The 72,089-nt window shown below is 43.4% G+C and overlaps 2 protein-coding genes across 3 annotated transcripts; one reads left to right on the top strand and one right to left on the bottom strand.

Moving 5' to 3' along the window:
• The first annotated feature begins 14,495 nt into the window (after positions 1–14,495).
• Positions 14,496–31,211, top strand: SLC46A3 (solute carrier family 46 member 3). 2 transcript variants are annotated; one of them, XM_072134354.1, is made up of 6 exons: positions 14,496–14,627; positions 18,292–18,548; positions 20,438–21,305; positions 24,952–25,035; positions 25,671–25,827; positions 26,977–31,211. In XM_072134354.1, exons 2-6 carry the CDS (start codon positions 18,357–18,359, stop codon positions 27,053–27,055), a joined length of 1,380 nt encoding a protein of 459 aa, XP_071990455.1. In that variant the 5' UTR covers positions 14,496–14,627; positions 18,292–18,356; the 3' UTR covers positions 27,056–31,211. The 2 variants fall into 2 exon arrangements, with proteins under 2 accessions (XP_071990455.1, XP_071990456.1); XM_072134355.1 differs by having other exon boundaries at positions 14,499–14,627; positions 18,295–18,548.
• Positions 31,212–39,042: 7,831 nt separating this feature from the next.
• POMP (proteasome maturation protein) lies at positions 39,043–45,115 on the bottom strand. The gene is made up of 6 exons (XM_072134353.1): positions 44,961–45,115; positions 43,438–43,538; positions 42,547–42,607; positions 40,940–41,041; positions 39,561–39,654; positions 39,043–39,160 (listed from the first exon to the last, which is right to left on the bottom strand). Exons 1-6 carry the CDS (start codon positions 44,961–44,963, stop codon positions 39,093–39,095), a joined length of 429 nt encoding a protein of 142 aa, XP_071990454.1. The 5' UTR covers positions 44,964–45,115; the 3' UTR covers positions 39,043–39,092.
• Between the last annotated feature and the right edge of the window lie 26,974 nt (positions 45,116–72,089).

Genomic DNA, 72,089 nt, shown 5'->3' with positions numbered 1-72,089 from the left:
TCCCATTGACTTCAATGGGGCTCGTTATTCGAGACGAGCACTCGAGCATCGGGAAAAGTTCATCTCGAATAACAAGTACCCGAGCATTTTAGTGCTCGCTCATCTCTATTCATGACAGATGTTAGAAGAAATAAGTCTTATCAAAGCAGCGGACTGGAAAGTATTGGTATCGTCAGGAGGTATTTAGGGAAAAGGACACTTAAAAACTACACGAAAAATCATCGAAGCACAAGGACTCTTTGAACACTGAGATTATTGTTGCTTTGAAGAAAGAGATCAGTCAATTCCTTGCGCCCTTTCAAGGAAACACTGACATTGGAAATGTTATGTGACGACTCCATTAAAGATTTATAAGAGTCAAGTCATAGGTAAGTCTCCGAAAGGGTAGAGAAGTCTCGGTACGCACAAAGTCACCACCTTAAATTTATTTAGCTGAAATTGAATTTGTTCTAAGACAGAAGTCACCGGGAGAAGGACCATAGCACTCCTCTTCCGGTCCAAAGATTCACATGAACTAAATAATTCAGACTCTTATTCACAGTTCACAGGACAAGGAAATAACATCACAAGTGATTCATTCATAAGATGTACAGTGTCTGTATAGAATATTACAGCAATATTCAATATAAAGGTCACAATTAAAGGGATTTTCTGCACTTTGATACTGAAGACCTATTCATAATAATTACGGTAATAATAATTCCTTTATTTATATAGCACACACAGATTCTGCAGCGCTGCACAGAGTTTGTCAAAGCATTCCATAACCCCAATGGGGCTCACAATCTAATCAACCTATCAGTATGTTTTGGAGTGTGGGAGGAAACTGGGAGACCCAGAGGAAACCCACGCAAACACGGAGAGAACTTAAAAACTCTCTACAGATGTTGATCTCGCTGTGATGTGAACCCAGGACCCCACCAAAGCTGTAGTGCTAACCACTGAACCACCGTGCTGCCATATTCATAGTGAGACCATTGGCACTGCCTTTATATGAACTTTTTAAAGAGAAGTGATGTAAGCCCTGTCTATTTTATATTACATAACACAACGCTGTACATGGTATAGTGGAGGTGCTTGGTATTTCAGCCTAATCCCATCCATTTGATTGGGACTGAGAGGTACCATGAAAAGGGAATAATGTTTCATGGAGTCTTCAAACAACTAAACAATGAGGATTCTGAGAGTCACGTTTGATACTGACGGCTTATTCCAAGGATCGGTCATCAGTTTCTTAGTCCCGTGGGATGGATCGTGTTACTTATTACTGCAATATTACTGCAAAGGGGGATAGCCATTTTGTACCCTTGATATCACAGCCCTCCTTCCCATTATAAAGTGAGAAAAATAGATTTTTTTTAGGATTGTTGTGTGGCAAAGCATACCTTACCTTTAAGAAATCACCAATCCAATGGAGAGAGAGAAGAATTTTCTTTTATGAAATACATAACATGTTCCTAGTAGCCACTTGTATTATTGAGTTATTCAAAGTTTGTCGAAAAGTTAGTAGCCCTTAAAGTTGTCCAAGTGACTTTGTTAGGATTTGGTCATATGTCTGTATGCTATTATCCATAGATTCAGTAGAGAGGCAGCCCATGCAATAGGAATCCTGGAGAGAGGGATTCATTCTAGGCTAGTTTGCTCCCAATTTATCAGGTAGTGAGTGCCCACACAGGAAAGTACATGTAAAGTTCGTGAGTTAGGCCATTAAAAACTATTGATAATCTTACCTCATGGGGTTAGTGGAACAAATTGCCCCATTAGGCCCGAATTCAAGGTAAACCAGTTTTTTTAAGGAACCCATAAACTGCATACTTCTACCCTGGGTAGGCTGTATGGAACCACACCAAGGGTTAACTGTTTGTATTTACAGTATAGGTATACTAATTGTAACCTTGCTGAGGCTTCTCAAGCTGTCATTGGCTGGTAGGTCCAAGGTGCCTAGACAGGGCAAACCTAAAAATACGGGCTCTGTCTAGAGCCCTGGGTCCTTTAAATGAGATTAGTGTGTTGGTCTCACTTCTGAGATTGTTTTAGGATATAGAGATTGCTTTGTCTCTGTGTGCTGCTATGGCAGAGATTGCAATTGTGCTGCTGCTGCAACAGAGCCCACCTGGCTCCATAGGAGATCTTCCTAGTGAAGCTGATCACTGGTCCACGTTGAGGTACCTGCAACCTAACATTGCTTATTTTTGCTTTCAGCCTGCTATTGTCAGCTTGCTGTTTGCTGTTGTATTGGAGCCTGCCAATAATAGAAACTATGAGTTTTTTTAAAATATCCCTCCTTCATTGTGTGTGTCCTTGGCCTGACGTTAACATCACAGGCCTCCCACATCAAATCTGCTGGAGATATAGACCACACCTTCCAACCACTGGGTTGAAGAAAGAGGGACAAAAATAGCACGCACATTATGCACAATATTTTTGCATAATAAACCATGCCCCTTGACCCACCCCACCCCTTATCCCCCCTAGTATGCCCACACAAAATAATACCTAGAATAATGTCTCTTACACAGTATATTCTCAATCTGTACCGTGCCCCATTTTCTCACCCCTCCAATGGTGGTCTCTTTCTCTGCTCCAGCTCCCCATTCATTGGTCCCCATTTCTCTGCTTCCATTCCTTATTATGCCCACCTCTGCTCCCCCTATTATTGTGTACCCTCTATGCACCCCTTCCTTACTATGCCCCCCTCTTATCTGCTCCCCCTCTTATTTTGCCCCCCTGTTTCTCCCCTTCCTAATTATGCCCCCTCTCTTTATTATACCCTGTATCTGCTCCCCCTCTGATTATGCCCCCCTCTCCCCCCTTTTCTTTATTACACCCTGTATCTGCTCCCCCTCTTATTGTGCACCCCTCTCTGTCTCCTTCATATTGTTCCCCCTTCTCTTGCCCCCTTCTTATTATGCCCCTTATCTGCTCCCTTTTTATTGCAAACCCATTATAATTGGTGCACAAGGAACTTCTGTCTTAGGTGGAAAAGTGTCTCATTTTCAGTATATTATTCCCCCTTTTTTATGTGCACAACTGATAGTATACTCAACGTCTGTTCTATGTAATCCCAGAAATACCTTCAGCTTCAGTATGCTAGTCTGCTGCTCATTTCACAACAAAAATGTAAATAATGTTCCTTCAAGTGGAGCCTCCATGACGTAAAACCTGTATGAAGTGCATGTGCACATAAAGGAATAGATTAAGGACTGGTATAGAAGTCGACTGCAGCAGATGTAGTAAAATCTGAAGGAAAATGAAAATTGCTCTGGTATCTGCAGGACACAAGATCATTAGCTGAATAATAAGCAGAGATCAGATGATGTTCAGTTTCCCATGAGGAAATACAATGGCACACAAGGAATCACCATATGACGGTGTGTAGGAGATCAGAACCATGGAATTGGCATGATACTTGTATGTCACTTGTTATTATAATACATGGAATCTATTCGCCATGTGTGCTCATTAAAATGAAGATGAATATGTAAATGTCCTTCCTAAACATCCAAGGACTTATGTATCTTGAAGAAATAATGTGATTTTATATTTTTTACACATTTCTGGTAAATGGTCACTAAACTTTAAACAAATCTATGCAGGAATCAATAGTGTGTACAGGCAGTCCCCGGGTTACGTACAAGATAGGGACTGGAGGGTTGTCCTTAAGTTGAATTTGTATGTAAGTCGGGTTGCTGTTAACTAAGGATGCATTAGCTGGTGCGATCTCACGCTTCCTTAGTTACCTGGTATCTCCGGCTTCTAGTGCACTGGCTGGTAACTAAGGAAGCGTGAGAGCGCACCAGCTAATGCATCCTTAGTTACCTGAACCCCCGATACTGCCGGCAATTACTTACTTTATACATCGGCAACGGATTGTGCTCCCCGTCACCTCCATGGCCCGCTCCAGCCTCTCGCTCCGCTCAACGATCCCTGTCACCTCCACGGCCCGCCCAAGAGGAGGCGCAGCGCTATTGAAACCCGGAAGTGGACTGCGCATGCACGGGGTGCCGAGTGCCCCGTTCGTATCTACGGGTTGTCCGTAACTCGAAACGCCGTAAGTCGGGGACTGCCTGTATAAGAAACTGTGTAATACATCCTGATAGAGGAAATTGCTACTTTCTCCACTTATCAGGCTCTTTTCCTACGACCTTTGCCAAGATAGACTCACTGAAAAACTGAATCCCTCTTGGTCTCCCAAGGTAGAATGCAAGCTCACAAATGTACTGTATTAAAGGGATGAATATATTAATTTATTGTCCCCGAAAAAGGGGGAAAAGAAGATGGCACAACCAGTTTGACAACACAAACAGTACATAAAATAGAATACCATAAAAATACGTAAAAAAAAAAAAAAAAAATCTATATCTAAGACATAGATGTGGATAGACCATTAGTAGTTATAGGGGTTGTCCGAGATCTTAAAAAAATGTATATATGGCTGTGGAAGTGGGGGCTATAAAACAATAAACACTTTACTTACCTCCCAGTGCTCTTGTTCTCTGACAGCACGGCCTGTCACTGGTAGATCTCTGTTTGTATACTGAGACCGGCGCTCATGCCGTGAAACCAAGGCTGTTTCGGGCACGGGCACTGCCAAGAGCATCTGTCTTTGTCAACAAACAGGGCAGGGGTTGTTTTATAACTCCCAAACCCAACCCCAAGATCTTGAACAACTCTACAGACCCTTTAAATGGTCTGTATAGCTTCTATAAGATTTGATACAGGTTCCCCAGACAGTAGTAGCCTACATAGACATGACTGGCTGGTGTCTATTCTCTCTCCACACCCTTCTCATAACCTGTGCCCTAATTCCTGCTACAATTGGTTTGATGGCAAACAATGCAGTTCCTCCAGTGTGCGTAGTCCAAATAGCAGGGCGTACACACCAGATCTCTGCTTGCTGTCCTGCTATAGAAAGCTTCTATGTTTATTTCCAGCTCACACGGCTCTGATTACTCTCTGTGATATAACGAGACGCGCACCTGTGTGACCATGGTCAGATTTCTATCCACTGGCAGTAACCATAGAAGCTTTCTATAGAATGACAGCAAGCAGAGATCTAGATATAGAAAACCATGAGGAACAGTAAGTATATTGGAAAATTGTATAACTTTTTATAATAAAACCAATAACATTAATTTGCTATAATAGGAACACCCCTTTAAACACTCTGGGTGTGGCCAGGCATGCACTATTGTGCCAGAAACAGCATTAGTGTCAGTGTGTAGCAGGCGGCGTCAGGAGTCGGGACAGGAGCCCTGACCTCTGTAAACAGAGACCTGGAACCACGGGAGTGCGCGAGCTCCAGAGCTGAATATAAAGTGTTTAGAGTTTATTGTTTTATAGCCCCCCGCCAGCCACTTACACATTTTTTTAAGATGTGTGTATTATTCCTGTACTGTGACATCACTGTGTGTATTATTCCTGTACTGTGACATCACTGTGTGTATTATCTCGGTACTGTGACATCACTGTGTGCATTATCCCTGTACTGTGACATCACTGTCTGTATTATCCCTGTACTGTGACATCGCTGTGTGTATTATCCCTGTACTGTGACATCACTGTGTGTATTATCTCTGTACTGTGACATCACTGTGTGTATTATCCCTGTACTATGACATCACTGTGTGTATTATGCCTGCACTATGACATCACTGTGTGTATTATACTTGTAGTGTGACATCAATGTGTGTATTAACCCTGTACTGTGACATCACTGTGTGTATTATCCCTGTACTGTGACATCACTGTGTGTATTATCCCTGTACTATGACATTACTGTGTGCATTATCCCTGTACTGTGACATCACTGTGTGTATTATCCCTGTACTGTGACATCACTATGTGTATTATCTCTGTAGTGTGACATCAATGTGTGTATTATCCCTGTACTGTGACATCACTGTGTGTATTATACCTGTAGTATGACACCACTGTGTGTATTATCCCTGTACTGTGACATCACTGTGTGTATTATCTCTGTTCTGTGACATCACTGTGTGTATTATCCCTATACTGTGACATCCCTGTGTGTTATCTCTGTTTTGTGACATCACAATGTGTTATCCCTGTACCATGATATCACTATTTATACTATCTATGTACTGTGACATCACTGTGTGTATTATCTCGGTACTGTGACATCAGTGTGTGTATTATCCCTGTACTGTGACATCACTGTGTGTATTATCATTGTACTGTGACATCACTGTGTGTATTATCTCTGTACTGTGGCTTCACTGTGTGTATTATATCTGTACTGTGACATCACTGTGTGTATTATCTCGGTACTGTGACATCAGTGTGTGTATTATCCCTGTACTGTGACATCACTGTGTGTATTATCATTGTACTGTGACATCACTGTGTGTATTATCTCTGTACTGTGACATCACTGTGTGTATTATCCTTGTACTGTGCCATCACTGTGTGTACTATCCTTGTACTGTGACATCACTGTGTGTATAATCCCTGTAATGTGACATCACTGTGTGTATAATCCCTGTAATGTGACATCACTGTGTGTATAATCCCTGTAATGTGACATCACTGTGTGTATAATCCCTGTAATGTGACATCACTGTGTGTATTATCCATGTAATGTGACATCACTGTGTGTATTATCCTTGTACTGTGACATCACTGTGTGTATAATCCTTGTACTGTGACATCACTGTGTGTATAATCCTTGTACTGTGACATCACTGTGTGTATAATCCCTGTAATGTGACATCACTGTGTGTACTATCCTTGTACTGTGCCATCACTGTGTGTATTATCCCTGTAATGTGACATCACTGTGTGTATTATCCCTGTAATGTGACATCACTGTGTGTATTATCCCTGTACTGTGACATCACTGTGTGTATTATCCCTGTACTGTGACATCACTGTGTGTATTATCCCTGTAATGTGACATCGCTGTGTGTATTATCTCTGTACTGTGACATCGCTGTGTGTATTATCCCTGTACTGTGACATCACTGTGTGTACTATCCTTGTACTGTGCCATCACTGTGTGTATTATCCTTGTACTGTGACATCACAAGGGAGACTACATATCCCACTGGAGATTGCCTCTATATACGTTTGCATTTAAAGGAAACCTACCACTTGTAGTGGCAGGTTTCTGATGGCAATACCGGGCACCAGCTCAGGGTGAGCTGGTGCCGGAGCTTATTTTAGTTAGTGTTTTAAACCGCGGTATCGCGGTTTAAAACACTTTTTAAACTTTATAGCCGGCGCAGGGAGGTACCCGCTCGGCGCTTACCGTGCACGCGGCTACATAGGAAGTGAATGAGAGCCGCGTGCACGGTAAGCGCCGAACGCGTACCTGCCTGCGCCGGCTATAACGTTTAAAAAGTGTTTTAAACCGCGATACCGCGGTTTAAAACACTAACTAAAATAAGCTCCGGCACCAGCTCACCCTGCGCTGGTGCCCGGTATTGCCATCGGAAACCTGCCACTACAAGTGGTAGGTTTCCTTTAACTGGAACTCTAAAGACTTCTATGACTAGTGTGTATGAACTTTAAAGTTGTTGTTCTTGTTTATAGAAATTGTTTAAGTGTTTCAATTGTTTAATTGTTTAAGTGGTTTGGTTAATTTAATAATCAAATCCATCCACACAGCAACAAATAAAGTAATGGGTTAACACAAAAACAATAGGTCCTGTATAATCCCCTGTACAACATGCAGTCACCATATAGACATATGGACATGTTTCTGACCTGATGCCAACTATCATCCGGTTATTGACTGGATAATTTTGCATCCAAAATTCCAATGAATTTCTTCATAAGTAAATATTATATTATTATAGGTAATATCCTGGTAATGTGCCAATAGCATTTACCTGTTCCTGCTGCCAGCAGATCATACAGAGAGTCCTCACCAGGAAGAAGAAAGAAGACCTGAATAGTGTCTGGTGTATACTGGTCATTTTCTATGGGTTCCCACTCATAGACACAAGCAACGGACATGGCCAAGTGTGAATATGTTCTGAACCTGGATAGGTGCTAGACATTCTGGTGGCCGCTTATCTTCCTAGGAGTCCAACTAGATATGAGCCACATATCCAATGTAAGCGGAACCAGCTCTGTTATGTAATGTTTCTGGAAAACCCCTTTAAGATTCTTTGTAAATATATAAAGTAATACACACCACAATGGATGACATTCAAAGACATATACATACAAGTGTAATAGTATCTATCCCTTGAAGGGGTTCTCTGGGCACAAAATACTGGTAACCCATCGCTAGACTAAGGCCCCTTCTACACTGGCGTTTTTCACGCGCGAGTTCTGCGCGTGCATTTGACGCGCAGAACTTGCATTGCACTCTGTCCCATTGTATTCAATGGGTCTTTCTTCATTTGCGTTGTTTTGCACGCGCGTCAAAATCGCAGCATGCTCTATTTTTGCGCTTCACGCGCATTTTTCACGCCCCATTCAAGTCTATGGGGACGTATCAAAAACGCATTGCACTCGCAAACATTGCAAGTGCAATGCGAGTGCAATGCGTTTTAAACGTAAGGGTTGCTAGGTGACCAGTATAACAGTATTTCCCCTGCTCGCGAACGATCAATTAATTAAAAAAACACAATGAAGAACAGTGAAGAATAGAATAAAAACAGTGAACACAGTGACCACAGGATCATTTAAGATAAAAACACAGTGCAGAACACAGTGCAGAATAGATTACAGATGATCGGCACATCTGCTTACTTGTCGGGAGATAATATACGCGCGCGGAACAGTGAAGAATAGATCGCAGATGTTTGCAACTTATCAGAAGACATTATTTTTCAATTAAATAAAACATTTTATTCCCGAACCATGGTCCCTTTGAAACGTGAAACGCAACGCTAGTGTGGAAGAGGCCTAACTCCTGAATGGAGAAAACACCACACCCAGAGACCTTGTCTTGCAGTTTTCTCAGCTGCTGATAAACCGAGAACAAAACAGGAAGCAGACAACCCCATTCTCAGTGTAGTGGTCAGACCTGGTTACTGCAGATCAGTTCCAATTCATTTAAATAGGAGCTAAGCTGCAGTGACTATTTTCAGCCACTACGCTAAGAATGGCGCCACCTGCTTTCTGTTCCATTCTTAGTGTAACAGCTGATCGATGGGGGTTCCCATTTGTTGCACCCCCACCAATCTGAATATGATCACATATACTTAGGATTGGTTATGGTTCATTTTAACCTGGTAAACCCCTTGAACTTACTTAATTTTGGTAAAAAAAAAAACTCTGATTTCTGAGGGTACAATTCCATTTTATATCATATGTGAAGCATAGCTGGAACGCAGGGATGTAATTTCTCTCTTCAGATTTTCTTTTTCCCAGATTTTATTGCCCTAATTATAAAAAAGCTTTGTGACAAAGGTATTTTATGACATGTTGATAGGATATATCATAAAACGCGGATCAGCGGGGGCTTCAACCGCGGCCGTCGCAGGAGAGCAGACCACATGTGTAGTCACAGAGCGCAGCAAATGAGATCATACTTTACAGCAGTTCTACACTTCATGTGTTCTGTGATTTTAGAGAAAGTTCTATAAAATATCATAGGAAACCCTATATATATATATACACTCACTGGCCACTTTATTAGATACACCTGTCTACCTGCTCGTTAACACTTAATTTCTAATCAGCCAATCACACGGTGGCAACTCAGTGCATTTAGGCATGTAGACATGGTCAAGACAATCTCCTGCAGTTCAAACCGAGCATCAGTATGGGGAAGAAAGGTGATTTGAGGCCTTTGAACGTGGCATGGTTGTTGGTGCCAGAAGGGCTGGTCTGAGTATTTCAGAAACTGCTGATCTACTGGGATTTTCACGCACAACCATCTCTAGGGTTTACAGAGAATGGTCCGAAAAAGAAAAAACATCCAGTGAGCGGCAGTTCTGTGGGCGGAAATGCCTTGTTGATGCCAGAGGTCAGAGGAGAATGGGCAGACTGGTTTGAGCTGATAGAAAGGCAACAGTGACTCAAATCGCCACCCGTTACAACCAAGGTAGGCAGAAGAGCATCTCTGAACACACAGTACGTCGAACTTTGAGGCAGATGGGCTACAGCAGCAGAAGACCACACCGGGTGCCACTCCTTTCAGCTAAGAACAGGAAACTGAGGCTACAATTTGCACAAGCTCATCGAAATTGGACAGTAGAAGATTGGAAAAACGTTGCCTGGTCTGATGAGTCTCGATTTCTGCTGCGACATTCGGATGGTAGGGTCAGAATTTGGTGTCAACAACATGAAAGCATGGATCCATCCTGCCTTGTATCAACGGTTCAGGCTGGTGGTGGTGGTGTCATGGTGTGGGGAATATTTTCTTGGCACTCTTTGGGCCCCTTGGTTCCAATAGAGCATCGTTGCAACGCCACAGCCTACCTGAGTATTGTTGCTGACCATGTCCATCCCTTTATGACCACAATGTACCCAACATCTGATGGCTCCTTTCAGCAGGATAATGCGCCATGTCATAAAGCTGGAATCATCTCAGACTGGTTTCTTGAACATGACAATGAGGTCACTGTACTCAAATGGCCTCCACAGTCACCAGATCTCAATCCAATAGAGCATCTTTGGGATGTGGTGGAACGGGAGATTCGCATCATGGATGTGCAGCCGACAAATCTGCGGCAACTGTGTGATGTCATCATGTCAATATGGACCAAAATCTCTGAGGAGCTTCCAGCACCTTGTTGAATCTATGCCACGAAGAATTGAGGCAGTTCTGAAGGCAAAAGGGGGTCCAACCCGTTACTAGCATGGTGTACCTAATAAAGTGGCCGGTGAGTGTATACATATTTGTCCAGGATATTTCAAGAAAAATAAACTATCCATGAAGACTCCAAAGGGTTTCTTAAGAAATTCCATTCTCTGTGAAATAAAGAAGTGCCTCTACATACTGTAAGTAATAGAAAAGATCACAAAAAATAGGGATTGCACAATGGAATAGCAGTAAGTGGCACTCCACATAAAACTTAAGAGGCGTAAGAGGCGTGTCCTGCAGGACACGGGAGACTCCTATACAATTAACTGTATCACCTACCTAAGAAGGGTTTACATAAGTAAATATTATCCAGCACCATGACTACTATGAGGAGTTAGTGTCTCCTTATATGACTGAGTGACCTCTTCTATACCTTTGTGAATACTTTCATTCTTCATGTGAAGCCCTATATACACAGTATAGGATGTGATATTTAAAGGGATTGTCCAAAACCATTGTTGTGTATCCTATGGGCGAAAATATAAAAGGTAGTCTACCACCACCTGTGCTGCTTTTAAGGCACTGGCACTGCCGCACAAGCAGCTTAACATTGTAACTAAATTTGACACATTGGGGAACACGTATCTTTATTTCTGCTAGATTAATTGTCTCATTTGTCTCAATTGTCTCGATTTTGCAACTTTTCACTGCGACTTTTGTTGTCGTTTTTCAAGTAAGCCTTTGTCTGCACCTTGTGCGCCTTATGTATCTTTTTTTCCAGATGCTTTGAGCGGCTTTTCACTTATGTTATTTTGAAAATCTGCAAATCTGCTCCTGGTCCAGGACAGGTGCAAAGGAAGAATTTATGTAACATGGACCCTATTTTAACATGCAAATTGGAGTTATTTCACATGCTTTAAGTTTTGTTTATAAACCTTTTGGACATTGAAAGTTTGGGCTTTTTTTTATTTTAATTCACAAATTTTTGCTGACATTAAAGTTAATGTGGGTGATAACATCTAATTGTCGTCATCTCCCTGGGGTGTGACTAGAGTGCTTAAAAATGCAGGACACAGCCTCAAATCCAAACTTTACAGTAGCGTCCCCTCCTGTATATAACCCCCTCATATTGCTTGTGTCCCCTCCTGTATATAACCCCCTCATATGGCTTTTGTCTTTGTGTATTTGAGGCATTGGCGACAAAAAGTCACAAAAAAGCCAAAAGTTGCACCTGCCAGTACAGGGAAAAACAAAACAGGTATCATAAGAAAAAAGGCATGATCATATACAAGGCGCAAAAAGGACCCTAAGTAGGGCTCATTACTTATTGCATGCGGGGTAGTCTCTGTTGTGGTGCTTGAGATAGACCATCTCATTCCTGTCATAATCCAGCTTTCCTGTGTAAAATCTCTGGACGATGTTCTGTTCTCTTTATGTTTATTGAAAAATTTTTATAAAAATGTTATACATAAAAAAAAATCTCTGGCTGATGTTTATTTGCCATCTACTGGCCAAAATTCAGTTCACATCACCTGGTGGTAAGCAGGCCGTCCAAGTGGCTGGCAGCCCAGAACAGTTAATGAAATGGGTTCTGCCCTGTTTCTGGGTTCTTCTTGTAGTAGTGGAGTAATTAGTGAAGAGACAAAGCTATTGCTGATCTGTGACATAGAAGAGCTTAGAAGAATACATTGAAAAACTCAACCTCCATACTGTCACTGAGAAAGAGTTCCTGCCCCAATATTAAAGAAGATGATTTACACCCCATATCCAGCTTTGCTACCAGCCTTGTCTGCTCTACTCTACTTTTACTGCTGTTCACTGTTGGACCCAGACTGTAGGTTGGACCTTTTAGCTTCAACATGTATCCTTGGGCTACCGCATTACCATCACAGGCCTCTACTTTAACATCATCATCAGCCAAGGGTGCCCCAGGAGGAACCTTACATGTGCAGCTACCTTTCTTGCCCTGTTGGGCGTAGAGAGTGCCCTATACCAAGAAAGAGCTGCCATGCAACCAAAAAGGCCTTTATCATCCAGCCACTCACCTCCTGGACCATTGTTATTGCCCCATACTCCATGCATGCATGGCTCACAAATATAATGACGCATGCGCATTGAGTCCAGTTGTTGCATCAGCTAGAAGTTGATACTAAGCACAGATAACACCTGGCTTAATGCACATGCGCTGCAGAGCCAGGGAGCAGCGCATGCGCCTGATTTCAGCTAGCAGTGATATGATAGGGTGAGGATGAAGAAAAAGGCAGCACTAAATACTTATGGGAGCCGCAAATACTGACAGCAGAGGGGACACCAGGACCAGCGGCGAATTAAGACCATGGACACTGGGCTGTATGAATATTACAGCCCCTACAAGTCTGGAATCACTTCCTACATATGGGACAAGAATCAGCTTCTTGGGGAATGGAGGATGCGTCCCTTCTGCCTGCTTTCAATCTGTGCTTTCAGAACCCTTGGAGGACCTTGGTCCTGAAATGGCTCTTGTGTACATGTCGATTTAGAGCAGGAAGGGATGTACGTGGATTTTATGGGTCCCCTAGATGGCTTAACCACCTATATCAGTGATGGCGAACCTTTTAGAGATCGAGTGTCCAAAATGAGACCCAAAAAACACTACTTTTTCCCAAAGTGCCAACACAGCACAGTAACAAACTTATTACTACCAGAATCTTTGAGCTCCAATCCAACCCTGTCCACACCTTCTCACTCTTCAGGCAGGACCAAGCAGCACAGGATGGGTCACTTTACAATAGCAGGGCACTACTTGGACTGCCTCAGACTGCAGGAAGGTGCCATGCCTGGCAAACTCTGTGCCTGCGAGACAGCCCGTGTGCCCAAAGAGAGGCCTCCGAGTGCCATCTCTGGCACCAGTGCCATAGGTTCGCCACCGCTGACCTATATTATAATCCACTACTCAGCAGGACTGCTTAATTTTTAGGTGTATACTATACAGCAAGTAGAGGGGGAGCAGAGACTGGGGAGCACAATTTGAGATTTTAGGGAGTTAAGAAAAGAAGGTCATTATGAGTACGGTAAGTGGTAAATAAAAGAGTTAAGTGGGGGCATTATATGTGTGTGAGGGGCAAACAGAAATTTTGAGTAGGGACTACAGTAGAGGGGACATCAGTGGGGGCTACAGGATGGGGCTAAAATGAAGGACAAGTGTTATTTGTGAGGTGCTACAGGACAGAAGGGGGTTATTTGTAGCTGAGCCATATTAGGGGGTATTATATATGGGGTCCACAGTGGGGGGCAGTATATAATTTGGGGGAAGGTTACAGGACAGGAGGGTGGAGGGCTCACACTGTAGCGTTATACTATGTGGGGGGCATTATACAGTGTGGTAATACCAGGGTGTGACTTTGCTTAGGGGTTAATCCATATTTACTTCAGGTTGTTCTAAAGGGGGTGATGTAAATTATTCTAATTTATCTCATTTCTCAAAAGTTGCCTCATATGATTTATTTCTATTTTTATACATAATATTTCGCCTTATAATGAAATCCCCCTGATTATTTATAGGATTCCTCTTCCTCTCCCGGCTACAGGAGAAGTGACAGAGATGTGAGACTATTATCATCTGCCTCTTCCTGTTACTGCTCCTATATAATGTATAGCAATGCTACTACACACTGTTCCACCTCACTACATTGATGGACAGCGGGTTACTCCAATCATTACGCAGTGCTGCTGAGCTGAGTGGGCGTAGATTATCCTTGACCAATCATCTCACACTTGGGGCGGAGCTCTTAAAGAAAACAACAGCCGGGTAGTGACAGCCGTACACAGTGCGGTGCGGCGGCCGCCGGGTCTTGGTCATGGTCACGGGGAGCGGTTTCCTAATCACATGCCGCATGGTGTGCACTTGTCTCTTGGACTACAGGTGACTGGGAATTGTGTGGTTATGTCTGTGACATGCGCAGTAGGGGTATTGTGCTGAAGTCCTCTGTGCTGCTTAGAGATCGAATTTTGTAGTCAGATCAAAAGAGGAAAGTAGTTATAGACACTTGCTAGATAATGATGTTGGGGTTGACAGTTGTAGGATTTGGGGTGACTGGTGGAATGGGACTGACATTTAGGCTCTGTTCACACTTGCTTTGCAGCCCCCTGCTATCATCACTCTTATACTGGATAGATGCAGGTGTGAAAAGGCCCTTAAGGTGGGAAAAAACATTCTATTTCGCATTGCAATTTGCTTTTACCCTTTGCAGATTATAAAGTCTGTGCAGAACATGTCTAAGAATCTGGATGTAAGAGTGATTTTGCAGAATATTTATAAGCAATAACTTTATACTATGTATAAAAGAAGCATTCGGATACAGTCCTAGGATCACCCTGCACAGGAGTATCCAGTCCATCTTATACTAAAATTGTGGCATGTTACTATGTACCATGGTATGTTACCATGTTACCACGCAGTGCAGAGTGTTTAAGCGCAGATCTGCAGTGGGTTTCTCTGCTCTCATTCGTTCCTTTGGATATTCTGCTGCGATATCAAAAGTCAATCTGAATTTAATGCAATTTCTTTGCCTTCCATGTGCAGGACCTTAAGGACCCCTATAAAATCTATGTAGGCATTCAGATTTTGTAGAGGATTCCCCCTCTCCCAAACCTGCTGCAGATCTTTTCTACGCTTAAACACTCTGCACTGTGTACATAGTAACTATTTTTTACATGGGAGAGGCTTGTAAGAAACATTCTTTGCGTGTAGTTCCCTATATCTATGTGTGTGGTCTGTGGGTTTCCTGTATCATGTATTCTACATGTTCTTCCATTATAAGCAGATGTTATCAGTCATATGTGTGTATATATATATCTCACCCTATGAGGAATAAGGGGGAGATTGCCGTTTAGCCCCGCCCCTGGTGCACCCAAATGCTGATGGGTACTGGGCAGTATTTGGCTTCCACCAGAACACCTGTCCTACTTGGACTGGAGTTTTGGAGATGAGTATTATAAGCCTATTGTTACCATTCGTTACGAAATTATCCCAGACAACCCCTTTAAGGCTGGGGTCTACTTGCGCACACACAGCTTAATATTATTACAGGTTTGCAATGCTGAGGCAGGACTGCGGTGTGACCTGTAGTGATTGTACCCTATTTGGGGTGTGTTTTCGCATGGGTGGATATCACATCATTGTACATTATATTCTTGATAGAAATATGTCCTATATTACTTTAAAAAAGTTGTACCAAACTTGATTGTTATCCCAGACTGGATCGGTGAAGGTCCGACTGCTGGGACCCCCAGGGGAATGGAACTCCCCAGCGATCTGGAGGATGAGGGTCCTGTTCTCACTAATGGGTGGAGTGGCCGATCTGATGTGTCCTGCTGCTCCATCCAATAGTACAGGAGTGTCGTACTGTCCGAGCACAGCGCTCCCCTATCTCCAGCACTCTCTTTCACTGGCTATATGAGTCATGGAGATACCTGAGCGCTGTGCTTGGAAACTTCCGGCAGTCCCATAGTATTGAATGGAGTTAAAGGCGACTCCACCCATTAGTGAGAACAGAACCCCTTTTCCCCGGATCACTTGGGGGGGAGAGGGGGACCCTCACTGATCAAGTTATGGTAAAACTTGGTACAATCCCTTTAATCTAAGAGATCTGCCGCAAAGAAAACACTTCCGCAAAAGTGGCTAATAAACTGCCCACATGTAACTTCCCTATTTACACCATTATACACGCCACACGCGCTCGTCTCTACTATACGAGGAGGGGGATGTCACTCATCTGATAACACTGGAAAGGAGTCAGTTTGGTTATAGGGGGCGATGGGACCCTGTAGTGGGGTTGTTGATGTTGTAGACATCTCCTGGATGACTAATCCACGAGCAGAGCTGAGATTCTTGTCTATCAGGATGATTCAGAGAGTAATAAAAGGCGGTGGCGAGACGGGTTTCTCTTGATAGGTAATAATTCACACTGCCATGATAACCCGCCTCTCTATAGGGCAGTGATGGCGAACCTATGGCACTGGTGCCAGAGGTGGCACTCAGAGCCCTTTCTGTGGGCACTCAGGCCATCACCAGAGATGACTCCAGGTATCTTCCTGCAGTCCCAGACAGCCCAGGACTTGCTGTGCACAGAGCTATATTAAAGTGACAGCTCTACCTGGGGCTATTTTCTGATTTATTGGTGCCCTCAGGGGCTGGTATCAATGAAAACTGTGACAGAGAAGGGAGTATAAATCATAAATTAAATTTCTGTGTTGGCACTTTGCGATAAATAAGCGGGTCTTTGTTGTAGTTTGGGCACTCAGTCTCTAAAAGGTTCGCCATCACTGCTATAGGGTCAGATTAGTTCATATCGGCCCATATTCACCGAGCAGAGGGGTTGCGCAGGATTACAGCGCCACTCTAGTCCACTGGTTCTGTGCGGTATTGCAGCTCAGGCAAAAGCAATGGACCAGCATTGTACCCCCGTTAGGGGTTACTTCATCACCAAGTACAGAGTTCTGATTATTTTTATACATAAAGGAATTTGGCAGAAGGAACACGCTTTGCGTTGTATGAAATTTCAGCAATTGTTGGACGCAGGTGTGAGATGTCATTAATGTGGAATTTGATCCGTGTGAATAGGCGGCAGAGGGGAGAGGTTAGGGTGTTTTCGCACATTCCGTTTTTCGGATGCAGTTTTTGAGGTCAAAAGCAGGTGTGGATCATAATAGGTGAGCACTATATTATTATTATTATATTATATGCTATATGATTATTTTTTTGTGGATAGAATACGGCCACATTAATTTCTATGGGTCTGTGGGTTTTTTTTTTTTTCTGAACACACAATCATTGGTTTTCTGGTGTACAAGACATGAAAAAGTCGCTCATTCGGGTGCACGCTGATTTCAATTCCGGTCCCTGACTACTGCACCAAAATTATTAAGAGGTCAGAGACTCTTAGTATCTGTTGCGTTGCGCAGAAGCTGTGCCGATGATTAAACTAGACAATCCCTTTAAATAGGTTTTTCAGGGACAGCAAGTTATCTTTTATTCACAAGAAAGGGGATGACTTTCTGATTGTGGGGATCCGATTGCTGGGACCCCCAACTCATTACAGGAACAGGGGTCTGTTGTACTCCCAAATGAATTATGTGGCTGGCCAAGCATGTGAGCTTCTGCTCCATTCACTTTTAATGATCGGAAGTAGCCAAGTTGTGCACTTGGCTATCCTCGGCAGTGCCAATAGGTCGTACCCACACTCAATCTACCACTAAAAAGTCGCAGTAGCCGTGTGTGAGGAGATACCAGGTGCTGTAGTCCTCATTGTCCCATGTGAACAGGGAAAAGTCTACATTAGCCTTTTATGAAGAAGTAAAACTGCCTGGACAAGTGTCTATGACGCTTGTACAAGCGTTAATGTGACCTCTGGTGTAATTCTATGTATTTAACAGTACAACAGACCCCATTCTCAAAATCGGTGGCGGGGTTCGCCAATCGGCAAGTTATCTCCTATCCACGGGGATATTTCTATAACTTAGTGACTCTTTCCATTACCTTTTTGTTTCCTCCTGCACACAGTAACACGATACTTGTCTCCTTCCAGCAGTGACACAATAGACATGTGACTATTTTCCTCTGTGGATTGGAAACCCTGCGCCAGAAGTAAAGATGGGAGTCGTGTACCTGGTGGAGCCGGTGATGGCCATCTACTGCTTCGCCAGTTTTGCCAGTTTCCCTTTAATGCAGCAGTACGTGTATCAGAGGTTCTGGGAGGACGAGTTCAATTCCACCGTCTTCTTCAACACCAGTATATCGCACTGCGAGACAAATCAGAGCAACCCCAACTATATACATCAGAAGGTAAGAATGGCGTAACGCAGAGGGCCAGTGACTAATCCTGCACAGAGAGTCGCCAGGTTTTGTGTAAGGGACCGATTATTTATTACCTTGCACTAAAATCTTGTGTCGAACTTTTCAGGGAAAGTTGCACATACATTTAAACCACACCCACTTTCCACTATGCCACTCCCACTTGTCAAGCAAGTTGGAAAATTGTGTTCTCAAATCAAGTTTGCTAGAATGTGACGCGTTTTGGGGCATCTTATAGGAGGGTCAGGTCCAAATCATTTGTCTGCCCCAAGATTTCTCGAATAAAACAAGAAATGGTTTTCAAGTCAAATTGCACATATTGGGGCAGATTTACTTACCCGGTCCCGTCGCGATCCCGCGGTGCGTTGTCCGACGTGGATTCGGGTCCATCGCGATTCACTAAGATCGTGCGTCCGAGTTCCTCCCTGTGTCGCTGCTGCGCCGAGGTCCGCCGGAGTTCACCTGCTTCTTCTCGGTGCATGTAAGTGCTGATCTTGCGACACAAAACCTTTTTTAAATTCTGCGGTTTGTCCAAACCCGTCGGGTTGTTCCGACGGCCCGCCCGCTGATTTCAGTAGCGTGCAAGCTGGCGCCGATGCGCCAAAATCCAATCGCGTGTGCCAAAATCCCAGGGCAATATTTCAAAACGTAAATATTTGGGAAACCTGGCGAAAGTGCCGCGTTTGGACCTTTAGTAAATGAGCCCCATTGATTAGTAAGTCTATCATATTGTCTGTCAAATATCGCCCCCCCCTAACCAAATAGAGCTCAGGATCACACTTGGGCCCCCTAATTTAATGTTTGTAGTCTAAGAACAAGTCGTTCCTTCTGTTATGTCACAAATGTCACCTGCTACTGTTAAAGGGAAAGTCCCCAGGCTCTTCGTTGTCTGACTTGTGTGTACTGAATAATTGTGTTTGCAAAACATCATCTGACACTTGGTGTTGGTTACCTATCCTGGTAGTAGTGATGGTTACTGGAGGTTATCAGACACATGGTAGTAGCAGCAGTGCTGTGGAGGACTGATAACAGAGGGTGCTGGGGAAGTGATATCAGTACTCAGTATTCAACGTATGGTGGAGTATATGGGACACACAGAAATTTCCTCTTTTAGCTTTTAATCCTTGTGGATTTTACACATTACTGATTTTACTCATTTTCTGAGCCTTAAAGGGATTTTACCACATTAAACTACTAGCCCCCTCCGTTACACTATTAAATGTCCTTTCTAGAATTCCCTTTTTTTTTTTTTTTTTTATATAGGTGAACAGAGGATTTTTAAGATAAAAATCTACTCTAAAGTCATATGCAAATGAGCTGAAATGAGTCACATTTTGCCTGAGATGCGTGCGTATAAGAAGCTGCAGAGGGGAGATTCACTCCAGACACCCCTATTTTCAGTTCTGTAGTACATACAAACATGGTGTCCTATTAAAGATGAGAATCTCATCTGAACTGGAGATGTGGCCAGGCACTGAATCTTATATCTTACATCTTATATGCAGCTCATATTCTCTCCTATGTCTTTAACTGCCTGTGTACACGATCACAAGCCTGATGTGATCTAAAATATGAGATTCTTATCTTTAATATGGCATCAAAAGAATGTAATGTACTATAGAACAGAAGAAATGGAAGTCTGGAGTGATCATCTCTCTCTCCTGTTGCTAAACTTAACTCATCTCAGGAAAAAAAGTGACTCTTCTCAGGTCATTTGCACATGACTTTTGGAGGAGATTTTTAAACAGGAGCGTTATAAAAGAGGGAATTTTGGAAAGGACATTTCATACCCTACAAGAGGGGGCTTGTAGTTTAATGGGGTAAAATCTAGTAACAGGTTCTCTGCCCAAATTATTTTTTTTTTGTTCACTCTCTTACAGGAAGTCCAGAAACGAGCGTCCACCTTCTACACGACACTGGATCTAAGTTCCCTGATTCCAAGTCTGGTCATGACCTTAATCCTGGTGTCCTATGGGGATCAGCACGGGCGCAAAGTGTCCTTACTGCTGCCCTCTGTAGGCGCCATGTTGACCGTCACCACGTACTGTTTAGCATCTTTCTACGAGCTTCCCCTAGAAATCTTGTACCTGTCGTCCGTCTTCAGTGGATTCCTTGGCGGCTTTGCCACATTTATCGGAGGATGCTTCTCTTATATAGTGGACATCGCTAAGGACGTGGAGAAGAAGAACGTCCGCATTGCTTTCATTGACATGGTCCTTGGGGTGTCCAGTGGGGCGGGCGGCATTTTGTCTGGGTATATCATCCGAGGGCTGGGGTTTAGGTGGTCCTTTGCACTTCCCGCTTTGCTTCACATCCTCAATATTCTGTATATTATATTCATACTAGAAGAGACTGTGAAGAGGTCTGCGTTCCAGCAGAACGTGCTGAGTAAGGAAGGCTTCAAGGAACTTTTCTCTGGGGTTTTTGTACTTTTTCAGCACGCGTCATGTAAGAAGCGGCTGGCCATTGGCTTGCTACTCTTCGCTTTCATGTCCTATTTGTTCTCAAATATCGGAGCCGCGAGTCTCTTCACCCTGTATGAGCTGGACTCTCCTCTCTGTTGGGATCCTGTGCTTGTAGGATGGGGTTCGGCCTTGTCCACTTTTTGCTTTGTTGGAAGTTTTCTTGGCGTTGTAATGTTCACGCGATGTCTGAAAGATGCCTACATCGTCTTCATTGGAATCGTGTCCTGGATCGGAGGCGTTACTATGGCTGCCTTTGCCACCACAACTATCACCATGATGTTGGGTAAGATCAACTTTTTATTAGTCTTAATACTCATTGGGACAAACTTATTTACCCGGTCCTGTCGCGATCCCCGATTCGGACAGTCTGACGAAGATGAAGCTCGTGCGCCTGAGTTCCTGCATCCGTCGCTTCCCGGCTGAGGTCCGCCGGAGTTCACCTTCTTCTTCCCGGTGCTTGTAATGCGCGTCTTGCAACACAATTCGAAATGTTAAATCCCGCGCATAGTCCAAATCTGTCGGGTTGTCCGATGGCCGACGTCCCCGATTTGTGTCGCGTGCAAGCCGGCGCCGATGCAGCAAAATCCGATCGCGTGCGCCAAAATCCCCTGTTAAATGCAACGCGAAACGGAAATCGTCAGGAAACCCGACGAAAATGCGCTCCGAGGACCCTTAGTAAATGAGCCCCATTAACTTAATACTGCGATATACCACATATTTGGCGACTTGTAAAGGGAACATGAAATCCAATCTGCAGGAGTAGGAGGAACAAAGCTAATCTATTATTTAGAATTTCTGTGTTATTTGTTGATCTGAATCTTCAAACTCCGAAGATATGAGTCTTCTGGGTGATTGATTGATCAATACCTGCTACAGGCATGACACAACTCAATGTAGCTGCGCGCACTCAACTGTGAAGTCGGAGTTCTGCGCATACGGAGCAGCTCCGGCTTTGCAGACGAATGTGTGCAGCCACAGCTATGTGACCTCGTCTGCAAAGACCGAGCCTCTGCGCATGCGCAGAACTCTAGCCTTGGAGACAGTGCAAGCAGCTACATGGAGCTGCCTGTAGGAGGTATTAAAAGAGGCTACTGGGGCGTGGAGTAGCCGCAGCTCCCGCTCCACGTCTCAGTAGCCTCCAAAGAAAATTTGCATATTTATTAAAAAAAAACAAAAACAAAACTTTTTATACTGGTGGACTAAAGGTTTTAATAAAAAAAACCCTTGGTCTGGCCATAGATTTAGGAACCTTCCTCCGGATCTAACTTATTAGGTAGATCCATGACGGTAGGTTTCCTATTATTCATAGCAGATATGCATGAGAGGTGAGAGATCTTCTTTATGTTTATATCTATAACATATGTAATAATTGGCTGTACAAATAAGATAATATAGTGATTATTCCCAGGTAAGATAAGGCTTACAGTTATACTACGCTCAGTGTATTATTACAAAGCTACAGCAAAACCCTGATCCCACTATTATAGACTTTGTCTAGTTTCACACTATCTTCCTCAGGTTGTTTATTGTCTCCCGTATTACTGCTGAGCGTCCTGGTCTGACCAGGAGTCTAATGACTTCACCTGACGGCATTGAATCATTACCCTGTTTTATAGTCCCTATGTGGTCCCTGTATATCACTGCAGGTAACCCACAGGCAATACGCTTCGTGTGTCCCAGTCCATAGAGGGGTTCCCGAATGGGATATTTATGAGATTTATAAGCCAAATTGGATATCCCCTCTAAACAATGCTGGATTATAATCTAGGCGGTTTGGGTGGTTGCCTGGGGCCCAAGCCTTCTAGGGGGCCCATGGCCACCCAAACCACCCACCATTTTTTTTTCTTGTATGGGGCTATAATATTCATACAGCCCAGGGCCCATGGTGGTCTTGATCCGCCCCTGCCTATAAAGGTGACCTATTGCTTCATGTGGAACAAGTCATCATATATTATCCATTCTTTCCTGAAAGGAACACTTAACTAGTTGTTCTTACCGTTCACATGCAACTTCTGCATAGAAGGGGAGAGGCTCCTGCTGCAGCCAGTTGTCTTACAGACAGACATCAGAAGGTGAGAGGAGGGAAAGGGACGTCCCTGGTCACTTGGGACATAGAAAATGTATTTCTTTATGTTTAATTAAATTCCAATGTCAAACCAAATAAAAAAGAAGGAAATTAATTCAGGAAATCTACCATCAAAATCCATCATGATAAACCAGGGACACTTAATCATAGATCCAGGCACCGGGACTGTGGTCATCTTTTTATATGTGTTATCCATGGCCTCCTTCCTTCTAAAATCAATGTTTAAAATTATGCTAATGAGTCTGGAAGTTTCTGGGGGTGTTTCCAGAGTAGACTTGCTTTAAGGTATATTTAAATATATTTTTCTTCTACTTTTTCTAGTTCTTTGCCCTTCTCTATTCCTAAGTTCCAATCACTTCTAAGTTTCTCTGTAATTATTGACATGTTTTTTTTTTTCAGCTAATTTCAAGTTAAATATTACAGTTAAAAAAAAAAAAACTAAAGCAAAGTGCAAAAAGTGGACTCTAACCCAAAAAACCCTTCTGTGCCAGTTACTATAGATTTGCAGCTTAATGTACATTCAAGCTTTTTACCCAAACAATGAATTAAAAAGTTTTCTGTTTTTATCTGTACATAGAGATCCAATACTGTAATAAGGTTCCATAAAACTAGTTGCAATTCTAGAAATAACAAAGTGACATGTGACTGAAACACATTGTTGACTGAAGTGACTTAAAGCCACAAAGCAAATATTACTGTTGATTTGCCTCCTGGGTGTATGATACTGTACCTGTGTGTGTTTTTTTCCATATAAAGGGAACTTGTCTGGTTTTTTGGGAGCACTTGGCCATCCTATGCTGTTATATAGATGGGTTTTAGGGGAGTTTACTTTGGGACTCTAAGCGGCCACTATTATAAGCTGATCGCTGGAGTTGTCAGGTGTTGTACAACCATGTTCTGTCATATTGATAGGCCATTAATATGTATGGCCAGGAATATTCCTTTATAATAAATCTACTATCAAAACTAGACATGATAAACTTACCCATAGATCCAGACACTGTGATTGTAATAATCTTCTTATATTTGTATCCATAGCCTCCGTCCTAAAAATCAACATTTAAAAATATGCTAATGAGTCGGTAGTCTTCCTGGGAGTGTTACCAGAGCACCTTTTGTGCTCTTGCTTCTTCTTATATTTGTTAACAATGGCCTCCTTCCTTCCAATATAAACGGTTAAGGTTATGTTAATGACCCTGAAAGCCTCTGAGGGCGTTACCAGAGCCCCTGTGTGCTGTACCTGCACAGGCTGTTACACTGTTCATGAACAGTTCCCCCTCTGACTGTGTGTTGAAACTCTGAGATGACATCAGGCAGAGGGAGGTGGAAGTGCTGAAGGAGCAGAGTGGGAGGGTGAGACAGTGTAACAGTCTGTGAAGCTAGAGCACAAAGGGGCTCCGGTAATACTCCCAGGAATACTTCTGACTCATTAACATAATTTTAAATATTGATTTTAGGAAGGAGGCCATGGATAACAAATATAAGAAGATTAGCACAGTCACGGTGCCTGGATCTATGAGTAAATGTCCCTGGTTTATTATGTTTGATTATGAAAGTAGATTTCCTTTAATCTATCTCTTTGACCCTTTTCACACAGAGGTCCTGGGGATGTATATATGTGTACGTCCCTGTATGTTCAGCTGGGTATCATGCCTCTGCAGCCAAAAAAAATCACTACGCCAAGGTGTGCAAGTAGCCTTAATAACAAGCGAGGCTTTCATAGAGACTTCTCATAGTGAAATGATGAATTTCTGTGTTTCTGCTGTCACCACTAGAGGGAGCTTCCTGCATACAGATAATAAACTTTTAATATTAACACACTGTATGGTTTAATGTTTTCTAGTGAGACTTCCTCTGATGTTTTCCGCGATGCCTCTTCCTGTCCTGAGGTCGATGATGTCCAAAGTTGTTTTGGAAAATGAGCAAGGTAAAAAATAAAAAAAAAACTGTAAAAAATTCTGTAGATCTGGTTCATGATTTTTAATATGCGCTCTTTTACTATTTTACAAATAATGGTGTCAGTAAGATTCCCATCAAAGTCGTTAGGAATGATGCAACGTTACATGGGGCTGTGTAAAAGAAGCTATCTTTGTATAACTGAATGGGATAGGTGTGGACCCCCATGTAATGTGTAAAGGGTCCCAGCAGTCAAATTTGGCAGCCACGGTGGCTTAGTGGTTAGCATTACAGCCTTGCAGCGCTGGAATCCTGGGTTCAAGTCCCAGGGTCAACATCTGCAAAGAGTTTGTATGTTCTCTCTGTGTTTGCGGGGGTTTCCTCCTGGTCCTCCGGTTTCCTCCAACACTCCAAAACATACTGATAGGTTGATTAGATTGTGAGCCCCATTTGGGACAGGGACGAATTTGACAAGCTCTGTGCAGCGCTGCGTAATCTGCGTGTGCTATATAAATAATTATTATTATTATTTATTGTTATTATCTGCTTCCCGTTTACCTGCGGTCTATTCCAAGTGTTTCATAGCCCATATTCATAGTTTATATTACACTCCTCTCCTTTCTGATTCTGTAAATCTCCAGACATCCCCTCATTACTGTCTTCCAGGAGCCCTGTTCGCTTGCATCGCCTGCCTGGAGAGCCTGACCGGAAGCCTGGCGTTTGCCGTCTATAACAGCATCTATGGAGCCTCGGTGCTGTGGTTTTCCGGATTTAGCTTCCTGTTATCCGCCGCCCTCAGCCTAATCCCCATTGGCGTGGTGTGGTAAGAGCGCCCCTTGTATCGCATGCCCTAATCTTTGTCTGTAAATCTCATTTTTGTGTAAAATTATTTCTCTGCAGTAATTGAATCTGTACTTAATTATATTATATAACGTAGTTAATGTAATGAACTTTGCTTAGAGCATGGCACGAGTTATACATTAACTTCCTTATTATATTAGTGTAGGGAAGCGCGTCACCCTATACAATGTCTGTATTATACCGGGAATACAACTGCAATGCACAAGGGGGGGGGGGTGAAAACTTAGAACAAACTGAGATCCCCATTATCATATTATCATATCAGATTGTACCCCCTGATATTTTTTTTTTTTTTTTTTATCCCTTTACATGACTGTCATGTTGGAAATGCAGTTTGCAAGTTATAGTGGCTGTAAACAGAATGTTATAGAGCAGTTTGGAGCTAAGAAGATTTTTAAATAGTGTCCAATCTGCAGGCCAATGTTATAGAGCAGGAGGCGCTGAGCAGATTGTGCATAGTATCCTGCCTTCAGGCAGCATGTTTCAAAGCAGGAAGAGCTGAGTATATTGTACATAATGTTTTATCTGTAGGCAGTATGTTATAGAGCAGTAGGAGCTGGGAAAATACTACATAATGTCCTATCTTCACACAACATGTTACACAATAGGAGGAGCTGAGCAGATTGTACGTAGTGTCCTATCTGCAGGCACCATGTTATAGAGCAGAAGCAGCTGAGCAGATTGTACAGAGTGTCCTAACCCTAAGTAGAATGTTATAGAGCAAGAGGAGCTGAGTAGATTGTACATAGTGTCCTGTCTGCAGGCAGTATGTTCTAGAGCAGGAAAAGCTGGGCAAATGCTACATAATGTCCTATAGTAAAATGAACTGGAACATAGGACGGGATTAGGGTAAACATGGCAGACAATCACCCTAAACTTCATGGCAACTCTAAAAATAGTGTAGATATTGTAGCAAATTGACATCTTGCAGTAGATCTGTGTTGCGCAGGAGCATGCTGGCTATAAGCAGGTTACCAAGATGTGAATAATAATAAGTCTAACAGCAGGAAATAAATGATGATTACTCGCTTCCCTCCGTGTCCGCACCCCTGCACTGGTGAATTCCACTGGTCTTGGTTGACGTGTCCTGTTCTTTCTTCTCCTATTTCAGGCTCCTGCTCTGCATCGGCTACCAAGAAAGGGACCACGTTCTTCTGGTGAATGAAGAATCCAGCCCTGAAGAACAGTAATGTCTGACCCTCAGGCACTTTAGGAGATTCAGTGTTGGGGAATGCGGTATAAATGATTGCATTGCCATTCATTACTCTTTCTCCACAAATTTATCGTGTAATGGCATCTACTGATCCTCAGAGACTTTATATGGGAAACTATGGTAACTGTAATGTTCATACAGTTTTTAGCTCCTCATGTCCCTTTATAGATTTTACCATTGACTCTTATGTTGTATATGCTGCTACAATGTGTACAGTATTATACCCAGTCGGTCATATTTAGAGTAAATTCTCATAATTTTATTTTACTTTTTTTTTATTTTTTTTAATTTGGGTCCCTCCGCTTGACAGGTTTCAGGATGCTCTTGAGGTCGTTTACACCAAAGAAAATGTTACTGGGCCTTACAAAACAAGTTTCCGATGCAACTCCTCCTACTCTGACATCACTTCCTGCTCTGCAGCTATTGGCTAGAATCCCATCTCACAGACTTCCTGCTTTGGCAACCCTGCACAAAGTCTACACATAGTACTAAGTAATATTATGGGCTCTCTGCTATATGCTAAGTAATTTCTCTTATGTTTTGCTTCACTTGCTGAAGAAAGTTCTCAGTATTGCCAGTGATGTGCACCGGACAAATAAAGGGGGGGAGGGCAAAGTCGATGAGTTGCTGCTTCAGCCAATAATTGCAAAGCAGGAAGTGATGTCAAAAAGGGGGCAGCGCTTCTCCTGTGGAGCCCAGTAATATGATGTGCCCTAGTGTACAGAGCAATATAAATTCTGTACCCCAGTAAGTAAAGTAAACCCTGTAAAGGAAGTCATCTGACAACAAATATTTAGGAAATTTGGTACAGAAGATTCTTCTTGGCACGATTAAGTGCCACTGTCTAGTTTTTATCTCTATGCAAAGCAAAAGATCACTTTTATTATAATGGTGATTTACACAAGGGCTACACAGGAGCAAAGTCTCCACCCATGGCTGGAAGTGCACAGCAAATTCACAGACAGAGACTGCAGGAAACTGAAGATTACACGTTACATAATGACCAGAAACCTCATGTACACCCAGGAGCACAGATCTCTACAAGCCTATTAGAAGGTGAGATACGCTTTAACCAATTCACACCCAGGATCGGACACAATTTATATGATTTTTACACCTGTTCTTCTAAAAGGAAATCTACCCCTGGTTTATAGCTGTATTCAACCTTCCCAGCAGAGTGAAAATGGCTGTAAGTTTACTAGGAGCTTCTCTTCCTGTAGTTTAAGATTAAAAAGTTTTTAAAACTTTTTAACCAATCTTTAAATTTATGAAGTGGAAGGGTGGTAGTGGAAGTGGTTTCACCAGATCTCCTGTGGTCTCTGAGGCTCCCCCTCCCCTGCTCCTTCTGCACTTTCCCCCTCCTCTGTCTTCTGTAATGTTGTGCATACTTTGTGATGCATCAAGTTTGGGGAGGGAAGAGGGGAAGTAGAGCCAGAACCTCGGAGACTGGAGGGTTTCTGGTGAGCCGCCCCAGGCGGATGGACTTCCATCATGATAAGCTGGGAACATTTCGGGTGGACTCAAACTGGCATTTTTTCAAATCGGTGATTATTTACTGAACCTGTATTGGCCTATGGACACATATAAATTGGTTTTCTCTTCCTGGTTTCAGTGATTTGTCACTGATGCCTTACTGGCCCATTCTTTTCAATTGGCTTTTTCACATTTCAGCTTTTTTCACTGATTAGTGGCCAATTTAGAACCTGCTCTTTTTGTTTTCTTTGTCAAAACAGTGGAAAAAAACTGTGGAAAAAAAATGCCCACTGAAAAGAATGGGCCAGTAAGGCATCGGTGACAAATCACTGAAACCAGGAAGAGAAAACCAATCTGTATATTAGACAAAATGGGTTCAGTAAAAATATCACTGATGTGAAAAAAAACTCCAATGTAAACCGCCCTCACTGATAGATCCAATAATAATCTTCTTATATTTGTTATCTAAGACCTCCTACCTTCTAAATTCAACTTTTTAAATTATGCTAATGAGTCAGAAGGGCTCTGGAGGGTGTTATCAGAGCCCCTCACTACTGTAGCTTCACAGGCTGTTACACTGGGCAAGAGCACTTTCTCTCCCCCTAAACTCACTGTGTAATTACATCAGAGAGGGAGGTGAGAAGTATTGATGGAGCCGATGGGGGGACATAACAGCTCGTGAAGTTATGGATAAGAAATATAAGAAGATTAGCACAGTCACGGTGCCTGGTCTATGAGTAAGTGTCCCTGGTTTATCATGCTAGATTTTGATGGAAGATTTTCTTTTACGGGAGGTGGGGAGGGAATGTGTCTTTAAGGTGTTTTCCCCCGTATGAGGAGACCGTAGTAATACACAGGTAGAGGCCTGGATCACATTTTGCATTGGAGCCTCACAGCTACCAGATATTTTATATGTGAACCAGCACTTGCAAAGGGATTTATTCTGCCTTAAATTATTTTTAAATATTACATATCCTAATGTATATTTGTTTTTCAAATCTTTGAGATCTCTGCATCCTGTAAGTGAATGGAACTCATAGACAAGGCAATCCCAAGCCTGATACATTGTAGCAAACCAGAGCAGGAGAGAGATTGGTGATGGATTTAGATCACTGTGAGAAGTTCAATACTAAGTATATTAGAAATCGGCAAAGTTTATAATTTTTGTTGTGCTTGTTTCCATAGAAACTAATTGGAAAGAGTTTTGTACAATTATTTTCAATGCACTTAAATGATAATTATTATGTTCTAGTTTGTATATAGTTATTATTATTATATATAGTTCTGATCATCTCCTAAATCTGTGACCTCAACTACTTATTATACCGTACTTATTATAACCTCTGGATGACATGACAGGATCAGTGTCCTAATTCTTCCAGGGGCCAAATTAAAATATTTTTTGCCTAGAGTTATAGGTAAGTAGGTACTTAACCACAGCAAGGGTAGCAGAGTTAGGATTTGGGAGTCTAAGCCGCTGATACGTAAGGAGCTGTAGGAGGTCTGTGAGAATAGCATTGATGATCCTTATCATCATCATCATACTATCCTAATAGTAGCCTATGAATATCCAATCACATAGGTCCAAGTGTCAGTGCACCCTTGCCAGCCGTTTTATGGGTCACATGACCTTTCCTAATTATATGCCACCCAGACAATCCCTTTAAAGGGACACCAGATTTTACTCCATTTAACAACCAGCCCCCTCACGTAGATTAACCTACCTGAGAATAATCAAAGGACATAATGTCCTTTATAGAATTTCCTCTTTTATGTGGGAAAAAATGTAATTTACCTATAACATTTTTTTGCCTGAGATGAGTCAAGTTTAGAGGCCGCAGGGAAAATTATCGATTCAGACATAACTTTAGTTCTGTCGTACCCAGAAACTTGGTGTCTTATTAAAGATAATAATCTCATTATCAGATCACATCAGGTTTCGGTTCTGTGATCTACAGAATCGGAGATACAGGCAGTTAAAAATCCAGTTTCCACTTTTAAAATTTTTTTTTTTTCAATCTCCAGCGCACATTCCCAACTATGTATTTGACTACCTGTATCTTCAGTTCTGTAACTTACAGAACCACAATTATTTTCAGGCGCTATAGAACTGAAGATAGGGTTGTCTGAAGCGACCCTCCCCCTGCAGCCTCTAAGCTTGACTGATGTAAGGCAAATATGACTCTCTTCTGCTCATTGTCACATGACTTATGATGGAGGTTATTATTTTCTAGGTTATCAGGTGAGATTTTACATAAGAAGGAATTCTACAAAGGACACTTCATACCCTACACAAGGAGGGGTTAAGTAATTTAATGGGGTAAAAGCTGATGACGGGTTCCCTGTAAAGCTGTTATCTCAGGACAGAAATTCTAGGCGGATCAGTAGGATATAAGTTAACTGTACAAGACGTCTTCTAATCCCAAATCTCTCCCCCCCCCCCCCCTCCCTGATAGTAGCTCGTGCCAAATATTTGTAAGCTGTTTTATATGTAGATATATTTTCATAAAATACAAATGTATTTTATCTCTGAATATTGGAGGATAGACGTATATTTATAAAAACCAAGGAAATCGAATAATGTGTGAAATATGAGTTCTAACAACCAGCAGTACATTGTAATTTATATATGTAAATATAAGATATTCTTATTAAACCTTGATGTGTCTTGTGTTATTTTGCTGTGATTATAACCTGACCGCCATTATAATAGAAATGTGTCATATTTCATGTGTAAGCCAAAGTTGGGAAATGCATTGGTCACAGCCTCCACAGTATATAGCCTGCCAGCCCCTGCCCCAGTGTATGGCCCGCCCAGCCGCCCCCCCCCTGGAGTGTATGTATGGATCGCCCAGCCGCCCCCCTGGAGTGTATGTATGGCCCGCCCAGCCGCCCCCCCTGGAGTGTATAGTATATAAAAAACAAAAATAAACTGAGTACTCACCATTCCGTCGCCCCGGGCAGCGCCTCTTATTTCTTTAGATCCAGTTCCATGCACACGGAGCTGTCACAGACCTGGTGCCAGCGCACATGAAGATAGAAGAGGAGCTGCATGGGGGCCGGAATGGTGAGTACTCAGTTTATTTATTTATTTTTTTTATATACCCGAGTATAAGCCAAGTGGGGAATTTCAGCACAAAAATTGTGCTGAAAAACTCTACTTATGCTCTGGTATATACGGGACCTGGTGGCAGTTAAAAAAAAAATTTCCCCCATCTCCGTCTCTCCGGCAGTGCCTCAGCACTCATCGGAAGCAAAATATGACTCTTTTCTGCTCATTGTCACATAACTGGAGGAGATTTCACATAAAATGATGGAATTCTAGAAATGACATATCATACCTTACCTGAGGAGGCTGCTAGTTTAATGGGGTAAAATTTGGTGACCGTTTCACTTTAAAAGGGGTGACTTAATGTTCTGAGCTTGGGACAGCAGAGATGCGGTCAGGTTGGAGCTTGCACATGCAAAGTGTTCATAAATTGATGGCTTTCAGGAGAGAAATTGGGAATGGAACTAATGCCCAGTACAGATGGGGCTGTCCAATTCTTATTAAAGACCTTTATACACAAATTACAGGATCCAGTATTAAAGGGGTTTTCCCACAAAGACAAGTTGGGCACTATTCACGGGATAGGGCCTAACTTGCTGATCAGTGGGGGTCTTAGTGTTGATGCCCCCCTGCAGATTGTGAAAACTACGGACCCCTCGCTGCTCCTCAGACTAATGGAGCAGACGGCTGCGCATGACCGTTCTTCTCCATTAATCTTTATGGAGCTGACAGAAATTGCCGAGCGCAGCTCTCACCGATCTCCGTCGGCTCCATAGAGATTAATGGAGCAGAAGGTTCATGCCCGGCAGTCTGCTTTATTACTCTCATGGAGCGACAAGGGGCAGTTGGACTGATAAAATGATAAAGATTTTTTATTTCTAAAGCACCATCATATTCTGTAGTGCTTTACAGATCATAGGGTACATATAGGAATAAAATAAGGCATTACAGGGTAATCGGTCATGTGAAACGATAGGAATGACGCCCCTGTGCGTAAGAGCTTACTCTCTATGGAACTAGTGGTGAGTTGTTCATGAATGAAGCAGCTCTTTCAGGTGTAGGACAGAAGTGGAGTCCTGGCAGGGAGCCTATGGCTCAGTTAGTCCAGCCTTGGACATCTAAAAGGCTAGTGGCCGGAGACGAGCGCTGCCCACTCTCCGCCAGTGGCCGGAGACGAGCGCTGCCCACTCTCCGCCAGTGGCCGGAGACGAGCGCTGCCCACTCTCCGCCAGTGGCCGGGGACGAGCGCTGCCCACTCTCCGCCAGTGGCCGGGGACGAGCGCTGCCCACTCTCCGCCAGTGGCCGGGGACGAGCGCTGCCCACTCTCCGCCAGTGGCCGGGGACGAGCGCTGCCCACTCTCCGCCAGTGGCCGGGGACGAGCGCTGCCCACTCTCCGCCAGTGGCCGGAGACGAGCGCTGCCCACTCTCCGCCAGTGGCCGGAGACGAGCGCCTCCTCTCATGCATCATTGTGATAAGTCCCTGCTTCCACACTAAATTGCAGTGCCAAACTGTAAATAATAATAATTTATTTATATAGCGCACATGGATTACTATGAATCACTACCTGTCCCCATGGGGCTCACAATCTAATCAACCTACCAGTATGTTTTGGAGTGTGGGAGGAAACTCACGTAAACACGGAGAGAACATACAAACTCTTTGCACAAGCTGACCTGGGACTTGAACCCAGGTCCCCAGTGCTGCAAGGCTGTAAAGCTAACCACCGAGCCACCGGGCTGCCCCAACTGTAAAGATTCTTTCTGCAAGTAAGAAGGGACTTTTCATGTGTTACCAGCCTAAGCATTGGTTACATCTATAATGTGGAGAGGGGTGAATGTATTGAGGACCCCGCATAGGACATATAGCCAGCATTTTTTTATTTTATTGTGAGCTCAGCCTAAGGATCCAGCTCACTAAAAAGAGTGGAAATTTCCATCACTACCGTGAACTAGATCATTTGTATGTCAAGTCGTCCAATAAGAATTAATGGAGCACAAGACAAACTCCTCCTCCTGCGCTGGATGGATGGGATGAGGCATGGGACTACTACTCTTGATGTGTTCCAGTTTTAGCAGCATCTTCTGTAAGAAGCATAGAATATGAATGTGAGGCTCCCCCTAGCTGCTGTTCTGCTGTATTACAGGAGTTACCATAATGTACATAACTAATAGATAAACACATCAAACTCTACAAGAAACATACTACAGCCCCCAACATCCTCCTTTGTATTGGTACAACACCATATAACCATAACAAAACTGTTTTAGTCCACCTATCTTACTCACAGGTAAGATCTCTGTTTGCTGCCAGACTTAAATCATCCCGTTTACGTTAAAAGTGTAAAACTCGACAAAGTCCCCCGAGGCCTCGTACAACGATAGTCTAAAAGAAATCGGCCCTTAGATTGATTTGATTGGTTATTTACATCTTTTGCAAGTTTCATACATGAGGCAGTGAATTGCATAAATGAGTATACAAGAAAGGGGCAACTTAATGACCGCCCCATTATTGAAAATGGAGCTGGAAATTTACTGATTCACTATTTATCAAGATCAAGCATGATAAACCAGGGACACGTACTCATAGATCCAGACACTCATAGATCCGTCACATAAGTGACACAGTGATATAAGTGTATAAGGATATTACCCTAAAAGGGTTTAATGTGTTTGGTTGTTTATTCAATCAAAATTTTTAATGCGTTTTGCACAAATTACCCTTTTTTGCTAACTTACCTCTAGGTAAGTATTAACCTATACCATCAATACTATTGGCTAATCTAAAGATAATCTTGCGCTAGGTATTCTGTCACTTTTTATTTTTCTCTCAATTATCATCAGTGGTAATCTTCTTATATTTGTTATCCATAGACTCCTTAAGTCTAAAATCAATTTTTAAAATTATGCGAATGAGCCAAAAGGGCTCTGGGGGGTGATTCCAGAGACTCTTCGTGCTGTATTTTCACAGGCTGTTACAATGAGCAGAACAGGTTTCCTGTTGCTGCTAGATTACACAGTCAAAGGGAGATGAGAGAGAGAGTAAGGGGTTGGGTGCGACATGTTCTGCAAATTTAACAGCCTGGGAAGCTGCAACGTGAAGGGGCTCTAGTAACGCACCCAGAGCCCTTCAGGGTCATAATTATAATTTTAAAAGTTGATTTTAGAAGAAAGGAGGCCTTGGATAACAAATACAAGAAGATTACCACAGTCATATATATATATATATATATATATATATATATATATATATATATATATATACATACATACAGGCAGTCCCCGGGTTCGGAGGTTTGTTCTTAAGTTGAATTTGTATGTAAGTCGAAACTGTATATTTTATAATTGAAGTTCTAGACAAATTTTTTTTCTTTTGCCCTAGTGACAATTGGAGTTTCAAAATATTTGCTGTAAATGGACCAAGAATTATCAATAAAACTTCATTACAGACACCTTACAGCTCATCATTGCAGTCTGGGACTATGGTAAAGCTTCCAGAGAGCTTCACCAGAGGTCACAGTGGGCAGAGGGGTCCGTCTGTAACTATGGGTTGTCTGTAAGTCGGGTGTCCTTAAGTAGGGGACCGCCTGTATATATGTTTATATATAAATATATACACACACACATGTATGCACTGTGAATTTGGTCCAGACAGTCAACCAGATTATACAAGGTATAAAGGTTAAGTGTGTGCAAATGTGCCAACCCCCCACCACCCCTGGGACCCTGATGAGTGGGGCACTTCTGCCCGTCTAGCTTTGATCCGATCCACAGACTGCTGGCCATATACAGCAAGGACCTGCAACCTACCATATTGTAGTTGTCCATTCTACACAAAGGCCTAGGTCCCAACCATTGATAATAACAGACATTACACTAAGTCTGCACTGATATACGTTTCCAGGAATTCGGATTCTCCCTGTAGTGGCCTCGAGCTGGATCCCTACCGGTGCAATGCTTCCTGGGAAAAAGCTTGCAGGGTAACTTTCCACCAAAGCGGAGACAAAAGAAAATGATGCATCTATGTAATCACCCACTTACTGAATCCATTAAAGGGGACCTGTCCCATCAGAATTTTCAGCACTAATCCTGCAGCACCCTCAGGCTGCTCCCATGTTGGTTACTTTTGGTCTGCAGCATTGATGCCTGAGCTGGAATGGTGACCTGCTCTTTCCAACCAGTGGCCTTAATTGGGACATCTCTTCCCCTCACATCGTCCCATGGTCTGAGGCGTCTAACATTTGCCTGAAGCAGGAACCCCTTCTATATAATGAATGGAGAAGGTGACGCACACGTCCTGCAGTGCCAGAAGTTGCTGAGCACAGCGCTCTGTGATCTCCAACAATATCAGACAGCAAAGTGAAGTGGAGAAGCAATTTCCTACACTGCCTATTAGTACTGAATGGAATGGCAGGACACATGCTGCACCCACTGCTCATCCCATTAATAGGAATGGGATCACCATATTAGGTGTGGATGGACGATGCAAAACTGGATTGAAAACCTTTGCTAAACATATCGATCTTCTGGTAGCTGGACCTATGTACATTTTTGGTGGTAAATTCTAGAATTATAGCTTCCAAGATAAAAATTTTCAGTCAGAATATACGTCCACAATCTGCTGACTGTGCGGTTTTCACTTCCAGCTTTTTCCTGATTAATCGCAGCGCCTGCACGTGGTGTCTCTGGTTCCCGGCCAGCGAACACAGCGGACGCTCTGGTGACTAAGCAGTTTCTGGTGCTGATAATCCAGACGTTGCAAAAAGCAAACTGCAGGGTCACAACTAGACCTGCAGTGTAAGTAGAGATCTCTCATGGGGGTGGAGGGGTGACTTGCAGTAAATAAAGGCAATGACCTGACCTCATACGATCCCCAATTATATTAGCCAAATCTGTACAGAAAAACAGAACGCCAGTAAGCATTGTGTGGAAACAGCACCACCATTATCTGCAGGCTGTGTCCAGTATAGCGGATCCCCTCTAAAAATCCCCATCACCCCCCTCAAGTACAATATAAAATGTCCTTTCTAAAACTCCCTCTTATGTGAAATCTCACCCATTTACCTATACATAAATCACCTCCAGGTCATGTGAAAATGAGCAAAGAAGAGTCATATTTTGCTTGAGATGAGTCACTTAGGAGTCTGCAGGGTAGAGTGTCACTTCAGATGCCCCTATTTTGGGGTGTATAGTCTGGTCACATCAGGCTTCTGGTTCTGTGAGCTATAGAATTGTTGATACAGATAGATTTATAAATATATATGCAGCGTAAAACTCCCAATTATGGCTGTATTTACGGTTCTGCAGATCAGAGAATAAGCCCGATAGATGTTTCTAGGTATCAAAGAGAGGGGCGTCTAAAGTGGCTCCCCCCCTGCAGCCTCTAAACTTGACACATCTCAGGCAAAATATCTTCTCTGCCCATTTTCACATTATTTTTAATATAGGTAATATAGGAAACAGATGAGATTTCAGATAAGAGGGAATTCTAGAAAGAAAAAGTCATACCTTACCTGAGAGCGCTAGTAGTTTAGTGGGGTTCCCTTTAACAGGTATTGACCCAAGAGACATGCACAAGTCATGCCTTTGTGGATGTAGTTTTTAGCTGTAGGAATATGAAAAGTGAATTTATATTTCATGACCCACTTGCTGTACTCTTTGCACTCTCCATAGCCTCTTATCACACCTGTACTATTCTACCAAACGCCTGCTATATATTTTACACTTCGAGCAGAGGTCCTGAAGTCCAGCTACAATTAAGGCTTTTTTTTTTTACAGTTGTTCTACTACTAACACACATACAAGTAACAAAGGTCTCCAGGAACATTAGCAGCCACTGCCTGCAGCCTTATAGGGACAAAACTTTGATCCACATATAAGCCGTGGCTTCTAATTTTACCACAAAAAAAAATTGAGAAAACCTTTTGAATTGACTATAAGCCCCCTGCCCCCTAGTATACAGCCATCTAGCCCCTTTCCTCTAGTACAGTGATGAAGAACCTTTTAGAGATCGAGTGCCCAAAATGAGACCCAAGAACCACTAGCTTTTCCCAAAGTGCCAACACAGCAATTTAGGCAGTAACAAACTTATTGCTACTAGGATCTTTGAGCTCCAATCCGACACATTTTCACTCTTAGGACAGGACCAAGCAGCACAGGATGGGTCACTTAAAGAGAACCCGTCATGCAAAATAACCCCCCTAAACTAAATATATTTTCATAAACTGCCATTAGAGAGCATTGCCTCTATCCCTTCATTGTCCCTCTACATGCCTGTAAACCTAAGCAATGAGGTCCTAAAGCTGTATGCAAATGACCTGTGAGATGTCCAATGAAGCATTAGCATATTCAAGCTGTCCACTCTATTCATGAGTGGGAGACACAGCCACACCCCCAGTGCATGACTGACAGCCTGTATAATGGAGTGAGGCTGTATAATGATGTGCTTCCTGGTGCTGGTGGCCACGCCCCCTGCAGCCTGTGTGTGTATAGGAGAGATACAGCAGCTCCAGGCTGCAGCCATGTTACAGCAGAACATGTCAGATTCAGGTGTAGCTGATGTCTGTGTCTCTGTGTATTAGGAGGAGGCAGCATGTCAGCAGATGCAGGACACACACTAGCCATGCTTTACTATACATTACACACAGACATGAGCAGGGGGAGGGGAGGGGAGGGGTAACGGGTGACATCACTGCCTCTGACCATGTGACCAGCCTCATTTACATGATAAAGAATAGATTATTTTACAATGAATAATGTATGAAATAACTAGATAAAGGCTGGGATGGGATCCTTGTGAGCTGCTCCAACAGGTAGAGGTGACAGGACAAGTGACACAGACCTGATGACAGGTGTCCTTTAACAATGGCAGTGCACTACTTGGACTGTCTGGAGACTGCAGGAAGATGCCATGCATGGCAAACTCTGTGCCTGGGAGACAGCCCATGTGCCAGTGCCATAGGTTCGCCACCACTGCTCTAGTATATAGCCAGTCTTCCCCCAGAACATAAAAAAAAGAAAGTCAATACTCACCTTTCCAACACCCCCCAGCAGGTCTTCTCTACTCCTGTCCAGCAGTGGCTGGTCTGCACAATGCTATGTCGTACAGGCTCTGACGTCAGCCGCGGCTGCCATCATATGGTCTGTGGACTGACAGACGGCACACACTCCAATGTCAGCGGTGGCTGACGTCAGAGCCTGTATGCTGCACGGACCGGCCGCTGCCATTTTTTTCTAATGAAAAACTCGGCTTCTATAAACAATATCATGGATATTACATTTTACCATCCCTGTAGAAATCTGTATTTTCACATAATGAGAGGCCAACCATTTTTGTTAAATATTTCTTCTTTACTTTGTGGTTATGTAAGCAAATCAAATAATAGCTAAAAGTGACAACTTGTTATACAGCTGAAAATAAAACATTACAAAACACGCTCCAAAGACTTTACAAAAGAATCTGAACATTTTATTCAAGTAGCTGACATCATGTATTATAACAAGCCCAACTTGTGCTCCATCATCATGTGTGGGTCTCCCATCATCTCACACTCCGAAGGATCTGCAAGATACAAATCACAGCAGGTCAGCGACGCAAACATGGACCAAGGAAATGCATTGCAGTCATGTGCACTGTGGGCTCCGGAGCTACTGGGGGTCACCCTATTCTACCACGGTTGGGTGTTAAGGTGCTGAGTATACAAGGCTCCAGGTGTTATCCCTGTATACTGCTAGTATAATACTATATCCCGGTGCACACTAACACCTAGGACCGTGATGCTCTAATATGACAACAATCTCCACACATTAATCTATCCACATAAAAGTTGCTTTATATTCTCTTCTGTTTGTGTAGCTGTGTGAATACATTAGATGTAGGGGTGCGAGTCACTGGCCTCCATGATTGGCATATTTTTGTTTCAAACAACAGCCCTGACCCTGGAATAAGAATTTTTTTTTACCGTTGAGAATATCCTCAAAGCTGATGGACTCGTCGGTTCCCCTCAAGGTGTCCAGAGCGATGTTAGAGCTCGACAGGAATGGAAGACGCTGGATCTATTGGAGACAAAAGAAAGTATAAATCAGTACATGCGAGGATGAAAAGAGCGTAGGGATAGATGCAGGTCAGGGAAGAAAGATGTGGGGGATGGGCAAGGTCAGACTCATGGCCATAGGCAGTAATAGTCTGGAGCAGACTCATGGAGGTCTATATAGTGTTTAGTAGGCATGCTCGGTGCAGACAGGAGGAGATAAGCTGTGACATCATCTATTGTCAGTAGTGATGTAATGATGGGTCAGTGTTATCTATATAGAGGTCATTGTACAGGGAGGGGAGGAGATAAGCTGTGACATCGTCTATTCTCAGTAGTGATGTAATGATGGGTCAGTGTTATCTATATAGAGGTCATTGTACAGGGAGGGAGAGGAGATAAGCTGTGATATCATCTATTATCAGTAGTGATGTAATGATGGGTCAGTGTTATCTATATAGAGGTCATTGTACAGGGAGGGGGAGGAGATAAGCTGTGATATCATCTATTATCAGTAGTGATGTAATGATGGGTCAGTGTTATCTATATAGAGGTCATTGTAAAGGAAGGGGGGAATAAGCGGTGACATCATGTACTGTCAGTAGTGATGTAATGATGGCATCTATAGATCAGTATATATTATAATCCTGTCTGATGTAAATGAGGTGACCACTGCAAAGAATATCAGTATGGAATTAGAAAGTGTTGGCCTAAATTTAAACTAAGTAGCCAGAGTGGGAATAGCAGGATTTAATACTTACTAAACTTTTCAAAGTCCCCCCTTATCGCTCGTTGTTCAACATTTTATATACTTGACCAATGACACTCTCAGGAGAGGGTGACCTGTCCACGCAAACAGGCTGAATTATTGCTGCTTTAGTACCTCCAGCCTCCCGGTCACATGATGCACTGACCACTGTTGGCCATAGGTGCTTTGTAATTATGCTCCAATGAGGCTGAGACCACATGACCTGGAGTCAGCATTTTACAAAGCACTTTAATTAAGGAACTTAAAGAAGGTTCACAGTTGATGCAGCCTGTGCTGGCCAACAGCGGTAAACTAAACATAATTTTTTTCCATAAAATAGGAAGGTCTTCAAATTTCCTAAAATCATCTGAAGAAATATCCATAGGATGGGTCCCCCACGCTCTGTTCCCTGTCTAGCAAACAGCAGTGTGGCCATTGCAGAGAGAACAGACTTGTGCTTCCAGTTCTGTGTGTTGATTGATGAATCTCATTGAATATTTCTTATAATGGTGCATGTTCTATGTAGAATTTCTCTGTAGCCATATAAAAAAAAAAAAATTACCTGTTTTGCGGCTTTGAACTCCATTTGCAGCTTGAGAGGAGCGTGGAGGCCTTGGATGTTTCTTAAAGTAGAGAAACCTACTTTCTCCTGGTTGATCTGAAACTATACAAATCCAATAACACTTACAAAGAGAAGGCCAACAATAGGCACTTTATAGAGGAAACTCTCAGCTCTCCGGACTAATAATGAAAAGAACTGCTCTCCCCATTTAACCCCTTAGTTACCAAGCTCATTTGTGCCGAGATTACTAAGCCCTACTGTCATATGTCACTTAACCCAATTAGTTTTCAGACTTTTTGTGACATGATGTACTTCAGGTCAATCGGAAATTTTGGTTGCTATATTTTGCATTTATTTATGAAAAAAGGTGAACTTTGCAAAGATTTATTATATTTACATCAAGGTACAATCAAAGGGATTCCAAATATATATAGGTTTTATGTTTTGACAGATTTAAAGGATGAAGGATTGTAAACCAAGCACACTGACATACTGGTGTGTGCCCCATCTGACAAGATCTGCTCTTCTTTTAGCTTTTTATGCCCTTGTTTTTAAGAATGAAAGGTGTTAAAAAGTATGCAAATGAGCCTGAGGGGCTGCAGGCTCCATTACAAACGATGGAGCCCCTCAGGTTCATTTGCATTATTAAAAATAAATAAATAAATTTTGTAAAAAAAAAAAATCAGGCCATACGAAGAGGGGGCATACACCAGTATGTCAGTGTGCTTTGTTTCCAATCATTCATCCTGGTGGTAGATGTCATTAAAAAAAAAAAAAAAAAATTTAAAACCCTTTAAACAAAAATACAAAAAACACTTAATTTCTCCATACTCTAGACGCTAAGGTGTCACTTTTTGCAGGATGTGGTAGCATTTTTGGGGACTGATCACTTTTTATTAAAACTTAACTGTTGCAAATGTGTTGTGATTTTTTTTAAACATTTTTCCAACTTTTTTTTAAATATATTGCTTTATATGCACTGGTGGCTTTTGGGGAAAGCTAATAATTAAATTTTTTTTACTGTAGTAGTACATGAACACGCGAATCATTTCTTTATAGTGATGTCAGCCTATACACTAGGCAGACTGCCACGTCCAACCACGCGCTGAATTGAGCAGGCAATGCTGAGGACAGACCTGGTGACCTTCATTAGGTCCCCAACTAAACAGCCAAGAAGACGAAGGGAGCCCCTCCCCCCACCAGGTATGTAGCTCCTGCGGTCACAGCATTGACCGCGGGACCGAGTGGGTTAACATTTCAGACAGAATGTGATTCTGGACTGTTAGCGCAAGGGCTCGGTTGTCATATAACCCATACAGGTCCTTTAGTGACCAACATAAAAACTTTTATGTGTGGCCACTACGGTGTTAATCATTTTATCATTGCATACCCCACCTCAATAGTTCTATGTGGTACTGTTACATTGTCAAAGGGGTGTGCTCAGCATTGATTGATGTGTACATGGCACGCTCACATTGATATTACATACACCTAGGATGGAGGGGGACTAATTCACAGACAAATTAAAGTATTGCCCTTATGCATCATGAGTGAGGTACAATGATCACCATAGCCTCCTGTTTTCCTGGAATCCAGCTGTTACTTACATTTTTCTCTGATAGTTCTAATGGATGACTGGGTAAGAGATCGCTCTGCACACTGCTAAATCTGCAAGAGAAAAAAAGATATGAAAATCTGAAATATCAGCCCAAAACGGACTTTCTACCACACTTTCCGTCAGAATGTCTCTGACTTATACACTGCCAGTATCCCATTCCATTCCATTTAAACTGCAATGATGTTATCCCTGATCACATTCCCACGAGCCACTGGGGTTGAATTCATGTGATAGACCTTTAAAATATTGGAGGAAAGAGAATACTGAATAATAATGGAGTCTATTCAGATCCTTCCTTCCCAGGTATCAGTCAAAGGGGTTCAGCAAGTAAGGGCTCAAGGTTTTATGGATGTGCGTTAGATTTATTGTATGGGCCGATGCAAAAAATTAGGGAATTCTTGCACGTACTGCATACCCAGACAGTCTTTTAGAATTAACGTTGGCAGGTTGTGAGCCATATAACGTGATTGGGGAGATTTATCAGAAGTGCCAGAGAAAAACTTGCCCATGGAAACCAATCAGAGGTCAGCTTTAATTTTATAAACAGCTGAGGGAAATTGAAAGCTGAGCTCTGATTGGTTGCCATCAGCAACAACAACAGTTCTGATAAATCTCCCCCATAGGAGGAGATAATTATCTGTGCATGTAGCCTTAGATTGTAATCCCCCAAGCACAGGATAGGGGAAATATTGTGTGGATAGGTTTAATATGAAAACTTAGTACAACCCCTTTAGGAGATATTAGATCTTTGAGGAAGTTCATGCTTGCGGCTTCTCTTTACACCCTCTGCTGCCCCCCATGTGTTCTTGCTGACATATGATCAATATCCCAAAACCTAGTATGTAGATTATACTCATATCTGAAAGTCTTGCTCACATACCCAGCTCGGAGAGTATCCTGCACTCCATATCCACCATACTGTGTGGAGAGCTCAGCTATGGGGATGCTGTCCTTGAATTGGGAAGAAAGCGCCTTATTATTCTGGAAGAGAAAAAAAAAAAGGAAACTGATTTAATGGCTTTATATATGGTGACACAAAATTCTGTGTCGAGAGATCAGATGCACTGGGAACATAAATGGTGTCCCTTATGATCTTGTCCACACCACAGATACATAAAGAAATCTTCGGCCTCCTGAATCATACGGCGGACGGCTGCAGACAATTCTACGCCAGGTCCTGCTTGGTGTAGAACTGCACTATAGCCTGCAAACTTTCAGGCTATAGATGGTGCGCAGGGTGGGTACATGTCATGCAACCACACTCGGCCACCAGGTGTGCCCCCTCTATTTAGCTTGGCAAGGAAAAGGCAGTAATAAGGAAATTAATCACAATGACCTGTGATTCACACAGATTTCACATAGTCAGATTCTACGTTTGGCACAAAGCTTAAGCCTTTCTCAAAAATTATTATATTAACATTCTATACAAGGGTATTCCGAGTCCTGTCTTCTGCACTGTGGTTGGCTGTGAAACAGGAGACTTCATGGTCCAACCACAGTTGTCCGAAACCATCCATAAAGGGGTTTTCCCTGGAAACAAGTTAAGCCGTATCCTGTAGACAAGGCCTAACTTGCTGCACAGATCACTAAAATGGGGGTCTGAGATATATCCGCCGGACACCTCGTTGCTCCCCGAGATGAGTAGAGCTCAGGCCGTGCACGCTTGATCTGCTGCATTCATCTCTATGGAGCTGATGAAGACTGCCAAGTGTCTCCTGAAGATAGGGCCTAACTTGTATCCTGGGAAAACCCCTTTAATTAATTTAGTTGTTGGGGGTCCACAACAGGACAGGAGACCACTAGTCCACCACCGGTATTGCCTTTTCCTGTGCCCTTAATTATAGATCCCATAACAGATTTTCATCCTGTGCCACATGTCAGCATCACAGGGATACTAAGGAGGTGGGGGTCTCTTTAGCCTCTGTTCTCCTCACCCTGTGGATGAGGGTTCAGTATTCCACATGTGAACACCCTTTTAACCCATCACAAGCAGATCACAGATACCTACAGTTGTGAAATAAAAGCAAAACTTACAGTGCTATCCCTTAAAAGAGCAACTCTATGAACAACAAGTAACTGCTGGTATACAGTTTTGAGAGACAAAGAAAAAAAAAAGCACACGGTTTCCTAAACCTGGACAACCCCTTTAAGTAAACTTCCCATTGGCACAATACACATCACCGGCTTCTGTATCACTACGGATCAGAATGAGGGACAAAAAAACTACACTGTCACTTCAGCCAGGCCCTGGAGCGGCTATGAAGGCTGCAAGACCGGGAGGGAGGCCGGTGACACAGCAACGCAAACCGAAAGTGAAAGAGGCCGGAGCGAGGTGTCCTCCTCACCGGTCCCGCACATCACTGTACACAGAGACAAGGAGCCGCGGCCCCGCACAGCGCTCACCATGATGACTGCTCCGCTCCAGTTATCTACCGCCTATTACCATTCACTGCCCGGAACGCACGATCACTCTCTGCTTCCACAGCGCATGCGCTAGAGCTGCGAAAACGTAATGACGTTGACACAGCTTTGACACGCACGTTAGCGCGCAGCTTGAGGGGCGGAGTCACAAATGTTTATAGCGGAAGAGCCTTTTACCTATTTCTAAGGAGGTGTCTGATTGGTTAAGCGGGAATGACGGCACATTTTGTGTAGTAGCGATATATTTAGAAATTGTAGGTAAAGTGTTGTCAGGTATTGCACGCTGTTATCAGCCGTAGACTGCCGAAGCTTCTCCTGCAGATAGGGCATTACGAACAATCTGCTCAGCTCCCCCTGCTCTATAAGGTGCTCCCTGCAGATATGACACTATGTACCATCTGCTAAACTCCTCCTGCTCTATAACATGCTGCCTGCAGATAGGACACTATGTACAATGTGCTGCTCTCCTCTTGTTGTACAAGATGCTGCCTGCATATTGAACACTATCTACCATCTACTAAGCTCCTCCTGCTCTATAACATGCTGCCTGCAGATAGGACACTATTTACAATCTGCTCAGCTCATCCTGCTCTATAACATGCTGCATGCAGGTAGGACACTGTACACAATCTTCTCATCATCTCCTGCTCTATAACATGCTGCCAGCAGATAGGACACTATGTACAATTTACTCAGCTCCTCCTGCTCTATAACATGCTGCCTGCAGATAGGACACTTTGTACAATCTGCTCAGCTCCTCCTGCTCTATAACATTCTGCCTGCAGATAGGACACTGTGCACAATCTTCTCATCATATCCTGCTCTATAACATGCTGCCAGCAGATAGGACACTATGTACAATCTACTGAGCTCCTCCTGCTCTATAACATGCTGCCTGCAGATAGGACACTTTGTACAATCTGCTCAGCTCCTCCTGCTCTATAACATTCTGCCTGCAGATAGGACACTGTGCACAATCTTCTCATCATCTCCTGCTCTATAACATGCCTGCAGATAGGACACTGTGTACAATCTGCTGAGCTCCTCCTGTTCTAAAACATGCTGCCCGCAGATATAACACTATTTATGATCTGCTCAGCTCCTCCTGCTCTATTCTGTCTGCAGATAAGACAGTCCGTAGAACGGGCTTGGCTCCTCCTGCTCTATAAGATCCTGCTGACAGATAGGACCCGATGTACAATCTACTCAGCTCCTCCTGCTCTATAACATGCTGCCTGCAAATAGGACACTGTGTAGAATCTGCTCATCCTGCTCTATAACATGCTGTCTGTAGATAGGATACTATGTACAATCTGCTCAGCTTCTCCTGCTCTATAACATGCTGGCTACAAAATATATAATCTTTTTTTTTTTATATATATATACAAATCTGTTCCTCTGAAAATATATTGTGATAAAATCACTGTAAATTTATTCCGTAATAGGCGATTATTGTTTTCACCAGCAGAGGGCGATGTCACTCTTTCTAATTAGTTAGTCACATGGTTAATGCCCTGAATATGGTAAATGCATTGAGATTTTCATCCAAATCTTCACTCAACAGCAATGGTAACATCTGTTGTAGACATGCTCTCTAAATAGATGCAATTAGTGACAACAAATGACACGTTTACCTGTAAAAATCTTTAATAAAATCTTAATATTCTTGAAAATCTTGAATTTCTTTGTGAAAAGCAGCAGTTCTGTTCTTTGAATAAAATCTGCAATAATCCCTGTTTTTGCTACCAAAACAACCTCCTTCATTGTTATGCTGTGTGTGAATATAACCCACATTCCCCTTACTTGTACATCCAGTTTTTCCCCCTTATCTGATCTGGAACAATGTTTACCCCTCATGGACGCTTTTGCAGCTTGAAGATATTTGCCAACCATCTGTTTAGACTGCAGAACTTTCCAAGTGACCCATTTTTGACTCCAGAAATATCAAGTTCACTCTGCCAGTTCTTTCAGTTGTCTGGCGCTCGGACCCCTGTAACCCAGGCATCAATATCGAAAACTGCTGGTGTCCTCTTATAATGCCCAGGTGGATGTGCCATGTGTTACGCCCGGCCTGATCATGGATTTTGACCTATGGAAATTTGGCTGGGTTCACCTTCACGTTATTTGACATACGTTGTAAGGACACATCAGGGGGATTCTGACAAGTTCTTACAACGTATGGCACAGAAGTATACCACTGTATGTACAATGGGATACATCGCCCGGGGACCCCCCACACTCCTGAATTCGGGGGTAGCTGATGTACAACAGCAGCTGATGTACAGGATGTTTCCCCAATGATGTCACTGTCCTAATATGGACACTGACATCACCAGGTCCCCCTCCTCCTGAGTAACATATCTGCGCGGCGAGGCTGGGGGGACGGATGCAATACGCTGCATCCGCTCCCCATAACCTTCTATTTTCTCCGCTGAGAGCATACATCGCTCAGCAGGAGGCACTATCAGCGTATCTGTCTGTCATAAAAACGTGATGTGAACAAAGCTTTACTTGGTTGGATTTTTTGACTTTATACGTTGGTTCAAATTCCATACTCATCGATTTCCCAGAAATGGTTGAGTATGGAACTTTCGCCCCTGAGGCCAGGAGATGTGAGGATGTCATAGCGCCTGCCGACCTCAGGCTGGAATTACACACAGCGTTTACATTCCGTTTTGAAACAGCTGAGGAGAATTTCCTAATTACATAACTGTTAACATTTAGTTTTACAAAATGTAAAAAAATGTGTGAAAGGGAAACTGTCAGCAGTAATTGGCCTAATAAACCTTCTAAAATCAACTGTTAAACTGATTAATTAGCCAGAAGGGCTCCCGAGGGCGTTACCAGAGCCCCTCAGTGCTGTAGCTTCACAGGCTGTAACACTGTTTCACCTTTCCCCTTGCTCCCTAAGCACTTCCCCCTCCTTCTGGCTGATCTCACAGCAGCAGAGAAAGTTTAAGCACACAGTAGTAGGGGAAAGTGCTCCGGCACATTGTAACAGCCTGTGAAGCTGCAGTACAAAGAAGCTTCAGTAACATTCTTGCAGAGCCCTTTCTGGCTTATAAGCATAATTGTATTTTAGAAGGAAGGAGCACATGAATAACAAATATAAGAAGATTACCACAGTCACATTGTATGGATCTATATTTAACCCCTTAAGGACGCAGCCATTTTACAGCTTAAGGCTCAGTCCCATTTTTTGGATTCTGACCTGCGTCTCTTTATATGGTTATAACTTTTGTACACTGTTACTTATCAAAGTGATTCTGAGATTGTTTTTTCCCCACATGTTGTACTTCATTTTAGTGGTAAATTTTGGCTGATGAGTTTTGCGTTTATTTACAAAAAAAAACAAGAAAAAATGATGAATTTTTTGAAAAATGTCACTGTTTTGAAATTCGAAATCATTACATTTTCAGGCAGATAGATTTACCACCTAAATAAGTTGTTGAATAACATTTCCCATATGTCTACTTTTCATAATTTCTGAAATGTCTGGATAATTTATTTTGACGTCACGCGGCTAACAAATTGAATAGTGATTTTCCGTATTTTCAGAATTGACTATTTTGCGGATAAATACTGTTTTGAATGAAATTTTACATATTTAGCATCAAAAACCCCCTATATCAGTGATGGCTAACCTAGTTTGGGCACTCAGTCTCTAAAAGGTTCGCCATCACTGCCCTATATAATCAACCCATTTTCAAATCTGCACCCCTCAAACTAACAGAAACAGCTTTTAGGAAGATTGTTAACCCCTTGAGATCTTCATAGTAATTGAATCAAAATTGAAATGAAATTTCGAATTGTGCCGGTTATATGTTCATTTAGCCCTAAAATTTACACATTTCCAAAAGATAAAAATAGAAAACCCACCATACAATTTGTTCTGCAATTTCTCCCAAGTACAGAGACCCCCCACATGTGGCCGTTACTTGTTTTATGGGGGCACAGCGAGGTGCAGAATGGAAGGAGGAACCTGCAGCTGCCAGGATTTTACGTTGGCCCCTTTTGTAGGCTATAACATTTTCGCTTTTTCGTTATTGGGGCCATGTGACGGCATTTGTTTTGCGGAATGAGATGCTTTTTCCAGTGTTGCCATTTTGGGGTTGGTATCACCTATTGTTGAAAATTTAGGAACTCGTTTTTGAGGTCATGAGTAGAAAAGCATCAATTCTGTACTGGATTTTTGACTTTTTTTTTTTTCGTGTTCACCGTTTAGCCTAACAATCATGTTATCTTTATTCTATGGGTCGATACGATTACGGGGATACCAGACTTGAAAATATTTTCTTACATTTTACTAAATTTGTCAAATAAAACCATAATGTGGGGAAAAATCTATCATTTTTGCATTGCCATTTTCCAAGTGGCCTAACATTGTTCCTTTTTTGGCTATGGAGCTGGTTGATGGCTTGTTTTCTGCGGCACATGTTTTACTTTGCACCAGTATCATTCTGGAGTACATATGTTTTTTTGATCACTTTTTATTGCATTTTTTGTAAGATTGAATAGGTAAAAACGATAATTTTTTGGTGGGTTTTCAACAGTTTTTTTTACCGGCGTTCATCGTACTTGTTCAATAATGATTTACTTTTATTCTAAGGGTTGTTACGGAGGCGGTCATACTATATATGTGGGGTTTTTGTTATGATTTAGACTTTTTTTGGGGTTATATTTCTCTTTATATGTTATGGGGCTTATGGGCATTTTTATTGATTTATTACCGTATATACTGTACTCGTGTATAAGCCGAGTTTTTCAGCACAAAAAAAGTGCTGAAAAACGTCCCCTCGGCTTATACACGAGTCAATACAAGTCAGTCAGTCAGTAAAAATTACTTTTAAAAAAATAAACTTATATACTCACCCTCCGGTGGCCCCGATGCGCAGCGCTGCTCCCCCGATGTCCGTGCAGCTTGTCTTCAGGCATCCGCGCCCGTCTTCTTTCTTCTGCAGGGCATCGCCATTGTTTTTCTCCTGGGCGGCGCCTAGCATGACATCAGCAGCGGCGCGTCATACTAGGCGCCGGCCAGGAAGTGCAATGGCGATGCCCTGCAGAAGTAAGAAGACGGGCGCAGAAGCCTGAAGATGAGCCGCGCGGACATCGGGGGAGCAGCGCTGCACATCGGGGCCACCGGAGGGTGAGTATATAAGTTTTTTTTTTTTTTTTTTAAATGCTGGGGTGGCTGTATACTACACGGGGCAGGCTGTATACTACTGGGGGCAGGCTGGGCTAGGCTGTATACTACACGGGGCAGGCTGGGGTGCTGTATACTACTGGGAGCAGGCTGTATACTACTGGGGGCAGTGCTGTATACTACTGGGGGCAGTGCTGTATACTACTGGGGGCAAGCTGTATACTACTGGGGGCAAGCTGTATACTACTGGGGGCAGGCTGTATACTACTGGGGGCAAGCTGTATACTACTGGGGGCAAGCTGTATACTACTTGGGGCTGCTGTATACTACATGGGGCTGGCTGTATACTACATGGGGCTGGCTGTATACTACATGGGGGCAGGCTGGCTGTATACTACTGGGGGCAAGCTGTATACTACTGGGGGCTGGCAGGCAGGCTGTATACTACTGGGGGCTGGCAGGCAGGCTGTATACTACTGGGGGCAGGCTGTGTACTACTGGGGGCAGGCTGTGTACTACTGGGGGCAAGCTGTATACTACTGGGGGCAGGCTGAGGTGACTGCATACTACTGGTGTCAGGCTGTGTACTACTGGGGGTAAGCTGTATACTACTGGGGGCAGGCTGAGGTGGCTGTATACTACTGGAGGCAGGTTGTGTACTACTGGGGGCAGGCTGTATACTACTGGGGGCAGGCTGTATACTAATGGGGCAAGCTGGGCTGGCTGTATACTACTGGGGGCAAGCTGGGCTGTCTGTATACTACTGGGGGCAAGCTGGGCTGTCTGTATACTACTGGGGGCAAGCTGGGCTGGCTGTATACTACTGGGGGCAGGCTGGGCTGGCTGTATACTACTGGGGGCAGGCTGTTTACTACAGGGGGCAGGCTGTATACTATAGGGGCTGGCTGGCTATATATTGGGGGGGGGGGGTCTGTGACCAATGCATTTCCCACCCTTGGCTTATACTCGAGTCAATAGGTTTTCCCAGTTTTTGGTGGTAAAATTAGGGGCCTCAGCTTATACTCGGGTCGGCTTATACTTGAGTATATATGGTACTTTATTTTTTTTATTGAATAACATTTTTTTGTACTTTTTCACTTTTTCTAGCATGAGACATGAACAAGCAGTCATGTGATCTCTGACTGTCCATGAACAATCACTAGACAGAGATCAGATGATTCTCCTCCATCTGCGGCCATTTTATGGTCAGGAATGTCCGGCTGATGAGGTAAAAGACAGGAGGCTCCAGAAAGCTGAGCAGAACTATTAATAGATGTATACCTAATAAATTATCTATATACACACATTACAAAAAAACATGAGGTAAAGTGGCCAACCCCTTTAATGCTGCGGGTGAAATCTACAGTGAAATTCAGTGCATGAAGTGATATGTGATGGTGAAAACCTGCACATACCAAAATGTAAAGACCACAGAAATTTGAGGGGATCACAGAGAGGCAAGTTTCTATTTTTTTTTTTATTTTATGCCCATCCATCCTATGGTTACTAAAACCCCCTTATAGCCTCAAAATGAAAGTATAAAAATAAAGCTTACAAGAAAAATGCAGTGTTGTGTAGGAACCATAGTGTTCCAAAACAAGGTTCTCTGGGGGGCCGCTGAACGTGTGTCTGTGTTGCCAATCAAGCTATAAAAAGCTCAGGAAACCCCTAAATGTGACCCACCCTTTCCTGGACCTGGGGAAAGTGTTGCCGCAGTGGTGTCATTAAACTGCAACCTGTTTACAGGCATATTATTAACTGCTTGATGACTGTAGGGGCCACAGGCCGCACACACAAGAGTGGTCGCTGGAAGAAATGCAGATCCATAGTAGTTACAAGAGATTTACCTAAAGTTCTATTTATATTAGTGATGGGAAGTCCGACTCTTCTGAGCCAAATCATTAGGCTCAGCTCACTACAAAGAGCCGGCTCTTCTGGCTCCTGAATGGCTCCGTAGTAAATGTATTGTAGGGAGCCTAATTTGGGATTATTCCTCTCCAAACCATTTTTTAACATTAAAAAGGGGCATGGATTCCTTTTTAGGGGCAGAGTTGTTCACAAAGAGTCCCTTCTTTTACCTTAGGAGTTGGCCTGTTTGTGAATGGCACATCACTGATTTATAGAGCATACAGTATACATGGTGGTCAGGATAGTCCAGCCATGCTCTGCTCATGTCCTCAATTCAGAATTTTGTATGCTGATTTGCTTAAAGGTTCTCAATAAACCAGTGATTTAGGACAGATTTTTAGTTTTTGACGCAAAAACTAGATGTCTATAATATTTGTTATACCAGGGGTCAGGAACCTTTTTGGCTGAGAGAGCCATGAACGCCACATATTTAAAAATGCTATTCCGTAAGAGCCGTACAATATGCACATGTCTCCCAGTAGATAGGTAGCCCCAACACATACCCACAGTAGATAGGTAACCACAGCAGATACCCCCAGTATATAGGTAGCAACAGCACATGCCCCCAAGTAGATATGTAACCACAGTACATGCCCCCAAGTAGATAGGTAGCCACAGCACATGCCCTCAAGTATATAGGTAGCCACAGCACATGCCCTCAAGTATATAGGTAGCCACAGCACATGCTCTCAAGTAGATAGGTAGCCACAGCACATGCCCTCAAGTAGATAGGTAGCCACAGCACATGAAATTTTGCTACACTGCTTCCTCCAGTCTGAGGATCTACAGCACATACTGTTACAGTAACTGCCCCCGAAATACTGGTGAGCTGGACCCTTTTTTGTAAAATATTTGTGACACATTACAAGGCCAGCAGAGAAGATTAGCCTGCTGCTGCTGACTCCCCTGAGAGGGCTTACCCCCAATCAGGCTCCACCTCTGCCTCACCACAATGCTAGCTCAGAGTGCTGCCCAAGCAGCCAACTCCTTCTCCAGCCCTAAGCCACTGGATCTGGGCTGTGAGCAACACAAGACTGCATCCAACCAGCAGCTAACTTGAACCTAGCAGAAAGGACCTACTACTTCATCCTGTTACAGTTGCTTTGTTGGAGTCTTGGAATAGAGAGACTAGAGAGTGGCTGCTGCCACTAACATCAAGGGCCTCACCATCCTTCCTGGGGATCCTATCACTATATATACACCAGGAGTGCCCCAGGTGGGACCCTCCATCTTTTTGGCTAACCGTGACATGACTAGCACTAGGCTGCACTTAAATAAGGCAGCTTAGATACAGTAGCTCAACTCCATGTAAGGTGGATGTCTATATAATGGCAGCTTAGATACAGCAGCTAAGCTCCATGTAAGGTGAATGCATATATAATGGCAGCTCAGGTACAGCATCTTTATAATACAGATTATGCACTCCAGTTATATCAAGTGATGTCTTCACTGAATGCTATGAGAGCGGAGTAACGAGAATACTGTAACCCCTGTATATTTCTCTATAACCTCAGTTACAGAACTGTATCATGACTTACTGCTACTTCTACCATTAAAAGGTTAATGAATAGAGATGAGCGAACATACTCGTCTGAGCTTGATGCTTGTTCGAGCATTAGCGTACTCGAAACTGCTCGTTGCTCGGACGAATACTTCGCCCGCTCGAGAAAATGGCATCTCCCGCCGTTTTGCTTTTTGGCGGCCAGAAACAGAGCCAATCACAAGCCAGGAGACTCTGCACTCCACCCAGCATGACGTGGTACCCTTACACGTCGATAGCAGTGGTTGGCTGGCCAGATCAGGTGACCCTGGGATAGACTAGCCGCTGCCCGCGCTGCTCGGATCATTCTGTGTCTGGATGCCGCTAGGGAGAGAGCTGCTGCTGGTCAGGGAAAGCGTTAGGCTGTTCTATTAGCTTACTGTTAGGCAGGAGTGATTCTACAAGAACCCAACAGCCCTTCTTAGGGCTACAATAACGTTATACTTTTTTTTTTTAATTTGCAGCTAGTACCATATTGTGAGGAATTTGCAGGGGGACTTGCTACCGTTGTGTTTAGCTCTTAGTGACACACATATCCACCTCAAACACCAAAGTGGGACAATTTATTAGGGGTTTGATTTCAATTAGGCACAGTCTGCCAGTTTCTTTTTATTTTACGTTTATTTTTTCATAACTCAGCGTCATCTCATCAGTGTGCTTTCATACTTGGCTACAAAATAGCCATAGGAGAATCCAAACGGCTTACTTAGGCCTACAATAGCGTTATATATATTTTATTTCTGGTTGAGCTGCTGGTGGCTGTCCTTGCTGCAGTGCATCTACTACCATATTGTGAGGAATTTGCAGGGAGACTTGCGACCGTTGTGTTTAGCGCTTAGTGACGCACATATCCATCGCAAAGACCGAAGTGGGACAATTTATTAGGGGTTGGATTGAAATTAGGCACAGTCTGCCATTTACTTTTTATTTTACGTTTATTTTTTCATAACTCAGCATCATCTCATCTGGCATAGCAGTGTGCTTTCATAGTTGGCTAGAAAATAGCCATAGCAATAGGATAGCATCGTTTGGTTTTAAAAACTAAAAAACACAAAAAAACACAAAAAAACACAAAAAAAAGTAAAAAAAAAATTAAAGTTATAACTTTCATTTTCAAAATGTTTAACCCGAGGGCTAGGGGTAGAGGACGAGGGCGGGGACGTGGGCGTCCAACTACTGCAGGGGTCAGAGGCCGTGGTCCTGGGCGGGGTGAGACACCACCTGCTGATGAGGGAGCAGGGGAACGCCGCAGAGCTACACTCCCTAGGTTCATGTCTGAAGTTACTGGGACTCGTGGTAGAGCACTGTTGAGGCCAGAACAGTGCGAACAGGTGATGTCGTGGATTGCCGACAATGCTTCGAGCAATTTGTCCACCAGTCAGTCTTCCACGCAGTCCACCCATGTCACCGAAATCGGCACTCCTCCAGCTCCTGCACCTCAGCCTCCTCCCCCCCAGTCTGCCCCCTCCCAGCAAAATTTGGCTTTTGAACCGGCATACTCTGAGGAACTGTTTTCTGGACCCTTCCCACAGTCACAAACCACTTGTCCGGTTGCTGCTGAGCGATTTTCCGATGCCCAGGTTTTTCACCAGTCGCAGTCTGTGGGTGATGATGACCTTCTTGACGTAGTGGAAGAAGTGTGTAAAGAGGTGTCCGACGATGAGGAGACACGGTTGTCAGACAGTGGTGAAGTTGTTGTCAGGGCAGGAAGTCCGAGGGGGGAGCAGACTGAGGGATCGGAGGATGATGAGGTGACAGACCCAAGCTGGGTTGAGAGGCCGGGTGAACACAGTGCTTCTGAGACGGAGGAGAGTCCTCGACCAGAACAGGTTGGAAGAGGCAGTGGTGGGGCCAGACGGAGAGGCAGGGCCAGAGTTGGTGCATCAGCGCCAAATGTGTCACGTAGTGAAGCTCCCGTGGCGAGGGCTCCCGCGGCGAGGGCTAGATTTTCAGAGGTCTGGAGGTTCTTTAAGGAAACACCGGATGACCGACGGACTGTGGTGTGCACCCTTTGCCAAACCAGGATCAGCAGGGGTTCCACCACTACTAGCTTAACTACCACCAGTATGCGCAGGCATATGAATTCTAAACACCCCACTCAGTGGCACCAAGCCCGTTCACCTCCGGCTGTGCACACCACTGCTCCTTCCCCTGTGTCAGCTGATAGTCAGCCCCCTGCCCAGGACCCTGCCACAAAAACCCCATCGTCGCCTCCACGATCCTCCACAGCATCCACCAGCGTTCAGCTCTCCATACCCCAGACGCTGGAGCGGAAAAGGAAATATAGTGCAACCCACCCGCACGCCCAAGCCCTTAATGTCCACATCTCCAGATTGCTTAGCCTGGAGATGCTGCCCTATAGGCTAGTAGAGACCGAGGCCTTTCGCAACCTCATGGCGGCGGCCGCCCCTCGGTATTCGGTCCCCAGCCGCCACTACTTTTCCCGATGTGCCGTCCCAGCCCTGCACCAGCACGTGTCAGACAACATCATCCGTGCCCTGACCAACGCCGTTTCTGACAAGGTCCACCTGACCACGGACACGTGGACGAGTGCTGCCGGGCAGGGCCACTATATATCGCTGACGGCACATTGGGTTAACTTGGTGGAGGCTGGGACCGAGTCTGACCCTGCAGCTGGTCATATACTGCCGACGCCGAGGATTGCGGGGGCTACCTCGGTCCAGTTCTTTCAGGCCTACTATGCCTCCTCCTCCTCCCACCCCTCCTCCACCTCCTCCTCCGAACTACCATCCGTGGGCATGGCGCCATCAGTCGCTAGCTCTAGGCTCTAGGCACGAAGGTGCGCCGCATCTGTGCGCATTTCAGGAAGTCCAGCACAGATGCTGCCACTCTCAGGGCAGCGCAGCGCCGCCTCCAACTGCCCGCTCACCGACTGTTGTGCGACGTGCCCACGAGGTGGAATTCAACATTAACCATGTTATCCAGAGTTTACCAGCAGCGCAGAGCGATTGTAGACTGCCAGATGTCAACTTCCACCAGAACTGGTAGTCAGGTCAGTCAGCTTCCTCAAGTCTACAATGAGGAGTGGACGTGGATGTCTGATATCTGTCAGGTGCTGAGTAACTTTGAGGAGTCAACACAGATGGTCAGTGGCGATGCCGCCATCATCAGCCTCACCATCCCGCTGCTTGGCCTGTTGAAAAACTCTCTGATCAGCATGAAGTCGGAAGCTTTGCGCTCGTCACAAGAGACGGGGGAAGAAGATTGCCTTGTTGATAGCCAAAGCACCCTCAGGTCTGTTTCTCAGCGCATATCGGAGGAGGTGGAGGAGGATGAGGAGGAAGAGGAGGAGAATGTTGGCGAGACACAAGAGGGGACCATTGTTCAGTCCTTCACTGTTCAGCGTGTATGGGCAGAAGAAGAGGAGTTGGAGGAGTTGGAGGAGGAGGAGATGGACAGTCAGGCCAGTGAGGGGAGTGAATTCTTGCGCGTTGGGACTCTGGCGCATATGGCAGATTTCATGCTAGGATGCCTATCCCGTGACCCTCGTGTTCAAAGAATTTATTCCAGCACCGATTACTGGGTATTCACTCTCCTGGACCCACGGTACAAGCAAAATCTTTCCACTCTCATCCCTGGAGAGGAAAGGAGTGTGAGAATGCATGAATACCAGCAGGCCCTGGTGCACAAGCTGAAACAGTATTTTCCTTCTGACAGCGCTAGCGGCAGAGTGCGTAGTTCTGCGGGACAAGTAGCGAGGGAGAGTAGGCGAGCAGGCAGCTTTTCCAGCACTGGCAGGGGTACGCTTTACAAGGCTTTTGCCAGCTTTATGTCACCCCAGCAAGACACTGTCACCTGTCCCCAGTCTTGGCAGAGTAGGGCTGATCTTTACAGAAAGATGGTGAGGGAGTACGTAGCTGACCATACCATCGTCCTAAATGATCACACAGCTCCCTACAACTACTGGGTTTCAAAGCTGGACATGTGGCACGAACTGGCGCTGTACGCCTTGGAGGTTCTTGCCTGCCCTGCCGCTAGCGTGTTGTCCGAGCGGGTTTTCAGTGCAGCTGGTGGCATCATCACCGATAAACAGCGCTGACAGGCTGACGCTTATCAAGATGAATAAAGCCTGGATTTCTCATAATTTCCAATCTCCACCAGGTGAAGGAAGCTCAACCTGAATAATTTATGCACTCCTCCTCCTCATTTTCCTCCTTCTCCTCCTCTTTGTACACTAAAGCAGAGGAAACTGGCTATTTTTTGACAGGGCCCACTGGCTCTAGCTATAGTACTTTATGCATTTAATTTTTCTGGAGGGCCACCTACCCGGTCCTCTGTTTTAAACAATTTTTGGGACTGCCACATACAGGCACTCAATCTATTCAATTTTTCTGGAGGGCCACCTACCTGCTCCTCTGGTTTGAAAACTTTTTTGGACTGCCACATACAGGCACTCAATCTATTTCATTTTTCTGGAGGGCCCCCTACCTGCTCCTCTGGTTTGAAAACTTTTTTGGACTGCCACATACAGGCACTCAATCTATTTCATTTTTCTGGAGGGCCACCTACCTGCTCCTCTGGTTTGAAAACTTTTTTGGACTGCCACATACAGGCACTCAATCTATTTCATTTTTCTGGAGGGCCACCTACCTGCTCCTCTGGTTTGAAAACTTTTTTGGACTGCCACATACAGGCACTCAATCTATTTCATTTTTCTGGAGGGCCACCTACCTGCTCCTCTGGTTTGAAAACTTTTTTGGACTGCCACATACAGGCACTATCCAAATTAAATTGTCTCCATAGCAGCCTCCACACGTTGTCTCCATTGCTACCTCCAAAAGTCGTCCATATAGCTGCCTCCATACATCGTCCCCTTATCAAACGAGGTGTGTCAGGCAGAAATTTGGGTTGTTTTCATGGATTCCACATCAAAGTTGTTAACTTTGTCGCCACCCTGCTGTGTAATCCACAAAATATACTGCCAAACTTTTACCAATTACGGATATTACTTCAGCGCTTCTTGCGCATCTGTTTACATTCCCCTCACCCGCCATATCCCAAACTTATAAGAACGCTACTACACTTAACTTGGTGGAGGCTGGGACCGAGTCTGACCCTGGGGCTGGTCATATACTGCCGACGCAGAGGATTGCGGGGCCTACCTCGGTCCAGGTCTCAAAGGCCTACTATACCTCCTCCTCCTCCCACCCCTCCTCCACCTGCTCCTCCTCCGAATTACCATCCGTGGGCATGGCGCCATCAGTCGGTAGCTCTAGGCACAGCAGCAGTGCCGTCGCTAAGCGACAGCAGGCGGTGCTCAAACTGCTGAGCCTAGGCGATAAAAGGCACACCGCCCAAGAGCTATTACAGGGCATTCCACATCAAACTTGTTAACTTTGTCGCCACCCTGCTGTGTAATCCACAAAATATACTGGCAAACTTTTATCATTTACCAATATTATTTCAGCGCTTCTTGCGCATCTGTTTACATTCCCCTCACCCGCCATATCCCAAACTTATAAGAACGCTACTACACTTGATCTTATACAAAAGGTTCTTAGAAGTGCTGTTTGGGGAGTAGCCTAGAGACAGGGGCTTGGATTGGCGAAAGCTCGCCTGGCAGCGGAGCGCCAGTTCCATCTCAAGATCCGACTAACATAGTTTTAACTGCAGCACCTTTAATCTACTACTAGTTCACTGCCTCCATACATCGTCCCCTTATCAAACGAGCTGTGTCGGGCAGAATTTTGGGTTGTTTTCATGGCTTCCACATCAAACTTGTTAACTTTGTCGCCACCCTGCTGTGTAATCCACAAAATATACTGGCAAACTTTTATCATTTACCAATATTATTTCAGCGCTTCTTGCGCATCTGTTTACATTCCCCTCACCCGCCATATCCTAAACTTATAAGAACACTACTACACTTGATCTTATACAAAAGGTTCTTAGAAGTGCTGTTTGGGGAGTAGTCTAGAGACAGGGGCTTGGATTGGCGAAAGCTCGCCTGGCAGCGGAGCGCCAGTTCCATCTCAAGATCCGACTAACATAGTTTTAACTGCAGCACCTTTAATCTACTACTAGTTCACTGCCTCCATACATCGTCCCCTTATCAAACGAGCTGTGTCGGGCAGAATTTTCAGGTGTTTCACCAGATACATAGTGGAACTCGGCCCATCTGTCGCCGCCATGCTGGAGACCTGAAGTTGCAATCATAGCAGCGCAATATGAATGCCCCATACTGTCGCTCTTAATCATGGAAGTCGTCTCCATGGCTGCCTCCACATGTCGTCCCCTTATCAAAAGAGCTGTGTCAGGCTCATTTTTCGGGTGTTTCACCAGATACGTTATGGAACTTGGTCACTATGTCGCCACCATGCTGTGTTATCGACTAAATATACCGTCAACCTTTTGTTCACATAGGAAATCATTTCACCTCCTTTGGTGAAGCCTGAGTCCATTTGGGGTATGTCGCCATGAGACTCTCTAGCCTGCCACTGCTGCCGCTGCCTCTGCATGCCGTCCCCTATAGTGTCAGGGTCAATTATTGCATGTTTTAGATGCTATCTAGCCTCATTCGGTCACTCTGTCATGGCCATGCTGTTGCCCATAATTTTGGCATAATGGTGTGATTAAGCAGCCTCAGAGGCATCCATGCATGCTGCCCCTGCTGTTTCCTGTCCATTTCCATGGTGTTTCCATCCTTTTCTGAGGTTCCCAGGTGTTTGGCCAAGCTTCCCTGTGCAGAGCCTTGGTCCCCTTGAAAAATGCTCGAGTCTCCCATTGACTTCAATGGGGCTCGTTATTCGAGACGAGCACTCGAGCATCGGGAAAAGTTTGTCTCGAATAACGAGTACCCGAGCATTTTAGTGCTCGCTCATCTCTATTAATGAACTAAATACAATGACACATTATTTATGATCAATAATCAGGGGCGTAACTAGGAGAGGCAGGGCCACATATCAGTGTCTGAATGGGGCCTCCCCTTCCCACGTAAAAAAATATACATATTTCCATACTCACACATGCGAGTTACATGTGTTATATGTTATATACATATTATACTGTACAATATGTTGTATAATTTGTATATAATGGTGCACATCTTCCATTTTTTAGTGTGTCAGTTCGGATTCTGGGGCCCCCTAACACTGCAGACCCCATAGCAGCTGCTATGGCTGCTAAAACTGTAGTTCCGTCCCTGTCAATAACCACTTGTCATCGAATAATTGAATGCATACCCTAAGGGTTTGTTTCCCCAAATTATTACGCAATGTCCATTTAGATCAATGGGTGGTCTATGTAATATTGATCAGGACAAGTCTTCTGGAGTAAAACGTTGTTACCCCATTTCTCTAATTAAGAAATCCAAAATATGTTTTTTATTGTGCCCTTCAACAACTTCCCTACTGCCCTACAACCGACGTCCCACAGCCCATATAAGTAGCGCTGCTCATGCACGGTCTGCTGAATGCTTGTGGCACCATAGTCGGATCTCTAGTGAACAAAGTTACTTTTGAGGAGCAACCAATTTTACTACAAAATTACCATTGGGAAATTTCAGATGTTCATGCGTCTGACAGTATGAAGGGTCTTTATGGGAAATTCACAGATAAAGAACCTGCATTCAATAGATATGAGTCCTACCTGTAGGAGGGTCTGATATTTTCATGATAGGGTCAAAGTCACACAGAAGTAAATGGATACGTGAGAGGCTACCACTTTACAGCAAATGTACAGATGCTCACTGAACTGGAGTGTTTAACCCCTCAGATGCTGTGGTCAATAGAGCTAAGGGCAACTCAGACCTTTTTATAGGGGGAGGGGGGGGGCCCTTCTTTCTGGCATCTGCACCCAAGCAAACATGATTGTGATAATGTAGTCCATATGCTGGTATATTGCAGTCAGTTTTACTCTGACAAGACAAGGGTTTAAAGAAATCTACCATCTAAATCCATCATGATAAACCAGGGACACTTACCATACCTCCCATCATTTGTGAAAGGGAAAGAGGGACAAAATGGCGGCAATCCCCCTAAGCCACACCCCCAATCACTCCCTGGCCACGCCCCAAATTTTAGCCATATTATAATAATAAAAATGATCTCAATAAAAAAAAAATATATATTATCCTCATTGGGATTAGAACCCAGAACCTGCAGTGTCTAATAATGTCACAGCGCCCCAACCAACTGATAATCTCAGTGATTATCTAGGTATAGAATTTTGGTAACTAAGAACTATGACTATTGTTACACTGTGACACAGATTTAATGCCTTGGTATATAGGGAGGGATCTTCTCAGAGATTATTGTAATTATTGAGACTATTATTATTATTATGGAGATTATTATTATTATTATGGAGATGATTATTATTATTTTTACCATTATTAATAATCATCTCCATAATAATAAAAATAATAAAATTTATAATAATAATAATAATAGTCTCAATAATTACAATAATAATCTCTGAGAAGATCCCTCTCTATATATCAGTGCATTAGTCTGTATCACAATGTAACAGTGGCAGATAACATGTCTTAGTTACCAGAAATCCTCAGCTCTGTATCACTGGGCTTATAGCTCAGTTAGTTAAGCTCCTGTCTATGGTGCAGAGGCTCCCAGGTTTGAATCTCAGCCTGGGCAAAACTTTATGTAATTTAATTATATAAAGAGCTTGTGTCTGGGGAAGCCCTGGAGACCATATATGGACAGATGCTGATCAGACCTGATGACGTGGTCCCTGCTCTCTCCACTAAGTAGACACTTCTCTGAAAAGGATTCCCTCCCGATGTCTGTAGAAGCCTTTCTGTACTATCAGTTCTGGCTTTCAAAGTATTTACTATGGGGACACAGCGCCGGGACACAGCGGGACCTGGGGGGAGAATCCGTGACAATCTCATAGCTGCCCATGACGCGGGGCAGAGGTACGAAAAACGGGAAAGTCCCGTCAAAATCGGGACGGTTGGGAGCTATGCACTTACTCATAGATCCAGGCACCAGGACTGTGGTAATCTTCTTATATTTGTTATCGATGGCCTCCTTACTTCTGAAATCAACTGTTATAATTATGCTTATGAACATGTAGGGCTCATTAGTAGAGCCCCTCCACGCTGAATCTTCACCGACTGTTACACTGTGCAGAAGCATGTCCCCTCTCCCACTGTCTAAGATTACAGCACGTAATAGGGAAGTGCCTAGGAAACAGGGGGAGGGGCAAACTGTGTAACAGCTGCAAATCTGCAGCACTGAGGGGTTCTGGTAAAATCCCACTGCAGGGGTGGCTGGTAGATTTCCTTTCACAGTTTTTTTGCAGAACGGTACTATGTTATGTCTGACACTAGAGGGAGTGCAATACTAATGATTGAGACAACCAAAAAGGAAATTCCTTATGAAGAAAACATAGGTTGAGCTCAACAGATGTGCTAAGTGATGCTTTAATATTTTTTGGGGGGGAGGGGGGGCAGGGGGGTTGCAGCTGGTAAGATCTATTGTTGCATTTATAAAGACATATTCAGACATTCAGTTAGGGTGCAGATAAAAAGTGCCATTTTGTTGCAGTTTTTCTTTAAATTTACAGGTGAAACTCACTTATAGAATATTCTTCAACTGTAAAATAAAAATAAATGCACATGCTAAAACTGACAGTCACAACCTGTAAAATATGAAACATTAAAAAATAAATTCCCCCTAAAGCTATAAATATATATAATTTTTAGAGCTACCTGGAGATTTTAGCTGTCTTGATAAACAGTTGACAGTCTGTACCACCCACATGTAACATTGTGACATACATGACACACATCAAAGTGAAGGTTTAAACGCAAATATATATGTAGAAATAATAAGTCACAGTGATTTATAAAAACCACAATACTCAACAATAATTTACAATACCAAAAGTGATAAAACAAAAGAAAACAAAAAAATATATGTATATATATTATATACAACCACCTTGCAACTTTGCAGCAAACTCTGATAAAATGCTAAATTATGTGAAAATTAAAATGTTCCACTAAAATATGTACAAATCTAGTCTACGTTTAGAAGGAAAATTAACTTATTAAAAACAGCACGGTGTGCGGAGTTCATACACACCCCACATGTGTATATTTACCAGAATGTGTAGCAAAGGGAACGTTACATTATAACATACACAATGGGGCAGATTTTCTTACCCGGTCCGTTCGCGATCCAGCGGCGCGTTCTCTGCGCTGGATTCGGGTCCGGCCGGGATTCATCAAGGTAGTTCCTCCGCCGTCCACCAGGTGGCGCTGCTGCGCTGAAAACATCTGAACGCGCTGGAGTTCACTGGGCCGGACCAAGTGAAGGTAAGCGCATCCCAAGCGACACATTTCTTTTTTTAAATGCAGCGTTTTTTTCCGAATCCGTCGGGTTTTCGTTCGACCACGCCCCCCGATTTCCGTTGCGTGCATGCCGGTGCCGATGCACCACAATCCGATCGCGTGCGCCAAAATCCCAGGTCAATTCAAGGAAAATCGTGGCAAATCGGAAAAATTCGGGTAACACGTCGGGAAAACGCGAATCGGGCCCTTAGTAAATGACTCCCAATATTTGTTAAAAATGTCCCTGCATATCACACTTATGTATTATTGTACACTCCCTTACACAACTTTAACCCTAAAAAAAACTATATAACCATTAACCAAACTAGTGAAATAAGAAAGGTCACTTATAGATGGGTGTAATATATGTGTCTTCGTGTTAGAAGGTCACTAATGGAACCTTCTGCGGTTCGCAATAATTTGAGTTAGAAATCCATAATGTAGGTATAAATAATGAAGGGATGGTGTAAAATAAACTTTTAATAGGTGCAGTTTGCCTCACTAATGTGCAGAGGGCGCCAGATTATTGAATCCTGACGCAAGGTCTTCATTAGCATACAGTGTGCGACATAATTCTGTGAGTCGCAGTAATAAATGCGCTGCACGGTCTGATTCTGCACCAGAGCACCCCTTTAGGTGCAGGATTTTGTGGCATGACGGACATAGTGCAGCAGCGACACAATACTCATGCAAACACTTTCTAAATACATATGTAAGAAGTTTGCACATTCTTTTCAGTGCAAAGTCAGACAGAAAACTGGCGCAAACACTTGTTGTGCCAAGGTCTCTAAATTATTTTTATGTTATTTAAATAAATTTTTGCCCAGCAGAATGTGAACTCACAACGTCTACACTCTACTATGCCATGGAGATACAGTGCCTACTAGACTAAACTAGAATACAGCCCTCATCTACCAAAGCTAGTGCAGTTTGTAGTTTGCCTGTGGAGTGTGCAGAGTGTATGGGCGATGTCCGTGTTCAAGTCCGTATTGTATCGGCATCCCTGTTTTTTTTCACGCTCGTTTGTGAATCTTTCTTTTACATCTGCAAAACATCAGATGGGTTTCTAACCTGCTTTTTGCCCTTCCCAGTTGGTTGCAACGTTTAAGAAAAAAAGGACTGCATACGGATGTCATCCACGTTCCATCCATTTTATTTTGTGGATCCATTGGGGCTTATTTATTAAGGCCCCGCGGTCGCATTTCCGTCAGATTTTCCGATGTTTTTGGGGATCGCACCAGGGACTGTGACGCACGTGATCGTTTTTTGGCGGTTCGGCGCCGGCTTTCACGTGACAACGCACAGGATTTCACACGTCAAATTGTGTAGCAAGACATGCACTCACATACACCGGGAAGAAGATGGTGAACTCCGGTGGACCTCAGCGGGGAAGCCACACATGCAGGATCTCGGGCACATGGTCTTGGTGAATCGCGCCAGACTTCATCATCATCTGACTGTCCGGATCGGGGATCGCGACAGGACCGGGTAAGTAAATGTGCCCCATTGACTTCTATGGAGGTCCGTGGTCTGAATGTGAGAAAAAAAAAATTGGTGCACAACTGTGAAAAAAACAGACATGTGCACAGACCCATAGGAATCAGCTGGTCCGTATGCCATCCACCAAATAAACTTCAAAAATGCCCTCAATTATACATTCCATATTAACATTACCAAGACAACCTTCAAAATACATATAATAAACTATCATAAAAAACTAAAGCTCTCCGTCACAAAACACTGGATGACCGTTGCATGTGTTTTAATTGAGACGCATATGCGATCAGACAGAACCCCCCTCCCAGACGTTTGCATTGCATTTCTAAACACAATGGAGCACATTTACTTACCCGCTACTGCGGAGTTCACAAAAGTACATTGTCCGACGATCATGCACTGTACCGCGATTCACTAAGATCGTGTGCCCGATATCCTGCATGTGTCGCTTCCCCGCTCAGGTCCGCCGGAGTTCGCCTTCTTCTTCCTGGTGCATGTAAGTGCTTGATCTTGAGCCATAATTTGAAAGTTAAATCCCACGCTCAGTCCGAATCAGTTGAATCGTCCTGAGGCACTCTCCCCCCCCTAATTTCTGTTGCACAAAAGCCAGCGCAGCCACGCTACAATCCCATAGCGTGCAACACAATCCTAAATTATGACTCGTCCTAAATTATAGCTCTCAGAATATGGCAACCCAAATGAGTTTTTATTTGCTGCATGGTTGGTATCTCCTTAATCTTATTAACCTACAGAATAATTTTATCATGTTTATTATACTGTATAGTGAATTGTGTAAAGGTTTTAATCAAAAAAACAAGTGGCAAAACAGCTATTTTATTTAATTTGGTTGCAGGAAAGAGTTAATAATTTTGAATCATCATGCTATTTTTGCTATAAAAATGAACCCATTGGAAAATACAAATCTTACCACAAAAAAACAAGCCACAACAAAATAAAAATAAAAAAGTTGCCTTCCTTTTGGACAATTGTCCAGTTCTCTGGCAGCTAGACACACCATCCTGTTATCATATGGGCACAGATTGCTGCAGTTTTTTGATGCAGCTTTTAAAGCCAACGTGTCCCATTGTTGTTATACATATACTGTAGATTTGTCAATGCACTATAGCTCTGCCAAGCCGGCACCAACCCATGATTATTAGAGTGGTAGAAACACTCATTTAAGCCGAAATCTTCACCTAGTGACATTGCATCAGTTTAAATGAGGGTTTCTAACCACTTAGGAAAAGCCATTTTTTTTATGAAACCTTAAAGGGAAACTACATTGATGCAATTAAATATACAATGTAATATTAAAATAAATTGCCCCCAATGTTGTACATAACCTTAAACCAATGACAAACGTTTACAGTGCAGAAGAAGTAAATGGCACATGACTTGCTTATGAAGAATAAAAATAAGCTTGTCTCAAAAACACCTTGCAGATGACGGGGCTTTATAATAATCAGTTTAAAAGATCGTTAGAACTTTGGTCTAATGGGTTCTACAGTTTCATAAATTGGTTTTCCCACTATTCAGTTCTTAGTGACTGCCAATCTGGAAGTCCCTTTGAAGTGAATACAACATGGTCAGGCCACACGCACTTGTCACATGAGACCTCCAGTGATCATCTACTTATATCCTATCTTGTGTATAGGGAATACGTTTCATAAGTGGTAAAACCCCTATAATGGATGAAGCCTCTCACACATTTCCCTCTAACTCCTCCCACATCCTCGTCCATTCTTACTTGTGTCCCCATTAAAAACCATAACCTGGAGAATTCTCAGCATTTATAGACGTCCTATTTGCAGACCTTTTATCCTTTCTCCTCAAAGTTCCTGCTTCTATTTCTTGACTTCTAGCTCCTTTGTTGATAATTGATCCCAGTAGGGAAATCCAGTTACTACTTCCACATTTTAACAGCAACGCTAATGTTAACTTTTTCCTCTTGTCATTATCTTTGTGTTCTCCATTTGTAAATAATTTTTCAGATTTTTCACTTAAAAAAAAAAATTCTCATGCAATGAGATCCCTATTTATAGTGCATTTCTATAGTCTCTTTAGGCTTTTGAAACCTTAGCTACACCCTTGGGGTTTTAAATATAGTGGGGGAGATTTATTTATGAAGATCCATCAGATCAAGTTAGTGTCATGAAACTGGACAAGGGGGCGTGGCATAATAGGTATGAATCAGATAATATGATAACTTTCTAAAATTCTGACTGCATTCACACTGCTGTTGCCCGCTGTACCGTAGCACGGCGGGCACACGGCAGTGCTGGGGGAGAGGAGGAGGGGGAGAGCGCCGCTCACCCCCACCCCTCTTCATAGGAATATATGGCGCACGGCGCTGTACTCCGTCGAAAGATATGAAATGCCCTATCTTTCTATGTGGTACGGAGCGTTATGGTGCTGCACTGTACCGCTCCCATTGGGCACCGTTCGCTCATTGGCGCCTACAGGGGACGTATATTGCCGTGTATACATCCCCCATACGTTTGTCTGAATGTAGCCTTACTCTGTTTTACTCTCTAGTAAAAATAAATGTCATTCCTGTGACCCCTGATTATGGGTAAAAAAAGGAGACTTTCACCCTGTATCAATATCCAATGAGACTTAGAGACTTAGGCTGTTATTTATTATTAGGCAGCTCCTTGGGACACTTCTATGTCTGTTTTTGGAGCTCCGCAGCCCATCAGATTCGTTAACCCCTTAACGACCTGGCCCTTTTTTGTTTTTTTATTTCCATTTTTCACTCCCCACCTTCAAAAATCTATAACTTTTTTATTTTTCCATGTAAAGATCTCTGTGACAGCTCGTTTTCTGTGTAACAAATTGCACTTCATAGTGATGGTATTGAATATTCCATGCCATGCCATGTACTGGGAAGTGGGAAAAAAAGCCGTTTTCTTGTGGGCTTGGATTTTACGGATTTCACTGTGCGCCACAAATGACAGGTCTGCTTTATTCTTTCAGTCGGTACGATCATGGGGATAACAAATTTGTACAGGTTTTATAATGTTTTCATACATTTACAAAAATTAAACCCTCCTGTACCAAAAACATTTTTATGATTTTGCCATCTTCTGGCACTAATAACTTTTTTATACTTTGGTGTACGGAGCTGTGGGTGGTTTCATTTTGTGCGACTTTTTATTACCTTTTCAATGCTACCATTTTTAGGACTGTACGACCTTTTGATCACTTTTTTAGAATTTTTTTATATTTTTCAAAATGTCAAAAAAGTGCCATTTTCTACTTTGGGTGCAATTTTCCATTACGGGGTTAAGCGCAGTGAAAAAACATTGATATATTTTGATAGATCGGGCATTTTCGGAAGTGGCGATACCTAATGTGTTTATTTTTACTGTTTATTTATATCAGTTCTAAGGAGAGGGGAGTGATTTGAATTTTTATGTTTTTTTATTATAATTTGTTTTAAAACATTTTAAATTTTGACTATCTTTCAGACTTCCTAGGGTACATTAACCCTAGGTTGTCTGATCGATCCTACCATATACTTACCATACTACAGTATGGCAGTACAGGCAGTCCTCTACTTAAGAACACACGACTTACATACGACCCCTAGTTACAAACGGACCTCTGGATATTGGTAATTTATTGTACTTTAGTCCTAGGCTACAATAAACGGCTGTAACAGTTATCACAGGTGTCTGTAATGATGCTTTATTGTTAATCATGGTTCTTATGACAACCCAACTTTTTAAAAATCCAATTGTCACAGAGACCAAAAAAGTTCTGGCTGGGATTACAATGATAAAATATACAGTTCCGAATTACATACAAACTCAACTTAAGAACAAACCTACAGACCCTATCTTGTATGTAACCCGGGGACTGCCTGTATATGGGGATTTTCCACCTCAGCGACGATCGGTACTTTTTGAAGCCTCCAGCAGATTTGGGGATAACATCCCGTGAGCCCTCTCCATGTACCCGCACCCGACGTGCAGGTAAGGGGTTAATAAATGTTCTTATGCTCTATTTTTTGTCTGAGATTTCTTTTTCAAAAAGTCCCAAAACAATCTCAAAAGGCATAAAAGTTCCCAGCACATAGACCAGCAGAGGACTGGAGTGACTATGAGACTTTTTATGAGACCTTTTGCAAATGTCATGGTTGTGGCTTTGCACAGTGTTGTATTACCAGTAGTTCTATGTTTACACCAGATTAATGAAGAGGTGTATGTAGGCCTGTGAGACTTTTTAGCAGTGAAAAATTCCAAAAAAAACTCAATGCGACTACTATGGGACTTTTTTATGCCAAAAAAGCCCAGGAAAACCCATGGCAAATATACCCCTAAGAGCCCTTTTTTAATGCCGAAATGTAGAATTGCCAGGAATAAAATGACAGAATTCGGTCATATTTTGCAGCAAAAAACTGTCTGCACCACATTTATAAAGGGTATTAGACAGTTCTCTGGCTCTCCTACGACTTGTTGGACAAAGGGGCGTGGCCTCACACCAAAAAGGGCATGGGCAATGACTTGGCATCAGGCCAGTGACTTGGGCAATGAATTGGGGTCCTTGTGGATCTGTTATGCGCATTTTATCTGATTATGCTACTATGAGAATGTTAAGGACTAACATCTAAGCGGTTCCGTGTCTGGGTGGTGCCTTATTTTTCGTCTGTGGCGTTAATGGTTCAACAGGTCAAGGGACTCCATTGGAAGATATATTTGTAACACGTATGAATTTGGAATAAAACTGAGGGACTAGAAGATTATATGGAGCTCCGGTCACACTACATAATATTCTTACTGACTGTGACTGTTTGATTTTGGGGCAACTTAGTTTGCCCAGGGCCCCACCTTGTCTCAGACCGTTGCTGGGTATATTGGGCTGCTTTGCAGTGTTCCTGCTATAGCCTGTACCCAATCAGTCCAATTCTATTCTGGACTGGACCAGCGGCGAAGCTCAGCCACTTGCCGGATTTATGAAGAGGCTGGAGCCTCCTGATAATTCCGGCACAGCAGGGGGGGGGGGGGTGTCAATATAGACTGGTACACTTGCCCCTGTGTGTGTATAGAATTAGGGCAAATGAATAAAGTATGTTGTAAAACTTGAAAAACTTTTGCATTTAACAATTATGTTTTTTAAAGGTTTTTCCGAGACTTTGTGAAAAAAAGATTGATATACCGTACATGTACAAAGAAATATCCTATATTTCCGAATTAATGGGGTTATTTCGAAATTGATGACTTATTAATTGAGCACTCAGGGAACCTACTGATCAGCCTATGGCACCTCAATCAAAACATACAAAGGAGCCTGAACAGTGACTTCTCTTTGTAGTGGCTGAATTGTGTAGCTGCAGCTCATCTATGATTAGAATAAATGGGAGTTGATTTGTAGTTACACAGCCAGGATCACAGGAGTCAGCTAGAATCAGCTGATTGGACCTCTGAACCTCTGCCATTCTGATATTGATTATCTTACCAATATATAGGTCCTCAATATCAGTAAGAGAAAAAACTCCTTATCTTCTGTGGCAATAATCCAGTGGCCCCCATCTGTTGTGTAGCCAATCACAGGCCGCAGCAGTTACATGCTGAATATGCCAGTGATTGGTAATAGCAGACATGTGATTCATGCACAAGAACCTGTAAAGACCACCACCAATCACTTTGTCCCTGCTCCTGACCAAATTTCCTAAAATTCTGGACACTCTCTTCAATGTTGTTTATTGTTTATGTGCTGTTATACACAACATTATTAATGTCTTTCATAGATTATTTAGATCAGAAGAAGTTTGTATCATTAATTTTAGGTATTTTGTCATACTCAGTTTACTTTAGTTGCGCTTTTGCGTCTGGTCTGAAGACAAAAATGTGGTTTATGAAGTTGAAATCTCTGGGAAATCCTTTATTGCAGATCCAATTTAGAAGAAATGAAGCAACGCGTCCACTTTTATGTGTCTTATACAGAACAAGCCCCTCATTCCACACATTGCATTCATTCTACGGGGCATATGTTTGCATTTAGAGCCGTAATCTCATTGCTTTATCACGTCGGGTCCATTTAAAGAAGTTAATTTCTTAATACAGTTGATTATATTGGATGCCAAACCCATTTCTGAGTTTATAAATGATCAAATACATTGAAAAGAACATTTTCTATAGATGAAAGTTTTTTTCTAGACTATTCATAGGATGCGTCATCAATATCAGATCTTGGGGGTCAAGTTTCTAGCACCCCTATGATTAGGCAAAGGCACTTGGACAAACACTGCAGCCTTTGCAACATCCCCCAACGGGTCCTAGCCTTTTCTTGTGACCCTGGAGGCAGCCGGGGCCCAGAACACCGGAGTGGCTGTCTAGTGCGGCATTGGGCACTGTGTGGTCATGGTGCTTGGTATGAGGACCGGAGGGCTGTCCTACAGGCTGGCAGATCTCAAGCAGGGGGTGTGTGCAAGAAATATGGAGGGAGAGGCTGATAGAGATGGTTTCTCCCTGGGGCAACCCCTGAGGTTTCTGTAGGAAACCCTGGGTGATAGATGGGGGAAGCCCGTGGTGGTAACCAGCCAGGATCCGGGGATCAGACGCAGGCAACATTGTGCAAATCAACTTACAGCAGGCAATGGCCAAACGGTAACAGCAGATCCTCAAGCTGGAAGGTTCAAGGAAAGCCGGTCCACAGGAAGGTTACACACAGCCTGGTGGTAGGTTAAGGCTGGGCTGATAGAGA

This window comes from Engystomops pustulosus, chromosome 2, assembly GCF_040894005.1.
Source record: "Engystomops pustulosus chromosome 2, aEngPut4.maternal, whole genome shotgun sequence".
NCBI classification, from domain to species: Eukaryota; Metazoa; Chordata; class Amphibia; order Anura; family Leptodactylidae; genus Engystomops; species Engystomops pustulosus.
Note: the sequence above shows the minus strand (reverse complement) of the source record. Positions and strands in the feature narration are given on the sequence as shown.

Excerpts from the sequence above, each read along its gene's own strand:
- SLC46A3 (XM_072134354.1), top strand. The coding sequence starts at position 18,357 with ATGGGAGTCGTGTACCTGGTGGAGCCGGTGATGGCCATCTACTGCTTC. Across the intron at positions 18,549-20,437 it reads CCAACTATATACATCAGAAG|GAAGTCCAGAAACGAGCGTC; the intron begins GTAAGAATGGCG and ends ACTCTCTTACAG. Across the intron at positions 25,036-25,670 it reads TGTTTTGGAAAATGAGCAAG|GAGCCCTGTTCGCTTGCATC; the intron begins GTAAAAAATAAA and ends ACTGTCTTCCAG.
- POMP (XM_072134353.1), bottom strand. Across the intron at positions 42,608-43,437 it reads CAGGATACTCTCCGAGCTGG|ATTTAGCAGTGTGCAGAGCG; the intron begins GTATGTGAGCAA and ends TTTCTCTTGCAG. Across the intron at positions 39,655-40,939 it reads AGTTCAAAGCCGCAAAACAG|ATCCAGCGTCTTCCATTCCT; the intron begins GTAATTTTTTTT and ends TGTCTCCAATAG.